The sequence below is a fragment of the Adiantum capillus-veneris genome, chromosome 16 (assembly GCF_014529385.1).
Source record: "Adiantum capillus-veneris isolate H3 chromosome 16, ASM1452938v2, whole genome shotgun sequence".
NCBI lineage: Eukaryota > Viridiplantae > Streptophyta > Polypodiopsida > Polypodiales > Pteridaceae > Adiantum > Adiantum capillus-veneris.
In genome coordinates, this window is record NC_140946.1 from 131,175,820 (window position 1) to 131,247,908 (window position 72,089).

At 40.4% G+C, this 72,089-nt stretch overlaps 2 protein-coding genes and 2 pseudogenes across 2 annotated transcripts; 3 read left to right on the forward strand and 1 right to left on the reverse strand.

The window, feature by feature from the left end:
* Nucleotides 1–16,435: 16,435 nt before the first annotated feature.
* Nucleotides 16,436–27,480, forward strand: LOC147439876 (uncharacterized). Its single transcript, XM_086484076.1, has 2 exons — nucleotides 16,436–17,014; nucleotides 27,307–27,480. Exons 1-2 carry the CDS (start codon nucleotides 16,436–16,438, stop codon nucleotides 27,478–27,480), a joined length of 753 nt encoding a protein of 250 aa, XP_086340202.1.
* Nucleotides 27,481–37,835: 10,355 nt separating this feature from the next.
* Nucleotides 37,836–38,291, forward strand: LOC147439877 (uncharacterized). The gene has a single exon (XM_086484078.1). It carries the CDS (start codon nucleotides 37,836–37,838, stop codon nucleotides 38,289–38,291), a length of 456 nt encoding a protein of 151 aa, XP_086340204.1.
* A 7,740-nt stretch (nucleotides 38,292–46,031) lies between these two features.
* On the forward strand, nucleotides 46,032–52,908 carry LOC147439878 (uncharacterized; annotated as a pseudogene).
* Nucleotides 52,909–54,157: 1,249 nt separating this feature from the next.
* Nucleotides 54,158–54,811, reverse strand: LOC147439879 (uncharacterized; annotated as a pseudogene).
* Nucleotides 54,812–72,089: the final 17,278 nt, after the last annotated feature.

Sequence of the window (72,089 nt, forward strand, 5' to 3'; positions counted from 1 at the left end):
TATTTACAATCTGGAAGTGTCATTTATTTTGGCTTCTGCAACTAGACTAACTACTCATTACAACTGATATTTATAACCATAATCTGTATCATTTCATAACTCTTAGAAAATAAGGCTTTGTTGAGTTATGTCGTACTGTTGATCCATGGGTCAACACTGTCCCCCCTCTGAATTCATGTCATCCGTGACATGACCTGGTTGTCAATGTTGATGTGGTATTTGTTGTCATTCTTGCTTTTGTTTGTGCTCCACTGCTTGTACTTTGTCAAACCACAACAAGAACTATGATCCATGAAAGTCATAATTGATCATGAACTTTATGTCCTTCACATCCAAGCCACGAGATGCAACATCTGTTGCTACCATTATTGGGCTATTGTGAGATCAAAAGTAAAAAAGAACCCAATCTTTTTCAGCTTGACTCTTATCATCATGGATAGATAAATCTCCATCCATCACTCGCTCCAATAAATCTGTCAATTTTGAGTATTTCTCATTCTTGGAAACAGCTTCTACAATCTGTAGAATTGAATGATTGGTTTTCAGATCTTGTGAACCAATGAAAACTTTGTAAGGATTTTGTAAAAATTGTCTGCCTAAACCTTCAACTTCTTCAAGCCAAGTTGCACTCCAATACTAAGTCTATCTGTTAGGCCAAATTTGGGAGATAATTTTTCTGATTTGAGGTTCAAAACCCATGTACAACATTTGATCCACCTCATCGAGGACAAGATATGTAGCCCTGCAAAAGTTGGTTTGTCTACCATTTGTGTCTTCTCTTGTTTGTTGGTGACTCCTTTGTTCCTACATCAAGGTGATCAAAGTTGCATTTGCCACTATTAACATTTGTGTGCTGTGTAAATCATTATACTGCTTCTACTTGATACATGACTTAATTAAAGCCCGACAAATCCCACTTAATTCCCCAAGTTAGTAACTTCCTTCAAAAAGGCCTTATCCGACATCATTCGCGACACATGACCATCCATGAGCTATCATTGTCCATTTGTCCCCCAAAACTCATATACATGATGTATAGGGTATGTAGATAGCTATCATGGATTCAAATTTGAAAAAAATGCATCTTTGGCTAGGGGTTTGACTTTTTTTAAAAACCCTTAGCTTGTATTCTCTATTCATAGCCTCTTGACAAAGTTTGGCTTGATTTGGACTTGTATTTGGCACTTTTCGGATTTCAAGTCTCGAAAATGATTGATGGGCATTGTTGGCACCTTCAAGCTACCAAACACATGTAGAACCAATGATTGATGACCAGAATTTGGCTTGAACCATGGTTGCTCCTACAGACAACTATCACGATAGATGACTAAATTGCCATTTCCGTCCCTTTTTTTTGTCAGTACTGTTAGTCCCTTTTGTTTGTTAGGCTTCATTAAGTCACATACAAGATAGAAGATTTTTAGTTTAGAGATCTACTTCCTGTATACGGCCTTGTAGTCGCATGAAGTGTCTGATAGGAAACTTTACACCTAATGGGTGCTTACGTCTAGTCGCATCACCAACTTCCTTTGTCCTTGAAGCCCCTCCTGGATTTTTATGACCATGATGTTGACGGTGTGAGCGGGATGAAAACACACACAGCGCCTCTATAACGACCCGACACACTCTTGGGAAGATACACACACACACTATGGGGCACCACTCGGCTTACACAACACACCTGGCCGAGACAGGGAACACACCTCTGGAGTGAGAGGAGAGAGACTATCCACTTGCCCACTCCACACACACACACACACACACACACACCCAAAAAACTCAACTCAAAAGAGGAGAATTTCTGATGTTTAGATACAATTGAGCTTGGGCCAACACCAATGGGTAAAATAAGCCAGATACAATCACAAACTAGAGCAGAAACTTCGCTCATAGGAGAAACTTACACAGAAAAACAGCAGGAAAAGAGTGAGAAATTTGGCAAAATGGACAGCGCCATCGCGTCCGGAACGGCCCAAAACCCCAGTCTACAATGTCAAAGTGCTCAAATCCGACCTCGGATGAGCAGTTTACGGCCAAAACAGGCTCCAAAAACCCCAAAAACACACCTGCGGCTGTTCCTCCTCTCTTCTCCACATTTTTTCTGGTCTTCTCTCTGTTTTTTCAGTTCCCACACTTAGCTTTATTACTTGGGCACCCTTGGCCTTTTAGATGACCTCAAACGGACCCCAAACAGTCCAAAAACTGACCTCGCAGTGCATAGTTGTCACCTTTTTTGCATCATCCGCACACCTGGCACTCATTTCTTTTCAATAATGTGTCTCGCAACCACGTGAAGTGGCCCCAAAAAGTGGTCCTAATGATGACCTTTCTGCATAACTCTCACAAGAAAACACCACTTTGTGTCCGTATTCATCCACGTGCAAATATTGACCCCGTTCGGCCTCCTGACGCCACTCGATGCCATCTGACGCACCTGCTTACCTCATGTCGTCGGCCCGCGGATAGCTTCCTCAAGATGTTTTACATGCTACCAACTCCTCCTTATTGTAGAAAAAACATAGTGGTACTGATAATAGTGAAAATCGATGCACTATGTACACCCTGTCCTACCTGTACACATTTGGGCCCTACGTAGCCACCTGGCTCTGAAAAATGGGCAATTCTTTATTTGATGCACCATGCATGTATATGTATATATGTGCAATCCCTTGATCCAAAAAACTCCTGACATAATTTGCCCATCCCCTAACCTGCTAGATCATTCATGATCAGCAGCAGCAAAGAGCGATATGAGACTCGCCGCATCATAGGTCTCCTCATCCTTCACCAACATTGCTTGCTCCACAGACAGTTCATCTTGCTCCACCATCATCAATCTAGCATGATACAATTTAAGACGCAATCCATTTACCCTTGACTTATGTAGAACACCATCCAGGTTAGCCAGCTGATATGTGCCATTTGGAAAACACTCCACTACCTTGAAAGGGCCTTCCCACTTAATTTGAAGCTTCTTTTGGAAGGTGTTGTCCAGCTTACTGTTGTAGCGCAAAACCAAGTCATGCTTCTTGATACCCTTACTTTTGACCTTTTCATTTATCTTTGCTAAAGCCCTATCTTGTATCTGCCCATAATGTTCCAATGCACTCATCCTCTCCAGCTGAACCTCTTGTAGCTGTAAGAGCCTCTCTTCGAATGCATCACTAGGCGGCCCAAGCAACTTCTCTAACATCTTGACCGCAGGCAACTCTACTTCCACAGGCAATAGTGCTTCTTTTCCATACACCAAATGAAATGGAGTAAACCCTGTACCTGTCTTCACCGAAGTACGGTAAGCCCATAATGCACTAGGCAATTCCAAATCCCAATTCTTTCCTTGGTGCTCTGTCACTTTCGAAAGAATCTGTACCAACTCACCATTGAATCTTTCATTTAAGCCATTACACTGTGGGTAATAAGGAGTGGTATGCTCATGCCTAATCTTCATCTTTGCACATAAAAAATCTAGCAGTTTAGCTCTAAAGCAAGGCCCCTTATCTGAAAGTAGCTCCAGTGGCACCCCAAACTTGCAACATATTTCATCATACACAAATTTTCATACATCCTTTGCAGTGATCTGTTTTACTGCTATAGTCTCTGCCCATCTAGAAAGATAGTCCACTGCCGTCAAAATATAGCTTTTGCCCCTGCTTGTGATAGGTAACGGGCCTATTGCATCAATCCCCCACTTTTCAAACACATCAAATGCCATAATGGTTTTTCGTAGCTCTGGCTTCAACACTCTCTTCCCAAATGCTTAACACCTATTGCAAGACCTACACCAATGGTGAACATCCTTGTGCAAACTAGGCCATACATACCCCTCTTGCAAAATCTTATGCAAGGTGATCTTTAGAGAAAAATGGCCACCACATGCGCTTTCATGATTCTCTTCCAACACTCTGTAAAGCTCCTCCCGCCAAGGTACACGTCTCAACACGAGATCAGCCCCTTTCATGTATAAGACATCACCAATCAATTTGTACCTGTATGCTCTACGCACAAAGCCATACTTCTTATACTTCTGAATCTCCTTTGGAATGATTCCTGTTAGCAAAAACTCCTCTTCTTGATCCAAACTTTCCCGGCCATGATAAAGAGGTAAAGTGGTCCTCAACACAAATAGCTCCCCAATCATGCCTTGAGCTGCTTCATGTGCCTCTCCATTTAGAGCACGTTCAATGTGTCTGATGATCCGTGCTTCGAAATTTTTTAACAGGCCTTTAATTCTGAAGCACATTTCCTTCAATGAGGTGTTCTTGCTCTTCCACACACCCAGCACTTGCTTCACCACTAACAAGGCATCACCTTTTATGCTCAACCTTCGAACCCCATGCTTCAAACAAATGTGTAATCCGGCTTCCAGAGTAGCATATTCAGCCTCATTGTTACTATGAGCATCCAATTTGAACCCTCTCTTGCATACTAGCTTCCCCTGTGGATCATAAAGTGCTATACCCCCTGAAGCTGCATCATGGCTCTTTCTATATGAACCATCAAAGAACAACACATGTGCATTGCTAATCTGTGGCACTTCTTCAACTACCTTTCTCACCACCTCTTCCTTAACAATAAGGGGATTCTCCTTGTAGGTCAACAAATCAGCTAGGGTAGCCCTTGTACTATCTTCCACTAGAAAAGAGAACTCAAACTCTTGCAGCTCAATTACCCATTTCTTCACCACATTTGACATGTTAGTACCATTAATTAACTGTGGCAAAAAGGCATAACTTGTCAAGAAAACAAAAGGCCGTGGTAGCAAGTAATGACGAAATCGTCGACAAGCAAATATTACACTGGCCATCACTAGCTCTACTTCCGAGAACTTTCTCTCCGCTACCAACTTCACTCGGCTTGCACAATACACTGGCCTCATATAATGGCTGCCCTTCTCCTTTTGCAATAGTATGGCTCCAATAGCATCATCCCCTACTGAGGTATTTACATAAAAAACTTTCTCCCAATCAGGAGCCTGCATGGCTGACAACCCCCCTAACACCTCTTTCACCTCTTGAAACACTTCTTCACACTTGTCATCCCATTGCAATGGATCATGCTTTGCCACTTGTTGTAATGGATAAAGAATCTGAGAAGACAATGGAATAAACCTTGCCATGTACTTCACTTTGTGTATAAAGGTTGCCAATTGCTTCGTACTCGTAGGTGATGGAAGAAGAATAATAGACTTAACCTTGTCTGGATCAGCCTCAATGCCATTTTCTGACACCATGTGGCCCAATAACTTCACCCTTGGCTGTGCTAGATGACATTTCTTTGGATTTAGTTGTTCTCCACATTCATCATATCGATCCAATACCATCTGCAGCTTCTCATGGTGTTCAGCCCTACTGCTATAAACACAAAAGTCATCCATAAAAGCTTTAACACAACTACCAATGAATGGTTCCAACACCCAATTTGCTCTCTCTTGATAGAAGGAAGGTCCATTTGACAACCCAAATGGCAATACTGTGTAGCAATAGCAGTCCCATGGCGTAATAAAAGTTGTCTTTGTGCGGTCTTTAAGAGCAATCTTCAATTGAAAATAGCCTGAAAAACCATCACACACACTGTACCTCTCATAACCTGCCACTGAATCCAAGATCTAATCAATGAATGGAAGAGGATATGGGTTCTTCTTAGTGGATGTGTTTAAGGGTTTAAAATCTACACAAATTCTCCACTTCCCATCCTTCTTTGGACTGACTACAACTGGACTCACCCATTCTGTGGTCTCCACAGGGACTATGAACCCTGCCTTCAATAACTTGTCCACCTCTTCTCGCAAGGCTTCCATTTGCTCTTGACCCATCCTTCTTAGCCTTTGCCGCACTGGCTTAGCACCTTCTTTCAGCTCTATATGCATCTCTTCGCCCTTGAACCCTCTGATCTCTTCATATGAAGTAATGAACAAATCAGGAAAACTAGCCAGCATGTGCAAATATATATCCTTCTCCATAGTTGAGAGGTCTCCACTGATCATTTGTGTCATCAATTCCTGCTTCTTTGACAACTCAACCTTGGTTTGCATCAGCCCTTCAATCACTTCATAAGGCCCTTCACTTTCATATTCAACCTCATTCGCAAATGCAACTAAACCAAACTCCTGGATTTCTTTGTCCATCAAAATAAATGCAACATCAACATCCTCATCACTGCTGGTAGTGCTATCACTGTCCTCATCTGTCACCGTGGAAGAGTCTTCATCACTAGACTCATCCTCATCTTCATAAAGCTCCTCTAATCGTTTCCTTGTGTCCATATTATAAAGCTTCTTGGTACCTGTCTTTCCATAGAGGCTAATCGTACCATGTCGCCAATCTTGAAAAGCTCTCACTGCACGTAACCATGGTCTGCCCAGTATAATAGGATATGCTCCCAACCCTGCTGGCATCACATGAAAATCAACCACTACCTTTGCATCATATGCCTCCACTTCTAAGCTCTTTACAACACCCAAGAATTTTACTTTTTGATGGTTTGCCAATCTGATCTGAAAAGCTGACACCCCAGCCACTGTGAGACCCATCTTCTCAACGCATGAGTGTGTTATGACGCATATTTGGGCTCCGCCATCCACATAACCTTGTCCCAAATTTTTCCTTTTATGCCACACATCTACTATTGGACAAATGTCTGGTAGCTCATCCATTGCCAACACCTTTACTGAACCTCTCTCTGGCTCTTTCTCCATTGGGTTAACCATCCTCTTCCACTGTCGCTTTAGCTTAGGCACCATCTCTATAAGCTGCCCAAAAGTAACATCTGCCTTCCTGCTCGTCAGATCCTCCTTCAAGTCATAGCTTAATTGCCCATCCCCTAGTGGAAAATCTGAAACATGAAACTTTTGACGAGCTCTCCTTTTCCTCTTGGCCTTGACATCCTCGCCTTCATGGCTCTTTCCTTTCTTCTTACTAGGACCTGGGGCACTTCTTCCTTCCTTATCCTCTGTGGTCCTCTTCCCAATAGGCATCACTAATGTATCCTCTAGCTTTGATGCCTTCTCCAAGGTGACTACACTTAGCACTTTTGTCTTTCCCTTTTCCTCCTGGGTCAGTCCACTGGTTCCTTCGTCTCCCTTAATTTCGATGCCATAATCATTTGACCTAGTTAGCACCTGTCTTGGCAATGGATACATGTCTCCCCCCATCCTTGGTGGCTTATCACATTGCGGGCTGATGTGACCCAACTCTCCACAATTATAACATGTGGGCGTCTGCCTCCAAAACCTACCATTGCTTTGTCCAACACCATTCCTAGGCCTTTCTTCACCTCCTGGCTGATTTGCAAACCTCCCTCGACCTCGATTATTTCCCACTTGACCTAGCATATTTAGGCTGAGATTCTTCATCAAATCTACCATTTGCCTCATGTCTTGCCTTAGCCCATCATCTTGCACTGCTGTAGTGACCACTGCTGGCATAACCTGAGTAGTAATAGGAACCACTGGTTCGTGATGAACCCCTGACATGCGACCTTGTAAAGACTCTATAGGCTGAAATTCAAACCTCATGGGCAGAGACTCCACCCCTAACTGGCTCATTTTCCTCAACTTTCACTCTTTGTTCCTTGCTACCTCTAGTGCATCTTCATATGTCCTAGGCTTCTTTAGCTCCACTCTCCAACGTATATTCTCCCAAAGACCAGCCAAGAACCTGTCCTTCTTCATCATGTCAGGCGGGGGTACCTGTGGTGCTAAGGCCTTGCATATTCACTCCCATGCCAATGAAAACTTACGTATGTACGCATCTACTGGCTCACCTTCCTTTTGCACCAAATCCTGTACTTCTTGCCACACTTTGTCAGGATCTTCTATCTTCACAAACTCCACTTCCAACCCATGTCGTAGATTGTCCCAACTCAACCTTACAGGTGGATCAGCCACACGCAACTCCTCTTCAAATGCTTTAGACCAAACTCGTGCATCACTCTTCAAACAAATTTGGAGAAGGCGTAACATCTACGCAGGGTCATGAATCTGGTTGCTAATGCAGACAACCTCCATCTTTTCCAAAAATTCTTCCACATCTTCATCACTTCTTCCATGAAACTCCGGATAAGAGAAAGCCATGGCTACCCAATTTTCAATGCTTTGAGAACCCCTTTGAACACACGTGCAAGAACCCAAAACTTTTGACTACCCAATCCCCAGAAACTTCAATGGAGCTCAACTTTAGATAAGGACAAACACATGCACATCAAATGAGTTTTCATAGTTGATCATCGGAATTACAACAGGCAAAGGACATTCCAAGATCTCTCGTAATCTTCTTGGCCCGAACATAAAGACTATGCACTGCTGGAAAAAAATCTTCCTGGACACATGAACATTTATCTGGATTCTTTGAGTTAAATGAAATGGAGTGAATTGAGGGCCATTTTGATCATCCATTAAAGCCAACCATGAAGCTCCCAAGAAGGCACACCTGACTTAACCTCTGATTTTGCCAAAATTTCAGCAGCATAACAGCATAAATGGCTCAGAAGACCAAAAAACCAGCCATCATAACTTGGAAAAATTTTGGCAGAGTTTCCCTAGAAATAGAGCAGTAGGAACCCAAAATATAGACTGTATATGTATGCATAAACTGTCAACAATAGAACCCGAGCATCAAGTAGGACTCACTAGTACATAGCCTATGGCGAGGTCACAAAAAGGGTGCTCCAGCAACTTGTATCACCGAAAGGATCTCTACATTTGAGAATCCCCCAGCTCAATAAAAACCTCACGCTATCGACCCTCACACGAAGGCTAATGCAAATCGCATATAGTCAAGTCTCAGAAATGACTATCTTCCAGACCAAGTCTCAGAAATGGCTGGGACTGCCAAATACAACCAAGTATGGCTCCACAAATGCGTACAATGGCAGTTTCCACAAGTAACATACAATCCAGCAGACAATGCGCTCAAACAGGCGCCAAATGATGCATACCCACAACAACTGCAAGTGACACCACTGCTATAGTATATCACTGTACTCCAGCTACCTGGACCTGTGTGAATCACCTGTAACCTGTAACCTGAAATCTGTAATCTGTAACCTGTAGTCTCGAATCTCGAAGCAGAAGGTACTCAAAGAAGATCCTCCGTGGGGGCGCCAAAAGAATGTGAGCGGGATGAAAACACACACAGCGCCTCTATAACGACCCGACACACACTCTTGGGAAGATACACACACACACTATGGGGCACCACTCGGCTTACACAACACACCTGGCCGAGACAGGGAACACACCTCTGGAGCGAGAGGAGAGAGACTATCCCATTGCCCACTCCACACACACACACACACACACACACACACCCAAAAAACTCAGCTCAAAAGAGGAGAATTTCTTATGTTTAGATACAATTGAGCTTGGGCCAACACCAATGGGGAAAATAGCTCACACAATATAGGTAAAATAAGCCAGATACAATCACAAACTAGAGCAGAAACTTCGCTCATAGGAGAAACTTACACAGAAAAACTGTAGGAAAAGAGTGATGAATTTGGCAAAATGGACAGTGCCATCGCGTCCGGAACGGCCCAAAACCCCAGTCTACAATGTCAAAGTGCTCAAATCCGACCTCGGATGAGCAGTTTACGGCCAAAACAGGCTCCAAAAACCCCAAAAACACACCTGCGGCTGTTCCTCCTCTCTTCTCCACGTTTTTTCTGTTCTTCTCTTTGTTTTTTCAGTTCCCACACTTAGATTTATTACTTGGGCACCCTTGGTCTTTTAGATGACCTCAAACGGACCCCGAACAGGCCAAAAACTGACCTCGCAGTGCATAGTTGTCACCTTTTTTGCATCATCCGTACACATGGCACTCATTTCTTTTCAATAATGCGTCTCGCAACCACGTGAAGTGGCCCCAAAAAGTGGTCCTAATGATGACCTTTCTGCATAACTCTCACAAGAAAACACCACTTTGTGTCCGTATTCATCCACGTGCAAATATTGACCCCATTCGACCTCCTGACGCCACTCGATGCCATCTGACGCACCTGCTTACCTCATGTCGTCGGCCCGCGGATAGCTTCCTCAAGAAGTTTTACGCACTACCAACTCCTCCTTATTGTAGAAAAAACACAGTGGTACTGGTAATAGTGAAAATCGATGCACTATGTACACCCTGTCCTACCTGTACACATGTGGACCCCACGTAACCACCTGGCTATGAAAAATGGGCAATTGTTTATTTGATGCACCATGCATGTATATGTACATATGCGCAATCCCTTGCTCCGAAAAACTCCTGACAACGGCTAGGTCAACAACATGACATAACTCAATGTTCGCACCAAAGAGTTATTCTCTGAGAGTTATGGAATGCTGCGGATTATGGTCATAAACATCATTTGTAATAAGTAGGTAGTCTAGTTGCAGAAGCCGGGGTGCAATGGAACTTGCAGATTGTAAATACCAAGCCATTTGACCCCTCAAACTCTATTTTAGGTTAACCTAAGGTGACCTTATTATATAAGATACCTAGGTCATTTTTGTAAGGAGACAACTTTTATCATAATAATAAGTTTGAAGCTGTCGTCGACTGTGTGTGAGAGAGGAAGAGAGAGAGCGTCAGCTTCATCCTGGCGCTGCTCCCCTCTCATTCATCACATTGTAGATCCGACTGTACTATTGCGCTAGCCTCGGCAAGAGCTACGCAACAACGCCAAGCATTCTCGTGGAATGTAGCATACGCGCTCGTGCATCTACGAGCTATTTGTGGCTGTAAGTATATCAAATGATGTCTATTTTCTGCTTGCAAGTGGTCATTAGAATCGTGGCGACATAAGATACGCATAGGTTCTCATAGATTTCAGTTTTGGACACTTTTAGAATTCTGCTATGTCTTCATACACGTTTTCTGCATATGGGTCTAGAGCTAGGATTTTGGGTGTAGAGGCTTAGGGATAGGTGATCCTAGTGAGGGGATGATGTTCCTAAAGTTTTGTACGATTCTGGTATGATTTGGTGAGTTTCCCTCGGTTGTGTGTATGTGGCTAGGTGGTGTAGTTGAGAGTAGTGAGACTCTAGATTGTGGTTTAGTTGGCCTTCTAGAGTGTTGTATGTGTAGGATGGTCTCAGCCTGACAAGCTAACAAGATTTCCTCCGTGTGCCTATCGTGTCATCTATGTCCTCGATTGACATTATGTTGATCTAGGTTGTGTTGCATGCACTTTATGGAGGTGTGATTCGCTCCCGCAACATTGGTGCCATTGCCAGGGATACAAGGACTTAGGTAGGTATTCTTACTAACACTCGTGCGATGGTTGCTTGCTTTAGTTTCGCTAAAGAAGCATTTTTCTTAAGTGGATCCAAAAGAGGTTATTCTGAGATCAAGTGGATAGCCAGGAAGCGTGTGTCTTGTCGAGGGTCAGCGACTAGATAGATTTAGTTAGGATTTGTAGATTAGAGTAGTTGTTGTGGTGGTCGAGTTGTTGTGAGGTGATAAAAGTGTTTGCTAGTCCGTGTGTGGCATGAAGCATTTTTCTACTCATAGCAAAACCCCATATGATTTGTAGGAGTAGCTTTAGGTAAGTGATCTGATTCTGATCTAGAGCTATCCATCATTGATTTATTTGCTAAAGTGCTTGGTTGCATTCAAAATCACTAAAAAGTGTGCTTTTGAGGAAAAAATGCAATAAAAGTTTTCTATTGACATTTTTGCATGGTTGATTGATGCTGAGCGTATAAAAGGGCATGTGCAAGGGTTCTGTGCTGAAAAACTGTAATTCAATAAACTTAGAATTTATACGCATATGAAGTCTCAAGGCCCATCTAGAGACCAAATTTCAAAAATTTGACTGCAGCAGAGTGTTTAAAAGGGGGGTTTTACCCTAAGTATACATTGAAACTTGAGTTTTGACCAACTCTTGATACCCAAAAGACAAAAGACGGAGTGTCTGAAGTGGAAAAAGAGAAACTTGAGATTCTAAGTATATTTTTGCATAAAAATTGGTAGAAGTGCTTGAAAACCAATGCTACAGGCTTGGGGATGCTTGTGAATGAAGACTGTCCAAAAAATCATCAGCAAACATCATACACGTATGATGTCTCAAGGATGATTATGGCAGCCAAAATGAACTTTTGACATTATACCCATCTTCTAAAAGTTGTGTTGAGCACACCCACCAAATTTCATGTCATTTGGACCTATAGAGTGAGAATAAAGGGGATTTTACTCTTTCAAGAGCTTTCCTTGTAAAATTGATGATTTTGTGCAATTTTGACATCCAAAATTTGCTGTGAACACATATTCTTGATCTACACAGTAAGGGGAACCTCTGGTAGAAACAGAACTAAAATCTGAGCAAAAGGACTTTATACGCGTATATAGTCTCAAGGCGAGATCTGAGGTCGAAAGTTACATCTGAGTGCACCCTTGTGATCTATAGCATTTAGGAAGCATATAGGCCAAATTTCATCAAATTTGGATCACTTTTGGGCTTGCAAAGACCATAAGACGCATCTAGGCAAGTGAATGCTTGTATTGGCCATAACTTGTTCAAAAAGTGTCAAAATTCAATTATGAAACTTGCTGTGATTTGCCAGTGTAGTGATGAACCTCTAAAGTAAAACTCTATTCATTCTCACCAGTTAGACTTCATACGCGTATGAAGTCTAAAGGGCACTTTTAGAGACTAAAATTGAAATCTGAGCTTACCAGGGTGTTAAGCACCACAAGACAAGCTCACACACCAAATTTTTTGAAAATTTGAGCACATAGACTTTATACGTGTATGAAGTCTCAAGGCCAAATTTGACAGTCAAATTGCACTTTTGACCATATAAGAGGGTTGGAAATTATGTGTTAATCTTGCTTGCAAAATTTCATCTCATTTGGACACATACTTTTGCATTTAAAGACACTTTGCAGATACAAGACTGAAAAGGTGAAAAAGAGGTGATTTTGAGCAATTTTGACATCCAAATTTTGCTATAATCACATATTATTGTTGTACGCATCAAGGAGTACCTTGGGTAGAAATCTAAGTGAATTCTGAGCCAGTAGACTTTCTACGCGTATAAAGTCTCATAGGCCATATTTGGGACATAACATATATTTGAGTATACCTCAGTGTCCTAGAGCATAAAAGAAGTCCCTAGCCAAAATTTCATAGAATTTGGAGCTCATTTGGGCTTGCAAAGAGCAAAAGACAGTAAACTGCAAATTCAGCCATGTATTGGTCTTAAATTGCTCAAAAATTGTCCAAATTGAATTCTCAGACTTGCTGGGAGTTTCTTGAGTGATAAGGAATCAGTGGAACAAAAGTCACCTCATTCTGCCACAAAAGATTTTATACGTGTATAATGTCTCAAGTGTCAAAATAAAGGTCAAATTCACAAACTGAGCATACCAGTGGACATCAAGGAGAGCTCACATACGAAATTTGGGCTTGCAAAGAGCAAAAGAGCAAACTGAATTTTCCCAGGTTTCCTAAATCCAAACTTTTAGGATACCCAGATCTAGCTTCTAGAGACCAAAAGAGTCACAAATTCTTGACTTTTAGAGACCTGATCAAGGGCCAAAGGTGTTACCATATACATGTGGTAGTGATGTGTGTGAACACACTAGGACCGCCGGGGCATTCTTTTCCCTCTTTATGAGGTTTTTCCCCCCGAGCATTGTATATACGCCAATCACTCTAGTGCTATCCATCTTTCCATTGCATACTAAGTAACACACTCTCTATTGTGTGCCTTGATCTTCCTTCATCTTCTCCAAGCTTTGTGCGTTTCTCTGCAACCCTAAATCCAACAATTGGTATCAGAGCAGGTTGCGTCCTCCCGAGCTTAGTCACCAGCTCCTCCAGCACACGCCTGCTCACTTTCTCTGATTTGAGTGAGCTTTGGCAAGTGTTTGCAAGTTGACAAAATTTTGGTGGAGCTCGTAGAGCATAGTCTGCTCAGATTTTGGATTCGAGCTCATTTCGGCCTCCGTTTCCACTACACGCAGTACTGCACAAGCTATTTCGTCATTTTGTGTAGATTTTTGTCAGTGCCATTTTCTACATAACAGGTGTCTCATAGGATTCTACGGTTTGTGCTATATAGCACGTTTTGCTCCCGCTCTGTTTCTCCTATTTTCGGGCAGTTTTCACATCAGGTGCAGCATTTACCATGGCTGACAACAACAAAGATGTGTTCAAGATGTTTCCTGCTGAGGATAGGTTGGATGGGGAGAACTACCCTATGTGGGCTTATATGATGCAACTTGTTCTTGTCTCAAAGGGCGTCTAGAACATTGTGCAGGGCATTGATGTACGTCCTGGTTCTGAGGATGTAGGCGATGTTGCACGTCTTTCTGCAAGGATTGTTGCTATTAGAGTTGTTTTTCCTACGGCAGAACAAGCTCGTTGGGATGTAAAGGATGTGCAGGCTCATGCATTGATTGCATTGTCTGTGAAGCGCACCATTGTTCCTCACATTCGTTCAGCAAAATCTACAAAACAGGCTTGGGATATTCTAGCAAGTCTTTATGCAAGTTGCAATGAGATTTCTTTGCTGCGTAAAGAGCTGGAGTCAAAGAGTATGCATGAGGAAGATGATATGAACACTTTTCTTGCTAGTGTTAAGGATATCAATGAGCAACTTATTTCTGCAGGTGAAGTCATTTCAGACAGTTCCCTTGTGCAGACTGTTCTTGATGCCTTACTAGATTCTTACCAGACTTTTGCTAGTACTTGGAGACTTATGACCCAAGGAAATCCAGAAGTTGTCAAGTTTAATGCATTAAGCACATTGCTATTGCAAGAGTCACTTTGCAGAAAAAATAGGACTAGGCAACATGCAGTTGAACAGGCTTTTATTGCTGCTCAAAGAAAGGGTGGTAACAGTAATGCAGCCACTTCTTATGGTTCTGCTGCAAGTGGCAAAACTTATGTTCCTAATGCTTCTGCTGGTAGCAATTCGTTTGGAAATTTTGGTGATAAGGGCAAAAAGAAAATACGTTGCCATTATTGTAAAGCTAATGATCACTTGATCAAGTCGTGTCCTAAGTTGAAGGCCAAAGAGGCTAAGAAGAAAGAGGGTGGTTCCACTACAAATGTTGGTTCCAATACAAATGCAACCATTGTTGAGTCTTCTGTGAAAGGAGACTGTGTTGCTGATGTTGATGCTAAGTACAATCCTGTTGTCCATGATGCATGCTTGTCAGTTTCTGCAGATTCACATGTGTGGTATTTTGACAGTGGTGCTACAAAGCACATTACCTCACATCGTGAATTGTTTACCTCTCTCGAGTCTGTCCCTCATGGGAATTCAGTCACTTGTGCCAACAATGCCTCTTATCTGGTTCAGGGAGTTGCAAAGATTGTTCTTACTGTTGCAAATGGCAGCTCCTTCACACTTGTTGATGCACTTTATGTACTTGGAATCAAGAAGAATCTCTTGTCTATATCCGCACTTGCTAGACTTGGACTTGTAGTCAAATTTGTGGATGACAGATGTACATTTCATGATCTCAGTTTTGGTGATGAAATTGTTGCATCTGGCCTTTTGTGCCGTGGGATGTATAAGCTCACTTTGTATGACAAGTGTGGACAAAATTTTGCAAATGCTATTGCAGATTCAAGGGCTATTTCAGATGCAAAACTTTGGCATGCACATTTTGGTCATCTGAATTTTGCCAATTTGTTGAGTTTGCAGAAATTTGATATGGTTGCTTCTTTGCCACCTCTTGAAGCACCTATCAAACATGTTTGTGAAGGCTATATCTTGGGTAAGATGCAGCGTTCTATGTTTCCAAAGGATGGTTCAGTTCAGGCCACATGCAGGTTGCAGCTTGTGCATAGTGATGTTTGTGGGCCCATGCAAACTCCGTCCTTGGGCAATTACCTTTACTACGTGACTTTCATTGATGATTACTCCTGGCATGCATGGGTATTTCTGCTTAAAGCAAAGTCCAAAGTTTTTATGTGCTTCAAACAATTTTTGGCTATGGCTGAAAATGTCTCGAAATGTACTATGGGCACCCTCCGTTCCGATCGAGAGGGGGAGTATATGTCTCATGAATTTAATGCATTTCTCGCTAGTTGTGGGATAAAACACCAATGTACAGTGCCTTATACACCTCAGCAAAGCGGTGTTGTTGAGAGAAAAAACAAGTCACTTACGAAAATGGCACGATGTATGGTCAAAAGTCAAGCTCTGCCGCATTCTTTTTGGCTTGAGGCCATCATGTGATCCACTTATGTACTTAACAGGTGTCCTACGAAAGCTTTGTAGTCTATTACTCTATATGAAGGATGGCATGATAGAAAGCCTACTATTGAGCACATGCGTGTTTTGGGCTGTTTGGCATATGCTTGGATGCCACAAACACAGCGTAGAAAATTGGATGATAAGGCTATCAAATGTATTTTTGTGGGTTATAGTGCTGAAAGCAAAGGTTACAGGTTATATCATCCGCAAAAAAAGCGTATTCTGGTTTCATGGGATATAATGTTTGTGGAAGATTCTATTCAACCCTTACTGTCATGTACTAGAGACAGTAATGTAAGCTCACAGGACATTTATGACACTTTGTTGCCTCTTTTCAGCGGTGGAAATTCGAATGTAAGTTCCAATGAGGCAAATGTACATCCTATGGGGGTTTCTGAAAATTTTACAGATCAGCCTATTACTGATGCAAATGTACATGATGTTCTTGATGAGGAAAGGGCTGAAAATGAGCAGGCTAGAGGTATGCCAAAATGGCTGGTGCACACTTTGCGTGACAGTAAATTGGATGCACCTTTGTCTATTCGTAGTCATGCAGGCTCTCACCATGCATCTTATGCATCAGATTGTTATGCTTTGGCTATGTCTAGCTTACATGATGTTGAGGAGCCTCTGTCTTTTGATGAAGCACAGAATTCAAAAAATTGGATGGTTGTCATGCAATCAGAATATGATTCACTTATAGAAATGGACACATGGACTTTTTGTGATTTGCCGCCTGGCAAAAAGTCCATTGGTACAAAATGGGTTTACAAGTTGAAAAGCAAGCCGGATGGTGAGATCGATAGACATAAGGCTCGAGTTGTTGCAAAGGGTTATGCACAGCAAAAAGGCATAGATTATGAAGAGAATTTTTCTCCCACTTGTTGTATGAATACTGTGCTTTCTTGAATGGTGACATATATGAGGAAGTTTATGTAACACAGCCTCGCGGTTTTGTCATAAAAGGACTAGAGGACAAAGTGTGAAGATGTAAGAAGGCTTTGTATGGGTTGAAGCAATCTCCTTGTGCTTGGTATGAGAAACCTGACATTCATTTGGTTAAACGAGGCTTTTGTAACAGTCCAACAGAAAGCACATTGTATGTAAAGCGTGAGGGTGATGTACTTCTCATTGTGGTTCTTTATGTTGATGATTTGCTGATCACTGGACCAAATGAGAGACATATTGCTGAATTTAAGGCTGATTTGAATGCTACTTTCAAGATGAAAGATTTGGGGCTGTTGCATCATTACTTGGGTATACAATTTAAGCAATGTGATGGTGGTATTGCCTTGTGTCAGAAACGTTACATAGAGACATTGCTATGTAAGTTTGGACTTGAGGATTGCAAACCTATTGCCACTCCCATGGAAACAGGTTTGAAGTTGAGTCTACATGATGTTGGCGATCCTACTGATGTCACTCTTTACCAAACTGCTGTTGGCTGCCTCATTTATGTATGCAACACGAGGCCAAATATTCAGTTTGCAGTCTCACAAGTCAACAGATTTATGCATAGCCCAGGGTCTAAGCATTGGCAGGCTTTCAAGAGCATTTTCCGCTACCTTAGTGGCACTTTACATCTTGGCTTGTTTTATCCCAAGGGGGATCATTGCATGAGCTCTCCATTAAATCTTGGGAAGAGATAGTCTTCTTTGCTTCACACATAGACTGTGTGTGAGTGTGTGTGTGTGATAATGCCTTGCAAAAATCAGACCCCTCTCTCTCTTGGGCAAGCCCTCTTGCTATTTGCTCTTGCTAAGCCCTCATTGGCTCTCCCCAAGTCAAACCAATGACCATTAAGCAGCATAAGTGATAGCCTTTTGACATGTGTCCCCCTTTCCCCTTTTGTGAGAGCTTTAGGTAATTAAATAATTGAACTAAACTCTCATTGGACCCCTTTGCCTCCTGGCCAATAGGAATCAGGCAAGCCATCGGGCTCCTGAATGCTCATTGAACCCCTTGGGAGACTGCCCAATAGTCTTCTAGGAGACTTAATTCTCATTGGTTTCTTTTATTAAATGTTTTTAAATTAATTAAACTAGATTTACTCTAGCTTAATTCTCATTGATCCACTTCAAGGGTCATCCAATAGAAACTGGGCACACCTTGTGGGCATCTGGCTTAGGGAGTTGACATGTGTCCCTCATTCCCTTTGTGTAAAGGGAGTCTGTGTGTGTGTGTGCGTGTGTGTGTGATTTTCTCTCTCATCCCCTACCTTTAGGGCTCGCCCCCTCCCATGTAGGGATATGCAAAGACTTTTTTTACACACACAAAGCATCCGATTTCCCCTAGGTTTGACCTTTGGACACAACCTTTGAATTTTGAAACCTTAGCCTTTTGGAAGTCTTAATGGGCTGAACCTTAGGGTCTTTTTAGCCCATTGTTGCACATGGCTCTTTTGCAAATGGCCCCCCTTTGGATCCCTATTTTCCCTCCTTTGGATCCCTACTGTGGCCGGTCTGCTAGCTTCACCAATATTCTAACCTTTTCTCCCCTGGCAGTTCCCCACATTAAATGATCAGTTTAATATGAGAAAGTCATTTAGGAGAACTAGATATTAATTATTATGACAGTTAGAGCGAGTTATGCCTAACCCAGGCATGCCAGGATCTTCTAGAGATGAGTATGATGCGATGTACTTGCCGATGTTTGACATTGACTTACAGACCATAGAGCCTTTATCATATGACGAGTCCCTAGATACGCATACTCATCCCACATTGGTAGAGTTGTATAGACTTGAGCAGACAAAGACATATGTTGACGACTGTGGACGTAGATACACACGAGAGTCTAGCACATCTAGTGAGTTATGTGAGAGAGTGATTGCCATGCTTTCGTTTGATCAAGATCCTCAAGAGCGTGTATATAGAGGCACTGATCATGCCATCTATGTGCTGACTATTGGAGTGAGATACACACCTAGATCATTGATCGATCAAGCACATTGTAGCACTAGACTACCTACGACAGCTTTAGCCCACCAGTCTGGTCATAGATCACCTCCTACACCCATGAGTGATTGTCATCCTCTACGAGAGATTACTAGGACTATGACACCCCTAGATGGAGCTCTTGAGCTTAGCCTACCATAGAGTGAGCTTCATAGCTTAGATCAGCATGAGACCGATGACATAGAGCTGACATGTGTTGCTCATCATCATGATGTGCAACATAGTGACACATTAGTGACTGATTCACCTACAGAGCACCCACATCACATAGATGTTGCCATAGAGCCATCTATTCTTGCAGAGACACGATCTCATTCCTCGATCAGAGAGCGAGCATATATGATTGCAGAGACATTGACACATGAGGTTCCTCTAGACCACCACACAGATACCACACATATAGAGGTCACACCACATATCATTGAGCCTACACAGGCTAGTATGACCTCTAGACATTTACATCATGAGGATAGATGAGCACCTGCGAGATTCTATTGGAGACCACAAGGATTTTCTGATTCTAAGTGAGCATTAGAGCCTTCTCTAGATAGAGTTCAGAGTAGTGCTACCAAGGAGTTACCCCTTCCACATCATATATATAGATCTACACCCAGAGATTCCTATAAGACTCGATGAGTATATGTTCCACGGGGAGAGATATCGATGAGACCATTGCCTAGTGATGACACTTATGTGTGGATAGAGAGCCGGATTACACATGATGGATTATCACATGGTTGGCTCACATCTAGACGATCACTAGAGGCACAGAGTTATTATGAGGGACATAGACAGATTTGGATTCCCAGGTTGAGAGTTGTAGCACATAGTGAGCATTCACGACCACATTTGATTATGAGAGACTTGAGAGAGATTTCTAGACCTTCTAGAAAATCTCAGAGATCATTTTTAGAGAGACCACGACCACAGAAACTGTGTCAGAGAGAGAGAGATCTTTACATTCACATGTGAAGAAATCTCCCAATGACCTCCTCATGAGATTGAAGGGATTGAAGATTTGGTAACCAAAGAGCCGACCACCTATCACATCATAGGTTGACACTAATCATAGCATGTCTGAGGTTTTCATTGACCATGTTGTTGATTTAGAGCTTGGCAAGAGTCAGCCATTCAGGGATCTTGAGCCACATAGTCCATTGACCACACAGTCACAAATTGATGTTATCCCTAGATCCATTAGTTGTGCTATAGATTCTACCATTGACATGGAGCTAGGTGCTAGCCAGTTGATGACCATTATAGAGAGAGCTAGGAGACTACATGTTTTATTGTTTGGAGAGAGTTCTCTTATCCCTCCTAGTTGCACCAGACCTATGGTGCACTAGATACATGCGCATATGCTAGAGGCACTTTTTTCGCTTTCGGTTTTTTCCCTCTAGACATCCAGGTTTGAGACCTTAGTTTAGGATTTATTTTTATTTGTGTTTAGGTAATAAAACTTCCACTTCTATGCTGACACACCTTTCTAGGTGGTAGTGTTTTGTTTATGATTTTGCAGCATAGATGGACTTTAGCTTTCACACAACATGGACATCTCGAGTTCCAGCTTCACATGTTTTCTTCCTTGGCTATTGAGGATATGTAGCACATATCTTCAGGTGTACTACTTTCCATGATTTATGTTTGTGGAAATTTATGTTTGCTGATTGTTGTATTCCATGGTTTGATCGAGTGCATTTAAATATGTTTTGTTATCTGCCATTAAAGATGTATAAACTTGTCTTTGCTTTAGTTAATTGACCTTAAGTTTAATCTTATTGATGAGCCTTGATGTTAGGAGACTGTGACTTTAGGTTAACCAATTCACTTGACCACTAGTTTTAGTTGGAAATATTATTTGAGTGTTTGAGACCTTAGGAGTGTTTTAAGCATAGATAGGCTTGCTCACTCAAACAACAATGACCACTAGTGAGAATACAAAGGAAATGGAAGAAAAAGTTGGAAGAGAAATCCCAGCTTCATTGTATTGCCTATGGTATTAGAGTCCTAGAGGTTCCCAGTGTGGGCGCTTTTCTTTGAGAAGCAAAAATCCCCAGGCATACAAAATAAACACACATGTTTTAAAAAGAAAAAAAAGAAAAGAAAAATAAAAAGAAAGAAAAAAAGACATGAAAAAGACTTCCATTGAGCTTCAAGTAAAAAATTCAAGCTTTTGTTCGGAGTTGTGAGAGTTAGTAAGCTAATCAAAGCTAAAAAACATAAATAGGGAATCTTACATTTAGATAATCTTTCTAACTTAGCTAGTACTAGAGTAATTGTTTTAACCTTTAGTTGTAGTTAACTAATTGATAGACTCATCCATAAGCCCAAAACTTTTGATTAATTAATTTCAGCAAGTGAAATTTATTTGTCCTTAATGGCAGTGTAGCATTCCATAATTATTTGTATTCATTCATTACCACATACATGATTTGCCTTTCCTTTATGCTTTATTGCCATATGATTCAGCTTGCTACCTCATTGCCTTTTTCTTTTTCAGGTCCATTCTTCACATAGCATCTACCACGACATGGCTTTGTCAGGGACGACAAAGCTTAGGAGGGGGGCAATGTTTGGCAGCGCAAACACAAAGTAGCAGATGACCTTCAGCTATGCTATTTTTAGCATATGCTTATGATGTATTAGCATACGTTGCTTCATTTTTTGACAGACACATCATTTGTATATGTACTTTTGACATATTTACGGGCTCTACATGAGTTCCAACTTGTATATTTGATGTTACCATGATGCCTAGGAGCTATAGAGATGCACACAATTCTAAGCATCTCATGGGCAGCTAGGCATATTTTTTATGCCCTAGGTATAAAAGTGAAAGTTAGGTCATTTTTTAGGGATCCTCAGGTGAGTTAAGCTTTCATGGAAAGCTTGTAGAGAAGATAGAGGTGAAGATGTTTGGAGTTGGAGCTTCCTCTTGTGCTCACCTACTTTCTATGGCATGCAATGGAAAACTAAATGCTCTTGTTCTTCTTTCTCTTTGTCAATTGTGTTTATGGTGTGTAGTTAAGCATTGATTAGTCTCTAATTAGTGTTTCCCTCTATCATTTATCTTCACTTTTACATTATTTGTGAGCTCATTGAGATTTTGATTGATGTTTGTGTGTGATTGATGAGAGTGTGCACACATTGTCCTCTTGATTGTTGAGATTAAAGAAGATTAGAGAGTAGGAATCGAGTGATTAGCCTTCTCCATAGCTTTCTCTTCTTCTTAACTCTCTTGATTAGGATCCTCTTCTTGCATTTCTAGTGATTCCATGCCTTCATGCACTAGCCGGGTTATCAATCCATTGGTTTGACATTATGTCGGCGGATTGAGCTATGCGACAACCCCCCAACAGATATGTACTCTCATCTTACAGTGCACTGTGCATGAGTGTTGGTTTTCATTGACAAGGATATGTGCTCTCATCTTACTGTGCAATGTGCGTGAGTGTTGGACTCTATGATGCTCCACCAATTGTAAGTTAATAGACTTTGACTCTTATGCTCATCTCATCCAGCATGAGCAACATGAATTAGATATGCTCATTGTTCCAGCTTGAGCGTAAGCCTAATAACTATGACTCTTAGCACAAAGTTTAATATGACTTGAAGCTTTGGGATTAATGCTTTGCTCATTTTATGGCTCAACAGCGCCGACTCTGACTATGCCAAAGAGTGTTTTTTGCACCCTGGCAACTTGACTTTTGACATTCTTGAGCTTGCTACAAACATTCTCCAGGTAAAAGTAAGCTTGAATCTTCAAAAAGAGGATTAGTGAAGGACCAAGTTGGCATTGAAGGTTTCTTTTGCCATACCTGTTTTATCACCTTTGAATTTGCATTTGCATTGGTTGGGTTGTCCTTCTTTGACTGTGAAGACTCCATTATTTGTTTGATTCTCCAATTGGGCCTATTGATAGGAGTCTTTGATGTTGTTGTAGGTCTTTGTTGATCGTTGACATTTGACTTTTAACTAGGAGCATTGGAAGAATTAGGAATCAAAATCTCTTCAGGGCCTTTGTAGCTCCTTTTTTGACTTTGCTTTGCTCTAGGGCTTGTTGAGTTCTTGAGATCTTCCTGCAGGTCTAATGTAGTTGTAGTTGGCTTGTGTTTGACTGGTAGCCAAATATTTGTATATCCTATGTAGAATCCTTGTCCAAGAGGAACATTCTTTGAGATTTGATCTGTCTTTGTTTTGTATCCTCTTGTGAGTTGTGGTAGACTTTAGCATCTTTCGATGTTGTTCTGCTATATACCTGCTTCTTAGGTATCCTAGGATATTGCCGAGGTTGATACTTAATGGGCCTTCTTTCTGGGGAGGGACTTGACATTACTTCATATGCTCTAACCTGCACTTTTGGTACCCATGTCTGTTTGTTACCTCCATAGTACTCCTGTTCTTTTAAGCTCCATTGTGACGCTATCCATCCCATGTGTTTGTCTTTTGGTGTTGATTTCCTGTCCTTAATCCAAACCGGATCATTGACTTTGACTAAACTGCTCGGAACAAACACTTGCTTGACTTTCCTTTGCTTTCTTGAGTAGTTTGGCTGATATACCTTTGCTTTTCTGGGTGTCTCCTTAGAGGTTTCAACTGGGTCAAAATTTGACTTGAAGTTTTGAAAGCCCGACTTCCTTGTAGAGGCATATTCTGTCACACCTTCTTTGCTAATCGGTGGAAGTTCCACTTTAGCTTTACCTTTGTCTGCAATATTTGTCTTTGATTATTGTGACTTTGAATCTAGCATTAACGGTACCTGTAAATGTTGCTGGCTACCTCTTGGAGAAGAGAGTATTAGCATTGTATCTTCTTTGTAGGCCTTGTGTTGGTCTAACCATTGATGTCCAAGGATGACATCTGCAAGCATGTCCTTTGAAGGCTTCACCGGAAATTTTACTTGCTCTTCATGATGTTGGATGCTAAGGGTAGCAACCATTTATTTTTGACCTGTATGCAAACTTAGCATTGTTTTGCTATCATGTTTGTATGGAGTAATCTCTAGAATGCTTTGAATGTGGTCTGCAACCATATTGCACTTTGCTTCTTTATCCAATAGAGCATTGCATCTGACACTTGCTCCTTTTGTACTGTTGAGAACTGTTCTGGTCTATTGGCATTCCTATTATGATGTTGTCTGGCATATCTTTTGCTGTGATCACATGGAATTGAGCTTTGACGATCTGTGAAATTACTTCAATGGTGGTGGAGATGATTCCCCATAATTCTGCTCGTTTGTTTCCTAATATGCTCACAAATTCAGGAGCATCTTCCAGTTGTGGTTGGCCACATATTTTCCAAGTGCAAAAAGACATGAGGTTCTTGTCTAACGGAAAATCTAGCTTTACTTCTCTTGACAGCTTTTCTTCGTTTCCACCAACAATGTTGCACTTGATCTTCTTAGGATTTGTGTATGAATTGACTGCTTTTGCTGTGGCAGTGTCCTTTAGTTGAGCTTTATATGCATTTTCTTTGCTATGACCACCTGCTTCAATTGATGTTGACTCCATTGGTTGCAATATTGCACTTTTTTTGCAATTCCTGCATCTGAGTAACCTTTGACCTTAGAAGATCCATTGTACTTTCTGGTAGAATCTATCTCTTTGGAGGAGATTTTTGTGGTGACCTTTGTGTAGCTTTCTGGACTTTAGCTCCCATTGACTTTGACTTTTCTATCACATGTTTTGGAGCTTGAGGCTTTGCATCATCCTCAGATAGTCTTTGACTTCAGTCGTACCATCCATATGAGTTTGTACATGATCTTGATCTTGCTAATATTTGTTACCTTGTGCATCTTGATATGCATATGTGAGCTTGATCACATGTAATTGTTTGAACACTATTGGATTTGTCGGTTTTTGACTCTGACTTGTGGAGATTAGCTGAAAATTTTGTCCTTGATGATCTTCATAGAGGCATTTGTCTACCGATTCTGATGGAATCTGGGTCAATTGGAAACTTCCAACAACCATATGACCTTTCAATGGTTTCTGCTTTGAAGGGGTCTGCTGGCTAGAATCCCTAGGGCTTCAAACTGGTATAACATTTCCTGGTAAAAGAGCTGAGCTTGATGGATTTATAGCTCCCCCCTTCCTAGGGTGATCACTATAGCCTGCTTTATTATAAGAGTTCAAAACTATTTGGCTCTGGTTTAGTCTCACCTTCTGGGACTGTGAAGGTACACTTTGGGTAGCACTGTTGACATTTGGCATCTGTAAACCTTCTACATAGTTTCCTATGTATCTCCTTGAAACATGACAAATTATTCCCCAAGTCAAGCTGTAGGTATCATTATCTTGGCTCTGATATCGTCGATCCCATGGGTCTCCTATGAGATGAGCTTCTGTGGTTTTAGGACCCAAGGTATCATAGATGCTAGACTCTCGTATCTACATCTGTTTTGGTCAAAGTATATGCTCGTTTGGTCACACCATCGAAGTTTAAGATTTCCGATGGAGGAGAGTTTGGCTCTAAACAGATTTCTGGATTCACTCGGGTAATATCCTTCAGCTCTAGAGAGGATGGGCTATAATAGATTCTTTCCTCTGAAATGAACCATCCTTCCTGATCTATCACTGGACGCACTTCTATGAGCTGGTATGTGGGTCGTTCAAACACTGGTTGATCCTTTTTGTACAGTTTTCCTTTTTGGTTTACATAGTGTGCATATGAATTATGTGTGCTCACAACTCTCAACTACACCACCCAAACCACATACACACAAACGGAAGGAAACTCAACAAATCATACCAGAATCGTACAAAACTTATGGAACACCATCCCCTCACTAGGATACACCTGCCCCAAAGCCTGTACACTCAAAACCCTCACTCCAAACCCATCTGCAAAAAACGCGTATGAAGACAGAGAAAAAATTTGAAAGTGTTTAAAACTGAAATCTATGAGTACCTATGTGTAGCTTATGTTGCCACAATTCTAACGACTACTTGCGTGTAGAAAATAGACATTGTTTGATACACTTACAACCACAAATAGCTCGTAGATGTGTTAGCACGCGTGCTTCATTTTGCGTGGAATGCTTGTTGTTGTTGCGTAGTTCTCTCCGAAACTATCACAATGGTGCAACAAGATCTCCAATGTGATGAGCGAGTAGGTAGTAGCGTCAAGATGAAGCTCACGTTCCCTCTCTTTCTCACAATTGATGGCAACAAAAAACCTTTATTAAGATAAAAGTTCTCCTCTACAAAATGACTTAGATACCTTATATACTAAGGCTACCATGGGTTAAACCAAAAATAGAGTTCAATGCGTCAAATGGATTTGTATTTACAATCTGGAAGTGCCATTGCACCCCGGCTTCTGCAACTAGATTAGCTACTCATTATAAATGACGTTTTTGACCATAATCCACATCATTTCATAAATCTCAAAATATACGACTTTGGTACAAAAAATTGAATTATGTCATATTGTTGACCCATGGGTCAACACTCCCCTTCACAATACCGACCAGTTTTGGTTGCACCATCATTACCCAACCCCCTTGTTGAACATTCATGTTCAACCAAAAGTAAGCTTATTGAACGAAGGATTGTAACACCGAACTAACAACCAAGCACATTGGAAAACCACAACCAAGCACACTGGAAAACCACAACCATATTTACAAGGTATTGACAAGCACAAGCCCAAAATGGACCTTGATGGCCTCAACGCCACGATTGTGCACGCCGAACTCGTCACGGGAAGTAAACAGGGGGCACCACCTAGCTTTGAGCGGCTAGGGCATGAACAATAGTGATTTAAAATAACACTAATACTGCACACCATAGAGAGAGAGAGAGAGAGACGTAGACCTAGATGATGAAAACTCCTCGGGATGTTAGGGTAATTTTGATTCAAAGTGGTATTTACAGAAAACTCAGTCTCGACGAGATGGAGACCGTGGTGAGAGAGAGAGGCTTAGCGGGTTTCCAACAAATACTTTTTGTAAATTTTGATGCACTAAAGGTTTCACTTTTGGGACAATTCCAAAGAGAGAATACGCCAAATGAATTGTTGAGGAAGATCAAAACAACAAAGCAAAAGAAGCTCAAAGTGGAGGATTATTCACAAAAATTTAAAACAATCTTGAATAGATTGGAAGTGGATGAATGACCAAGCAATGAGATGGTGGAATAATATTTTATGCAGGGATTAAGAAAGGAGTTAAAGAGTGAAGTGGGAAGCTATGATGTGGCCGGAGGATTTGATGGGTTAGTTGATTTGGCAGTCAGAGTTGAAAAAAGATTGAGTCTTATAGGAATAGTGGAATCAAATACAGGTTTGAATTTGGATTCAAAAGATGAGGAGGATGATTCACAATAAAAAACGGACTCTGAGGAAGACTCTGAGGATGAGGATTCCAGAAAATCAAGAAAGAAAAAGAAGAAGGGGAAGCAATTGAAGAATATGGGGACTCGAGATAGTAAGGATACCAATCCCTTTTGTGAGATTTGCGAGAAGCCCGATCTACAGTGGCATGTTATCCCACCTTGGTGGGTATCCTTGGAAATTTCCCCTACCGGTTGGAGGTCTCCAATTCCTCCTTTGATTGTGTGGATACCAATTTTGGTCCGTCCTCTCTTGTGCTTTTGTGTCCACCCAATTTGCCAAAGGGCCTCTTAGAGTTGTAAGTTCATTGGTATATTTCCTCTGAGATTCAGATTATACCAATTTGCCGAAGGGCCTCTTAGTTGCAAGTTCATTGGCTATTTGGAAGGGAGGCATTCTAAATGTGGACCTAATATTATGAATATTAGAGGGCAATGTTTTGTGAACTGCATTGAGTTTTTGTGTTTAATTGAGATCAAAATTCAGAGTATATGCCCTTATAATAGCATTACAAGAGGAGTACAAGGACAAAATCCATATATGAGCCCCTAGGGACAATGATTTTGCTTTTTGTTGAGTTGATTTTTTGTTTTATTTAATTATTTTTTGAGATTTTCTTGAGAAAAACATGGAAAAATCCATAATCCAGATGAAGAAAAGACTGAAGAGATGCCTGAGCAATACAAAGAGAAGAAGGTACATGAAAATGACAAAACTTCACAAGGTATGTCTCAAAAGCCATATGCACAAGGCTTATAATGTCATAGGTAAGAAAAGAATTTTGATCAGACTTCAAAACAATATGAGGACAAACATGACTGAGAATGGTCATAAAACTCCGGGATGGCCTACAAGACAAAGAAAGTTGGTGATGTGACTAAACAAAAGCACCCATCAGGTATAAAATTGCCGATGAGACACTTCACGCGACTACAAGGCCGTATATAGGAAGTAGACCTTTATACTGTAAATCTTCTATCTTGTATGTGACATAATGAAGCCTAACAAACAAAAGGGACTAACATTACTGACAAAAGAAAGAGGGGCAAAAATGACAATTCAGTCATCTATTGCGATAGATGTCTGCAGAAGCAACCAGGGGTCAAACCAAATTCTGGTCATCAGTATTGGTTCTACATGTTTTGTTGGGTTTAAAGCCCTAGTTTGGTCACCCATGGGAATGCTCTCTTATGAGCATGTAGGCACTATTAGTGAGAGCCATACTTTTAATCAAGTTTGCTGGAAAGCTTTCATATATACATGTAAAGTCTTTGAATAATTATCAATAGCATTGCTTTGTTTTTATTGTGTCGTTCTGCTCTCTCTCTCTCTCTCTCTCTCTCTCTCTCTCTCTCTCTCTCTCTCTCTCTCTCTCTCTCTCTCTCTCTCTCTCTCTCTCTCTCTCTCTCTTGTTGTTCTCCTTTTGCTAGCCCTTTTCTTCTCCATGGATCCTCATAGACTCGACCCACCATGGCCCATGTTCAAAAACTGGTAGCAGAGCTCAGGCGGGTTGAGAAAGGAGGTCGACATATCGAGGTTGTGCAGGTCGGCGTTCTAAAACACTGTCAAGAGCAGAGGCGGTAGCTCTTGTTGGTAAGGCAAACCGATGTGGTGAAGAGGCCAAACCTCTTGAAATGATGTTGTCTGCAGAGCAAGGCAGTGAAAAATCGGCAAGCATCTCAAAACGATATAATCACTAGCAGGCGGCAAACAAAAACATATCAAGATGATGTCTATCCGGATGCAGTAGAGGCAACATCTCTTCAATTAGCATATCAAAACACCATTGTAAAAGAAGATTTCTTTCCAGGTAGCATATCAAAATACTTCTACAAACGGTTGATCTACCCATGGTTCATTTCAAAACGCCCTCTTGGCAGTGTATCAAAGTAAATATCTTCCAAGCATCTCAAAAGGCAAGCAGTAGTAGAGGACCATTTTTGTAAGGGATTCACTAGTTTGTTCTGTATGGTACCATGTGAGTGTACAATGGGGGGGGGGGGGGGGGGGGGGGGGGGGGGGGGGGGGGGGGGGGGGGGGGGGGGGGGGGGGGGGGGGGTTTGGAAAGTTTGCATAAGAGTATACAATAGGGGTAGACCTCCAAACTTTCATACACATAATGTACATTTAAAGGGGGGGGGGGGGGGGGGGGGGAGAAGGGTATATAAGTGCTATCCTTTTTGAGTCTATTAGTGAATATTATTCTCTCTCTCTCAATGGACATAAGCAAAAGAATAAGCCACAAATAAGCAAATGCTTGGACATTGAGACTGGTGAGGGAAGAGGGCTTGGTTTGATGCACATGGTTGGTAGTCATTGATAAAATGCAAGTTAATTTAAGGCCATCTTGAGGGAAAGAGGGAGATTTAGTGGTACAATTGAATGCTTTAATTTTTGGAGCCAACTTAATTGACTTGTTGGATTCAATGTACGATCCAACCCACCACTACCCACTCAGATCTCATAGGCCATGTCTACAAAGGAGATGACTGGAAGTCAAAAGGATACAAAAATGAGAGGCGGGGGGAAACCTCTCTCTCTCTCTCTCTCTCTCTCTCTCTCTCTCTCTCTCTCTCTCTCTCTCTCTCTCTCTCTCTCTCTCTCTCTCTCTCTCTCTCTCTCTCTCTCTCTCTCTCTCTCTCTCTCTCTCTCTTGCGGCTCCATCACTGGCAATTACACGAACGGAGATTAATAAAATCATCCGTCAGGATCTTATAAAGTTGGATACTAAGAGGACATGGGTAGACCCTACACAAGAATTGGGCACGAAGATGGCCGACTACAAAGAAAACTTCCTACAGCTATCTGAAGATGGATTTGTGATTCGCCCGAGCTATATGGATACCCACCTATATCATGGTTTGAGATGTGCTATTGGTCAGATTCGTACATCCTCACAATAGCTGGAAATTGAATTTGGCAGATCTAGGGGAATCCCACCTGAGAGCAGAATTTGCAAGTTATGCAGAATGGAGCCGGAGACAGAATTACACTACATATACCATTGCACCGTATACTATGAGATACGTGGGCGTTTCCATTGCCTATTTAAAGAAGGCTTTGGACCTCTAGATAGAGTCATGCAATACCAAGATCAAAGATGCTTAGGCTTGTACCTACTGGAACTACATCGGCACAGGGATAATCTAATGAGAAGACAAAGAGCACTACAGCCTCAGAGGCAGATCACAGATTTCTTCGGATCGAGAGTAGCAGAAGTGGAAGGAGAAGTAAGAGGCCAACAGCCAGCACAAAGGAGTACCCACATTCATACCAAAGGCACCCTCATTGACAGGGCGATTGAGCTTAGGAAATCGAGACGACCACGACCGAGATGCAGAAGCACACTTCACCGGAGGAGACTACAACAAAGGATTATAAGCATTCTAGCCAGACACCCAAAATGCTCCTAAGAATTTTATTTAATACTTTGTAGTTAGCTTTTCACATTTATTTTCACACTTTTCACACTTAGTACTTTGGTACTAAGGTACCCAGACAATGTAATAGATTCACCACTTTTGTATCAGTTTGGTCTCATAGGTCATTCTGGCCTTTTGAAGACATTAATATAACATTTCATTTCATTTCATTTTCTCTCTCTCTCTCTCTCTCTCTCTCTCTCTCTCTCTCTCTCTCTCTCTCTCTCTCTCTCTCTCTCTCTCTCTCTCTCTCTCTCTCTCTCTCTCTCTTTTCAAAAAAAAAAACGCAATCGTTTTTTGACCTAGTAGACAATAATTCACTCTTTTGATCATAACTTCTTCATCCGAACTCCGATTTGGGTGATCTATAGCCTCAATCAAAAAGCACGATTCCCTCTACGCATTGATGTAAAGACAAAAAAAATTAGAATTATGAAAGGCATTTCTGTAGCAGAATTTTTGAAGTGAACATGTTCAAGAAAGTTGAAGTGAACATTTTTGAAGTGAACATGTTCAAGAAAGTTGACTCTCATCTCTTATTTTACATACAATGTCTTCTGGCACTCGCAAGGGTTCTTCTTCTTCAACAAGGTCCATAACCGTTGTGGAAAATGATCCAACATCTCCTAAATGTGGAGATAGCAACACAACCACCCAACCAACAACATCGAAAACCATGATCATGGCATTCTTGGTATCGTTGCAAGAGACCGTAAACAAACAAGGCGAAGACTTACAAGAGCACTTGCAATGAAGAATGGCACACTAAGGGTACTTCTGGTTGAGAATGAGAATCTCAAGAGGACACTTGAGATGCAAACAATGCGTTTGATGCAACTTGAAGAGGAAGTCAAGGAATTTAAACGCTCTCTTGTGGACTTGAATGCTTTGAAGGAGCGCATGAGCAAAGTACAGCATGACCATGTATTGAAAGAGGAGAAATTTGACACCATGAGTCGGGATGTATGCAACATGAAAAATGTATGCACAAACAAGTCTTGGACTGATGTATGTGGTAAAAATATGGTTTCTAATTCCTCACTCATGCAAGATATGGTTCAAACAAAGAATGTTGAGAATGTGGATGTGGAGGAGTTGAAGGAATGGGAGTGATGTTCCAAGAACATTTTTATTCGTTAAATTCCCAAAGAGAAGTTAGAGACACCTCCTTCTCTTGCCATTGTTATCAAAGATTTCTTCATAACCCACTTTTGGCATGTCTGGAGTTATGGTATATGGAGCACATAGAGTGAGGAAGCAAGGAGCTCCTCGCTCGGGAGAACGGCGGCCTGTGAGGTCTCCACCCCGTTACCGTATCCATTTGACAAAAGGAGGGTATCTGACAGGTCGTTAGGCCCTAATCGATTGAGAAAAGCATAGTCAGATATACAAGATTTCTAATGGACAGACTCTCATCACCAAGTAACTTGAGTCCAAGCCATTGAAAAGGGGCCCTAGCTGTATCTCGCAGGAAAAGCATGAACTAACACAATATACTAATGTTCCTAATTCTCACCTTCCAAAAGAGAGAAACCCCAAATTCTTTTTTTCCCATAATTTTTAGAGGCACATACAATTGGGACTTCTCGACTCTTGGCACAATGAGTCTCTAGTTTTGCTTCTTCTATCAATGAGAAGCGCAGAGTTTTGCAACTAATCCCCCACACTCACACTTTGTTTTTCTTGTTTTCTAATTACTACAATATGATTGTTCATACACAAAGTTCCTTTTTAAGATTCCCATCACAAGTTTGTTAAGACAGCCCTTCAACCATTATCAAATCGACACCAAGAAAATCTTTCCTAGAAGAAAAACAAGATACGATTCTTCTTCATTAAAATATCCAAACCCCAAGAGTTCACTCCTCTTGGTGAGAGTTTATAGCTCCCAGTTTCTTTAGTTGTCCATACAACTAAATTGTCCTGCAACCTGGGTACAAACCCGTAGTGACTAACTTGCAACCTGGGCAATAACCTGCAAGTATTATCTTGCATTCTGGGCACCAACCCGCAAGATGTGTGCAACGATATGCATTGCTTTAGCGTTCACTCCGCTAAGCTCTCCTCCTTGGATATCAAATGGATTTTTGACTATAGGATTTTTGAATGAAGAAGATTCGAGAGTTCTTCTACTAGGCAAACATTGCTTTCCTATGAGCAAATAGACTACTTTCCAAACAATCTTTCCCTATTAATACAACTCAAGGAAATTAACAAATTCAATTGATGCGGTTTCAAATTGGGAATGACCCAATGTTTAGATAGTTTTCTCCTTTCTATTTATTCGTGATGCAAGGAACAAAAAGAACTTTCCTACCTGTTCTTGAGCAATAACGTCACTTCGTGGGATAAGTGGCACATCCTCATTCATCGGGGCCTTTCCTTTTCTTTTACCATCACTGGTTCCAGCTTCGTGATCGTGTGATCCACCAAAGCGAGTTCTCTTTAGGTGCCATCCCCACTACTAGATACTTAGCTTAACTTGAGAAGTTGTAAGCTAAAGTATAAGAATCCAATGGAAGTAGGGTAAATGATTATAAGTGTTTTCATTCCAAAACATATAGGGTTATTCCACACATCAACCCAAAAACATATGCGTAATATTTCCATAATCTTATGATAACATGCGTTATATCCCATACACTAATCACATGATCAATCACTTATATCTACTTGCAAGAACAATCCCTCATTTTAGTCGGATGAAATTCTTGAATATGATTAGCTAATTCATGCAAGCATCTAGGTTACATTGATGAAGAATTATGCACGTAATCATCACAATTGATTATACAAGTATATATGTTACATTGATGAAGAATTGTGCATGCAATCACCACAATTGATTATGCAATCGAGAAGTGAGACCTTCATTACTTTGCAATGTAGAGAAATTACCATAAAGTATGTATAATGATGGTTGGTTGATTTCCAATTGAGGATAGGTAAATAAGTGTATAGCATTTGATAATAGAGTAGCAGTTGGAAAGGATTCCAATTGGATAATAATATGGTAGTATTGAAAAGGGTTCCAATTGTAAGATGGCAACAATTGGAAACGATTCCAATCGAGAGAAGAGATTGATAATAACCTTGATTAATTAAGAGATTTACATTACCCATATGTGATTTGGAGTTATTGATCTCTCAAAGCCTTGTTGAAGCTTCACCAATGAGTAGCCACAGCAGCACAGTCTCCCTATCTCCAATGTATGTTCAAGTGTGTCTAAAATTGAGTGTGAATGTCCTTTATATAGGGTTTGGAGGTTCCTTGTTGCTCAAATCATCCCCATACCTCCCTAGTTGCCCCCTCTTGCTAAAAGAATGAGTAGAGGTGTTACAAGCTCCTACTTAGCCATTGAGGTGTCCCTCTTTACCCTTTTGGGTGATACACCTCATGTAGTGCCCCCATACTCATAGTCAATTATTCTATAAGAGATGGGTCCATGGATACGGATCATTATGGGCATACATACACGTACACATGTATATACATGCCCATGAACATGCATACCTTAGACTTAGGATTTAATCTATTAACACTAGGATTTAATCTATTAACATTAGGATGAGATTTAATTTTCTAGAGTGAGCTTGGATTATCAGAATTTCATTTTGAAACTTGCTATTAAAAGACAATCTTGAGGATGACAATCTAAGGTGTCGGATGCACACATCTACTATATTTAGCGGTTTTTGGACCAGGCAGCTATTTTTATGGAAATTTAGGATGGGATATATTTTGACGAGACGGTCACGTTTAGGTGGGTGTAAGAACCTCAAAAATTTCTATTTTTGAGGTGGGTGTAAGCAACTATGGACAAAGACAACTATCAAAGTCATTTGCATCCATACAAGGCATATATTCAAAAGAAGAGAAGAAGATGGGAAGTAAAGCAACAACTTTTTCAAGTCCAAGAAAAGGCACATGCATGTGGAAGATTTTGGAGAAACTTGGTGCAAGCGGATTGAGAATTTTGGTAACTTGAGTCTTGTGGATATGCACACACATTGTAGGCAATTATATGAGCAAGAAAATGCTGAAAAAATACCATTTTATGGTTCACTCCCATGTAAGCCTTCTTTTTTTACTATTGAGGATGTATGCGGTGGGCTTGAAAAGTTGGCCACTCGCAAAGCGAGAGATCTTCAAGGTATCAAGCCAGAGATTATCAAATGGACGGAAGATTTTACCCATGAGTGGATGTGTGATATGTTCAACTTTGCACTTTAACATGGTATGCCTTATGATTGGAGTACTAATTGGGTTAAGCCTTTGCATAAAGGATGGGATGTAAAGAACTACTTGACTATAATGATTGGGTCTCTTATGGAAAAGTTGTTTGGGTGCATAATGGAGATGAAATTGAGTGATTAGGATAATGAGAATGACGAGCGTGCAAAAGGACAAGCAGGTTTTCATCGATTCCATAGCACCATTGATCATCTTGTCACTCTTTGTGTTCTCATGGAGGAGAGTTGCTTGAAAGGCAAGCGATTGTATTGTTGTTTTGTGGACTTTAAGAAAGCCTTTGATATGATTCCATGTAACAATTTGTGGAGAAGGATGGAAGAACTACAAGTGCCAAGTAAGTTTATGCTTGCGGTTTCTCGAATCTATGAGAAGGTAAGTTTGTCAATTGCGCATGGGAAGATAAATTTCAGAAATTTTTATTAGCATTATTGGGATTAAACAAGGATGTCCGTTGTCACCAACTCCCTTTGGTCTATGCATTGATCAATTGGAACAAATGGTACTTGACTTTATGCAGGAAGAAGGCATTGAAGAGGTCCCTATTTGCAATGCGGTAATCATGCTTTTGTTGTATGCGGATGACGTAATGCTTCTAGAGCACACTTTAGAAGATGCACAAAAGCTTATGGTTGTCCTTGAGAACTTTTGCTTGCATAGTGGGCTGATTGTGAATGAATCCAAAAAAAAGGTTATGCTTGTGAAAACCAACCATAAGGAGAAGCCATGCATTGTGTACAACAATGAGACACTTGAAATTGTTGAGAGCTTTAAGCACCTTGTCCTTGAGGTTCCGTCCAATCACAAGTGGCATGAATGTGCTATGCATCATTTGGAAGCGGGAAAGAGAGCATATTATGCATTTGAGAACATGTGTAATGCAGGAAACATCAAGTGTTGGGCTATCAAGAAGTATCTTTTTGATGCATTGGTGACACCGATTCTTCTTTATGGAGTTGAAGTGTGGGGCGGGAGCATCTCAAAGTCTACTTGGAAAGATTTTGAAAATGTCCAAAATCGTTTTCTTAAAAACTTTCTCCAAGTTAAGACACAGACACCATATATGCTCCTGCTTCTTGAGTCGGGATCTCTTCCAATTGAGGTTATGGTCATGGAAAGGGTTGTGCAGTACATGATAAAGATGCATCAAAACCCCTCACATCGACTTCCTACAATTGCATGGGAAGCAAGCAAAAAAGTTCAAAAGATGCATAAAAGCAAGATCTTGAGCACGGGATGGATGCAAGACATAAAAAAGTGGTTTGGGAGATGGGATGCATTACACTTGCTACATGATGCTTCAATTGGCCCCCAAGTAAATGAAGCTTTTCTACAATGCCAATGTATTACGGCTTGGGAGAAATCCGGTGGGTCAGGCTTCATACATTACACCACCCATATTTCCCCCAAATACAAAACCATGTTCTTTGCTCGCTGAAAGAGGAAACCGTACTCACACTTACATGGTTGAGCCTATCCCCTTGTCGGCGATACGCACTATCACACCCATTCGGTTTAGCTCTCATTACCTTCGATGAGAGACATGGCATTGGGGAAATCAAATTTGTGTGGATTATAATAAGTTGAATGCGGCTATTTTTCTAGACCCTTTTTCGCTTCCATTTTTGGATTCTATTTTGGATGATGTGGCAAGTCATGAAATTTATTCTTTTATGGATGGATTTAGCGGCTATAATCAAATTTGCATGGCTAAAGGGGATCAGGCTAAAACAAATTTCATTACGGCGTGGGGTGTGTTCGCATGCACGATCATGTGGTTCGGATTACGGAATGCGTCCTCAACTTTTCGAAGGGATATGTTTCAAATTTTTGGTCCTTACTTGACAGATTTTATGCAAATATTTCTAGATGACCTCAGTGTCTTTGGAGCGCAATTGGAGCATTTGAAGCAATTAAGGCTATGTTTTATGAAATTTTGTGAGGTGAAATTTAGTTTAAATCCTTTGAAATGTGCATTCGCGGTGCGGAGTGGTAGATTATTCGGCCATGTGATTTTTGAGGACGGAATTTCAATGAATAAAATAGTAGAAATTATGGAGGCACCTCTGTCGGCAAATCCAAAGCAGTGCAATATTTTTGGGTCAAGCTCGGTGGCATGGGAGGCATTTGCGCTTTGTGGCACATTTGGCAATGCCTCTTAACTAGGCAGCGCATGCCAAAGTTTTTGAATGGACCCAGGAATGTGATCTGGCCTATAGGAGATTAAAAATTCAGTTGTCCAAGGCTCCTATCATGATTCCTCCGAATTGGGGTCGGGATTTTCATGCTTTTGTGGATGCTTCTGAGCAGGCTATTGAAAGTGTGCTGATGCAGGAACAAACTCAAGGGTGGTTTCAACCTATCTATTATGCCAGTAGGCGATTATCATCCGCAGAGAAAAATTATTCAGTGATAGAAAGAGAATGCTTAGGGATTATTTATTCGGTGAAGAAATTTCACCATTATCTATTGGGACGGTGGTTTTTCTTTCATGTGGATCATTCGGCTCTCTTATATTTGGTGCGCCAACATAATTTCACAGGGAGATTAGCCAGATGGGTGCTCTTATTACAGGAATTTGATTTTGAGGTCACACATCATCCCAGAGTGCAGCATGCGGTTGCTCATTACCTGTCTAGGCTTGACTTTGGCGAGCCACCGAAAGGGGGTTGCGGATGAATTTTCGGATGCGTCTCTACACAAGAGTAGTTGCGGATGAGGTTCCAATTTCACAATCATCCAAGATGAGTCCTAGCATTCCCTGGACTTGGTATGAGGAGATGTTTCATTTTATAGACATTGGTGAAATGCCTTCATTTTTGTCACGACATCAACGTTGTCGGATGGCTATTCGTAGCCAAAATTTTGAGATAGTGATGGGGAAGTTTTATTATCGCACAGTGGTGGATATTCTGCTAAGATGTGTCCTACCACAAGAGCAAGGATCTATTCTGGAGGAGGTTCATAAAGGCATTGCTGGGGGTCACTTTGTAGCCTTGATCACTGCAGGGAAAGTGCTACAATATGGATTATGGTGGCCGATGTTATTTCAAGATGCGAGGGATTTTGTACAACATTGTGATGTTTTTCAAAGGTTGGGGAAACCTACTAAGATGTCGAGAATGCCTTAACAACCAGTATTACCTTTGGAGAAGTTTCAAAAATGGGGAATGGATTTTATTGGACCTTTTAAACCAACGGCAAATAGCACTGGCAATCGGTATATTTTGACAGCCACAAATTATGCAACTAAGTGGGTGGAAGCATGGCCTTTGAAAGATAATACAACGGTTTCTGTTGCTAGGTGCTTATATAAGGATATCGTTTCTCGATATGGATATCCCATTGAGTTGGTTAGTGATCCAGGTAGCCATTTCTTGAATAAGATGATGGAGAAAATGTTGCAATTCTATTTTGTGTTACAAAGGAAATCTTCTCCATATTATCCTCAAGCAAATGGGTAGAGATGCTATTCTATTTGGGGATAGGAATGCTCACACAAAAACATTGCAACATGAAACTCAACAATTTGATATGCCATACATTTCAAAGGAGTTGGAGGAAGTTCACTTGTATGATCGTACTTCAATGGATGAGAAAGAGCCATATCACTATGGAAAGTTACTTTTACACATGTGTAATAGCACGGGTATGCTCATTGACAATGGTGTATCTTTGTGGAGTGGAACCAATGGATTTACATGTAGAAAACATAATGGATTTCCAAGTTTTCTAAAGCCCTCATGTGGCAGCAAACATTTGTGACTAAACTCCATGAAAATGGTACGTGCTGGCTCCTCTTGATGTGTAGATCTATTTTATGCTATGCACCATCTTTGTAAGTTGGTCTTGGTATCCTTACCTAATTTATTCTTGTTCGGAAAGAAATTTGGCCTTGATATGGTATCCTTGGATTTTTTGAATAACTTAAAGTCCTTCTTGCACATTCCTTAGGTCCTTTTTGAGCTACTCATGGAAAAATTTCTATCCGTGGGCTTAATATTTAGGTGGTTGTGACTCGTTTGGCAAAAACACACAAAAGATGCACATTTTTGTTTATCTTGAATATTGGTAATCTTTTTGCCAAATTTTTGGCTACACTAGTTTCTACTAAGGATGTTGGAGCTTTTGGTGTCAAAACTTCCAACTTTGCACTGTTCTTTGCCAATTTACAACCTACTTCCATCTTTTCAGAATGATCTACCCAAAATCTGTCTTTGTGTGAGAATCTAGTGGTCAAAATTTCTTTGGTTTATGCTAGGGAACTTGTATTCGATAGAGGATCCTGTTGGGAACTTTTTCTGCCAGCTTTGGGTGGGATGGCAACAACCACACACTGACACCTTGACCTGTTTTTGATGAAAATTTCATGGGTGGTATCCTCATGGTTTGGTGGTCATTCTGGCACCATGCACCTCTTATCTGGACTTGTAGTTTGATAGTAGATCTGGTTTTTGCTGGTTTTTACACGTTCACCTATCTAGAATGGATTTGGTGGTCCATTTTGGATGGGGGTGGCATCCCTAGACTCCCCTTGTTGAGATGTACCTGTGGGCTCAATTTGTGCTTGATTTGGGCATAAGTGGCAGGAGGGTGGCAACAACCGCGATAGCTGACACCTAGCAATTGTGCTTGATTGGGTGGTACTTGTGGGTTCCTTGCCTCTTGCTGGTCATTTTGATACTATGCATGCATATTTTTATAGTCCTATGTGGTCATACTAATCTTGTCTCTAATTGTGATGCCTAGACCCCGATCTCTCCATGTGGTGGGTGTGTTAGTGTTTTGCATACATAAACATGCTCTACATAGAGTGAGAGACTTACCGCTAGCTCCACTTTCCATGGTGATCACCGTACTGTGCATACGGAAGCTTAGAAGTAGGCTCACTTGTAGGTCTTTTCTCTCTCCCCTTCAGGACTCTAGTAGGCAAATGAGCTAAAGTTTACCCCCTATGTTAGTATATGTTCCTAGTGCTCTCAAACCTCAACTTTGGCCACCCTTGTTGCATACCTTATACTGGGTTTCATATTGGATTCCTCCCCCTCTCATGTTTGAGTCCTCCTAGAAGAAATGGAAATTATGGTTGGAAGGTGTGTGGAGTAATATGTTGTGGTCCATATAGCTTCAATTGTAGGAGTGCAACACGGTATTTCATAGGCATTTGGAAATATTCTGCTTGGACCTTTGTTTGGCTACTCTACTTTGGCCTCCATTCTTGTTGTATCTACAATGCCCTGGACATCCTATGGTGTTGATGTTTGTTTTGTGGCTTGACCATTGGGACCCATATCCAAGGCTGAGTTCTTTGTGCTTGATATAAATTTTTGGATACCTATATTTTCTTTGTGGGCTCTGTTGGTTGTTGAGTTGTTGAATGTTGCTTTTTCTGTTGATTTGGTGCCTTAGGGAGTTTGGAAGTCATTCGCTTGGGAATCCAAATAAACTCCGGGTTGTTTTAAGCTTGACCTAACTTCTTTGTTATCCATACCTTTGTGATAGAGTCCTGAGGTGCTTAAAACGGTTTTTGAGTTTGTTCCTGATGGTGGGTTTGTAGTGGTTTTCCCACATCTATTATAGATTTCCTGACCCCTACTTACTTTGTGTTTTGCTAGCCCTTGGGTAGCCAACATTGCTTGTTGTTGTGCTTTTGTCTCCTTTGTTCTGGTGTCGTTCTTAATGTGGGTAGAGCTATTGCCACTGATTTTAAAGTGTTGCTTCTTGTGGAAAACTTTTTGAGATCCACCGCATGTTCTCGGTATACAAAGGTTTTTTGCCCTTGTCAGTAGTCTTTTCCATTGCAGGCTTGGTTTCTATTATTGTTGTCAATGGAACCATTTGACTCTTGGTTTTATGCTAAATTTGTACCATATCAAAAATCCAATCTATTTGAACATTGTACTTCTTTTGCCATGGTTGTCCCAACAATAACTGGTGTTGGTTTTGATGATCATCTACCACGTAAAATCTATGTGGGTAGACATATTGGTTAATTTGAACAAATAAAGTTACCAACCCTAGTGCTTTGATCTGATGTGGCCAATATAGCTTTGTACTTCTTGGTGTGTCGATTTAAGCTTCTCTTCTTGGCCAAGCTGCTTATATAATCCAAGGGAAATGACATTTTCTAGGGCACCCGTATCGAGTAGAGTAATAGCTCCCTCATATTCAATTCCACAAGAAGTAACAACTACTTTTCTAGCAGTCCTATGGGCCTTTCCATGTGTTTGTCTGCAAGTTGCAATTTCATCCTTGTAGCTCTCACTGCTAGTTTTTTCCATTTTTTTCAGACCTCTTTTGTTGTGATGGAAACGCCGGCTCCATTGTCAAGGATTGCCATGGTTTTTACACCTTGGAATTCCATTGGAAGAGTGGTGTTTCCATTTTCTCCCTCATAATACTTGCCTACCTTGTTTAAAGGCACTCACCTAGTGTTTAGCTGAGGCATTTCAAGCTCTTTGATCCCTTCCTCAATTGAGTCATTGGTTTTTTAACACCAAATTTCTCTAGGCATTTTCCATAGTAGCCCACATGTTTAGTCGTATTTTGAGCAACTCCGCTAACATTATCTTACAGGTGATTGGTGTCGACAGAATGTCTATCAGCCCTTTTGAATCAATGATCTTGTTAGGAGACAGTCTCTATGATGGGGCTGCAATAACATCTGACTTGGCCTCATGCTCTCCCATATAGGATGGTAGTGTTCTTAACGAATGGGTTTGACTGTCCATAGACTGTACAGATCCTTTGTCTCCCCAATACGATTCCACTTCTAGGTTCATTTGAGATCCAATCTCAAATTCCTCCATTGGTGGAAGAGACACTCCTCTTCCGTCAATTGTTTGGTTTACTCGTCTACTTAGATCACTCGCCTCATTGGCCTCTCTGACTTGTTTCCACAATTCGTTGAGACCATCTATGTCTTTACAACTCTCAAGTATGTCTATGTGAAATCCCTTGAAAGAGTTATCCATGGTATTCAACACTATTCTTGGCTCTAATGTGGACTCCTTGAACTTTGGTGCGTGCTCATGATTGGAATCTAGCTCTTTTTGTTCCTGACTTGGTGGGATTACTAGTGTAGGTGGGACTGAGATCACAACCTCAGTTTTTTCAACTTGTGGTTCTAGTAAAGCTTGGGCTTTTTGAATCATTTTCTTGCACATTTCAAGCCTGTCCTTTTCTAGTTCCGCATATGGATATGTCATCCATCTTTGTTCTTGGGTTTGGTTTTTTTTTAGCCGTGTTTCATAGTCTTTTAGGAGGTCTTCTAAATGCTCATTAACCTTCTCGACCAACATTGGTCCTCCTGAGCTAGCACTTCTTGGCTCACTTTCCATTGATGGTTCTGTTGGAGGTTGAGATGCCTTTGCAAGAGAAGATGCAACCCTTTCGTCATGTTGTCTTATCTTGTCTTCAGCTTGGGTAAGCTTCTCAGCTAGGGATTTCTGATCTTGTTCCCTATGTGCTTTCATCCTAGCCTTTCTAGCTTTCTAGCTGTTCCATTTTCTCTTGGTTTGTTGACTAGGTGCGTTTGTCTTTGGTTTACCCGTCTCTAGACTCGCGTTAGTTTTTTTTTCTCTGTCTTTAGCTTCTTATCATCTTCCTTTAGAGCTTGCGCTCTCGTAACTACCTGAATTGGTATGAAGTTTTCATTTTCTGCGCTACTACGTAGCTAAACAATTCCTAAGACATTCGTTGTGATCTTTCTGACTCAGTTAGGGTTTTTTGGACAGCTCAAGATCAAGTGAATGACACCAGAGTCAAGAAAATAGGCATTCAATTGAGTGATCACCGTCTGAAGACATTGTTTGACCAAGTGGTTGTCACAGCTTTTGTGACAATCTATCTCCGATTGAGGAGCTTCTTCTTCCAATTCCTCTTGGCTGTAAATAGGCTCTGACCTAGCTAATCCTCTATTAGCAATGAACCGCAATGTCCTTTTGTCCATCTCGTATCTTCTTTCTTCAGGTCAAAACGCAAGAGGTGGAGGTTGTACATGCCTCACCACTCTGTGTGTTTCTTGCATCTTCTGTCGCTTCGAAGGGCAGTACCCGCTTTGATTGTTATAACACATTGTAGCTGTTACTATCACATGTTTGTTCAATACTTCCATCATCGGTATGCATTCATGTCTATAGGCATTCTAGCACCCGCACGTAATAGTGGAGGTTGTTGTCCAAAGACAAGTTGTGGTATTGCAACTCCTACTGGTCCTGGTGAATTCCCATAGCATATCTAGGTGGAGTAGGTGCTACTGTAATAGGTTGTACATACCTCTCCTTAGCATTTTCCATGCCATAGTAACAGTCTTCTCTTGTATGGCTTGTCCATTTTCTCTCAATCTCGCACCATAGAGGTTCTTGGAGAGTAGATTTAACTAGAGGAGTAAGTCTCTGAGCTAATCCTTCTATAAGCTTCATTTGCTCACTAGATATCTTTGGCTTTATTATGGGTTGGATTCTTGGTGAATCACTCCTCTCAGAAGATGTCTCACTCTGACTCTTAGTATCATATCTTCTCAAGGTTCTGCTCTGATTTGGATAGGAGTAGTTTATAGGGGGTGATGATGGTACATATGGTCCTGTTGTGACCGGAATTCCACCTCTATAAAATTCATACGCTATGGCTGCATCTGGGTATATCCATGGTCCATTAGGCAGATTCACTTGAGGAGGTATGTCTGCAATCTCTGTGATTACTTCATCTCTTGTTATCGCTCTAGAAGGGAATCCAGGTGGCTCACTTTTTGGAATTCTTGTAGGATTTCTCATGTTTTGTGGAGATATCTGTGGTCCTTCATTGACCAAATATCCATGTCTTTCTAGTGCATTGTGTGGGTTTGTGTCAAAATGAGGATAGATTGGCATTTTAGTACTTCTAGCATAGCTTGCCATACCTCTGGTCATATCTACAAAAGGATTGTTAGATTGGCTTTCCATCCTGTTGATCTTAGCTTTCTTAATGTTAGGCCCACTCAATACTCTCAAGATAGTCCTTAATAAGTACCTTTTGTTGGATTTAGGGTTGCAGAGAAACGCACACAGCTTGGAGAAGATGAAGGAAGCTCAAGGCACACAATAGAGAGTGTGTTACTTAGTATGCAATGGAAAGATGGATAGCCCTAGAGTGATAGGCATATATACAATGCTCGGGGGAAAAAACCTCCTAAAGAGGGAAAAAAATGCCCCGACGGTCCTAGTGTATTCACACACATCACTACCACATGTATACGGTAACAAATCCCTCTTGAGTGATGCGGTGAATGAGAGCTGGCACATGAGTAAAGGGAAGTGCCATGCCCTGAGGACATGATCGGTCCACAAACGGGAGTAAGCCCAAAGCTTTGCGGAAAGCTTCAATCTTCTCAGGAGACAATGCCTTTGTGAAAAGATCTGCAAGGTTGTTCTGTGTTGTCACATAAGCCAAGCAGATCTCTCCTACTGAGAGCCTCTCCCTGACATAGTGGTAATGCACCTCAATGTGCTTTGTGCGAGCATGAAAAATTGGGTTCCTCGCAACTGCCAATGCGCTCTGACTGTCAGTGTAGATAGTGTTGGCAGTGTCCTATCCAACACCCAAATCAGCCATAAGGCGTCTGAGCCATACACACTCAATCATAGCTGTGAAGATTGCCATGTACTTAGCCTCACAACTCGAAGTGGCCACAGTAGGTTGCTTCTTGCTCAACCATGATATACATGAACTACCAAGCATGAAACAAAAACCACTTGTGGACACTTGTGTGTCAAAACAACCAACCCAATCTGAGTCTGAAAAAGCATGTAAGTCTGGCGACCTACTCCAAGCTTGTGAGATAGAAGCCTACATCAACACTCTCTTGGCATGTGGATGCAAATCCAACCAAGAGCCAAGCTTCAATGCATGCTCATCTCCTCTACCAAGCTAATTACTAAGCTAAGCTATGCTAATATGAGTAATTATGTGAGGAGATGTACATCTTTCTCGTAAGATACTCCTTCTTCCTCTCAATCTACTCTCATACCCTGCTAGCTCTCACCATCTTCGAAGGTGTGTGAGGTCTTGGGTCTGAGAACGGGGATAATTCAAGTTGTGTTTGCTAAGTGTTTTGCTTAGTGCATGAAGCTTTCATCTTCATTGCACTAGCTAGTCTTGAAGGAACACAAAGAATTGTATTGTACAATGTCTCTCTTGATGGGAGAAACCATAATACAAAGCCTTTTGGAGGGGGGACCGGCTCCATGCAAATCCGGTCCTCAACTGTTGTCATTAGCTTAATTTCTCTCTCTTTTGAAAGTATTGTCCATGCTATCTAACTAGGTTTTATGCTTTTTGTTACTCTCTCCACCCAAGCACTCTTGTAATTCTCATTAGGAATATATTCTAATGAAATTCCCACTATGTTCATGCTAATTTCCGCTACACATAAGTTATTAGGCCATTAAATGTTACATTGGTATTAGAGCTCAAGGTTTCTCTTTTCTTGCTCAAGAAGGGAGGTCCTCAAGCTAGCTACAAATGGTTGGTATTATTAATTGCCTGTGAGTAAGTAGAATAGGGATTTTTCAGCCTTGCAGTGCGCCTGCCTTTGTGCAGTTAACGGGGCGTCACCGTCGAGAGCTATGGTATTAATAGTGGAGTCCTACGGGGATTGCCTACGGCTTAACCACTATTGAGCTATTAGAATCTTGACAGGAACCAGTGCTGTTTTGGTGTCGAAAGACCCTCTCTTCTATTCCTTGCAATTAATGGTATTCGAGCCACCGGTACAGTAGCTTGAGTGCTTTTTCTAAAGGGGTAAAGAGGAGTAGCAACTAGGGCTTGAAGTGCCAAAGTACACCTAAAAAGTTTACACCTAAAAAGTTTACACCTAAAGGTTGTTACAAGCCATGGGCAATCCGTCTCTCCAAAGTGAAGTGCAACGGCAGCTCCATGCTCACGGGATTTTCCAGCCTCATCACCATGACGAGAGAACACCTAGGAAGCCGCCTTGTGAGACTACCAGAAGAGGTCTCTCTCCGATTCAGGAAGAAGAAGAGAATCCATACGAAGGGCTCAAGAATTTACTTCTTGATGATGCATCTCCTTCCCAAAGGAGAACTCAAGAGCCTCCACCGAAGGAACGATAAAGAAGCGAGTCTCCCTCCACCTCGACGGATATGACTCCACGAAGACGGAGGGCTAAATGCTCTACATCACCACCAAAGCGGAGAAGACCATCACACTCTTCTCCACGCCATAATTCAAAGAGGGATGATAAAAAGCAAAAGAAGAAAAAGGCGAGAAAGAGGACACCCTCTTCTCCATCTTCTTCATCCTCTTCCTCTTATGAAAACTATGGTGAAGACGACAAAGATCAAGACAAGAAAAAGGCGAGAAAGAGGTCACCCTCTTCTCCACCTTCTTCAAATTCTTCACCTTCTGAAGAAAGTGATGGTGCAACCTTTGAACCATCAAAAAGAAGAGGCCATAGGAAATCCTATGGCGCATGGAAGAGGTCATCCAAGCTGAAGAAATTCAAAGAGGGAGGGAAGAGCATCTCTTTCCTTACCTATGATGGTACCTTTGGTGCTACGGACAATGTCTTGGCCTTTGTCCAACAATTCGATGCGGCGTTTGGAGATGAGGGCTTCACGGAGTCCTCTAAGCTACGCCATGTAGCTATGCACTTTCAAAAGTCTGCTAGACAATGGTGGTCTAGCCTACAAGCCAACAGTGAAGCTCCACGAACATGGAAAACTTTAAGAGCTTCCATTATGAAGCAGTTTTTGGCCACCGATGCCAAAGACAAAGTACTCACCAAATGGCGAAGCTTAAACCTCTCTCCCAATGAATCCATCCACAAATATGTAGACAAGTTTTGGGACCTACAACTCAAAGCCACTGTCTTCAAAAAGTTGGATTTTGGAGAGCAAAAGCAACAATTTTGTGCGGGCTTAACCAAAGAAATGGCGGATTATGTCAACTCCCAAAGGCCACGTACCATATCGGCGGTAATACACCACACTATGGTGGCCTCTCGAATCAATTTCCAAGCGGGGGCTAAAAGAAATAATAAGCCCCCGGAAAACAAGGGTTCCAATGAGCCTAAGGGGAAGGACAATGTCCAAAAGTCTCCTAAGGGCAACTCCAACAAAGCTAAAGAGAAGGGAGTTTACAAAGGTAAGAATAAACTCTCTCCTGAAGAGCTTGAGCGTTATCGTAAAGATAACCGTTGTTTCAAGTGCGGCGAACAAGGGCATGCGTACCGCGCTTGTCCCCAAAAGAACAACCGCCAAGATCCTCCTAGAGCTTCCTTGGTTGAAATCCAAGAGGAGGAGACTCACCAAACTCACCACAAAGGATCTCCTCTATGCCATGCTTGGGGAAAGGTAAGAGAACATGATGCTTTTATTCTCTTTGATTCTGGTTCTACTCACAATTTTATATCTATAGAGTTGGCCACCAAGCTAGGCATACAGTACGGTATGGGAGATGTCTTACCCGCAGACAGTGCCTTCAAGGGGCAAGAAGCTTCAGTCACTCCCTTAATCGGGAAATTGAGGCTTCATGTCCAAGGCTATGTGGACAAAGAGGACTTCTTTATCTCTCCTCTCAAGCATGAGGATGTAATCCTAGGGGCACCATGGTTTGACCGCCTGGCTGCTGATGTTAAATTTCCTGAAAGGAGAATCTCCTTTAAGTTCAGGGAAAAAGACATGTATATAGATGCTAAGGAAATGGGTAACACTATCCCCATTGTACATACACCAGCTTTCAACAAGTCAATAAAGAGCTCTATTTCTGTGTACATGATTTTTGTTAAAGATTCTCAAAATGAACCTAATGCTTTAGCAAAAGAAAATAAAAGCAACCAAAAGGAATTAGAGTTATCCAAGTTTCTCAAGGGGTTTCAAGATGTTTTTATTGACGACATCCCTTGTGAGCTACCTCCTAAACGAGGTAATGATGACCATTGAACTTCTTCCAGGAAGTTCACCGCCAAACAAACCTCCTTATAGAGTTTCTCAAGCTCAACAAGAGGAGATTATGCGGCAAGTGCATGAGTTAGTTGAGAAGGGTATGGCTAGGCCAAGCTCATCTCCATTTTGCTCACCTGTGCTATTAGTGCAGAAGAAAGACGGCACATATCGTATGTGTGTCGACTATAGAGCACTAAATAGGATCACTATCAAAAATAGGTTTCCTGTTCCACGGGTAGAAGACCTATTTGATAAGCTACAAGGATCAACCTACTTCAGTAGGATTGACCTAAAAAGTGGCTATCATCAAATAAGGATAGTTGATCAAGACATTGTAAAGACCGCATTTCGCACCACATTTGGTCTTTACGAATACATTGTCATGCCTTTTTGGCTTGACCAATGCACCAGCCACATTCAACCGCTTGATGGAGAAGCTGTTTAGGCCCCATCGAACCTTCACTGGAGTGTTCTTTGATGATAAAATCATCTACTCTAATTCATTGGAGGAACACAAGCAACACCTCCAGGTAATATTTCAAGTTTTGAGAGAGAATAAACTTTATGTTAATTGAAAGAAAAGTGAATTTTTCTTGCAAGAGATTTAGTATTTAGGTCATATTATCTCTCAAGATGGCATCCAAATGGATCCATCAAAGTTAGAGGTAATAAAAGGATGGCCTAAACCAAGGAATCTTCATGAACTAAGAAGCTTTATAGGTATGTGTGCATACTATAGACGCTTCATAGAAAAGTTCTCACAAATTGCGGGACCATTACATGACCTAACAAAGAAAATCATTAGGTATACATGGTCTGCTAAGGAGAATAATGCTTTCGAAAAGCTTAAAGAAAATCTTATCCCTCAACCTGTGCTTACACTACCGGATCTCTCAAAACCATTTGAGGTCCAATGTGATGCTTGTGGTGATTTCCTTGGAGCTGTTTTTCTCCAAGAAGGGCACACCATAGGCTATGAGAGTTGAATGCTCGACCCTGTTGAGCAAGCTCTAGGCATATACGAAAAGGAACTCCTTGCATTTCTACATGCCTTAGACTCATGGAAGCACTATTTATTGGGGACTCCTTTCATTCTGCGAACGGATCACCAAAGTCTTAAGTACTTCATGACGCAGAACAAGCTCTCCGACAAACAAATGAGGTGGGCAAATTTCCTTTCACAATTTCATTTTCATATTGTTCACATTGATAGCAAGCATAATCAAGTAGCTGATGCACTCTCAAGACGGGTGAGAGTGAATGCGGTTTCCATAGCAACTCACAATGATCTATCTTCAATGATAGATGAGTACGCTATTGATCCCGATTTTAGAGATGTGATTACAGCCCTTGCATTAGGGAAGAAAGAAGAACCATTTACCTTACAAGGTGGTTATCTTCTCTATGGCAATAGACTATGCGTTACTAACTCACTACGTGAGAAAGTAATGTATGAATCTCATGCTCCACCTTATGCGGGGCATAGAGGGATTCAGTCTACCTTAAAGGGAATTGAAACATATTTCTATTGGCCTACCATGAAAGTGAACATACAAGAGTATGTTTCTAAATGTGTGGTATGCCAAAAGATAAAATTTGATAGAGGGAAGCAACTTGGATTGCTTCAACCCTTGCCAATCCCTAATTCACCATGGGAGAGCATATCCATGGACTTTATCTTTGGATTGCCTAAGTCTATCCATGGGAATACGGGAATATGGACGATAGTAGACAGCTTCAGTAAACAAGCTCATTTTATACCTGTCAAAAATACTATCAAAGCCCATCAAATGGCAACCCTCTTCATTTCACAAATCTTCAAGTACCATGGCTTGCCAATGTCCATAGTGTCGGATAGAGATCCTAGAATGACCAGTAATTTCTAGAAGGGTCTCTTTGAGAATTTAGGAACAAGGCTAAACTTCTCTTCGGCCTATCATCCACAAACGGATGGCCAAAGTGAAATAGCTAACCTAACCATTCTCGATCTACTAAAAGCCTATGTAACGGAAGTAGATCAAAGATCCCAATAGGAGAAGTACTTACCCTTAGTGGAGTATGCTTACAATAACACTGTACATACTTCCACGGGAAAAGCACCTTTCGAGGTAATTGAGGGAAGATCAAAAAGTCCTTTGCTACTTAAAGTACATGGGAAGATCTCCGCTACAGATGAGTATAGCCGAGACCTACAAGAATATTTTCAAAAGATTAAGGATGCTATCTCTATCTCACAGCAAAGGCAAAAGTCTTCTTCTGACAAGCACAGAAGAGCCCAAGCCTTTAAAGAAAACGATTGGGTCTTGTTAAAGTTTCCCAAGGCTCGATTAAGGCACACGACGGGCAAGAATCCTACGGGCCACCGAAAGTACTATGCTAAACTAGCAAAAAGGTACTATGGTCCCTTCCAGATTCTTAGGCCAATCAACGAGATGGCCTATCAACTCAAGTTGCCCAATCATTGGCTCATACACAATGCTTTCCATGTGAGCCTATTAAATCCTTACAAAGGAGAGACACCTCAAGAACCAACTATTGAAGACCCACCGGAGATCGAGGACCAAGAGGAGGTGCTGCAGCCCGAGTCCATTCTCCGACATGAAGACAAGGTATTAAGAGGCGGTAAGACTATCCGACGATATCTTATTAAGTTTAAGAATTATCCTTTTGAAGATGCTAGATGGATGCAAGGCATACAATTAAAGGATAACCTAAACCTTGTCAATTCTTACAATGCTTCCCAAAAGTAAGCAAATGTACAAAATGTTAAAAATGAACAAAGTTTTTGTCTTATAAGACTCTCTTTTTCTTTATTTGTGCACAAAAATGAAGTATTATGCATGCTTAGATCAAGTTTGCGGAGACGACGTCTCCCAAACACCAAGTAGAGCTTGTCACTCTACTATGGAAGACTGATAGGACTAATGTGCAGACATGCTTGCGGCAGCCTCAGGCTCTCAAGCGCCAAATGGACTAGTCATCCATTGTGGAATGATGTCGTAGGGTAACATAGGGATCCTCTACCCGCTAAAAAAAGGACTCATGAACATGCTTTATCTTCTCTACACCATACTCCAGGACGACTATTATTTCAAGAGAGAGGTAATGTCATAATAATCAATATCTAATTCTCTTAAATGACTTTCTCATATTAAACTGATCATTTAATGTGGGGAATTTCCAGGGGAGAAAAGGTTAGAATATTGGTGAAGCTAGCAGATTGGCCACAGTAGGGATCCAAAGGAGGGAAAATAGGGATCCAAAGGGGGGGCCATCTGCAAAAGAGCCATGTGCAACAATGGGCTAAAAAGACCCTAAGGTTCAGCCCATTAAGACTTCCAAAAGGCTAAGGTTTCAAAATTCAAAGGTTGTGTCCAAAGGTCAAACCTAGGGGAAATTGGATGCTTTGTGTGTGTAAAAAAACTCTTTGCATATCCCTACATGGGAGGGGGCGAGCCCTAAAGGTAGGGGATGAGAGAGAAAATCACACACACACACACACACACACACACACACACACACACAGGCTCCCTTTACACAAAGGGAATGAGGGACATATGTCAGCTCCCTAAGCCAGATGCCCACAAGGTGTGCCCAGTTTCTATTGGATGACCCTTGAAGTGGACCAATGAGAATTAAGCTAGAGTAAATCTAGTTTAATTAATTTAAAAACATTTAATAAAAGAAACCAATGAGAATTAAGTCTCGTAGAAGACTATTGGGCAGTCTCCCAAGGGGTTCAATGAGCATTCAGGAGCCCAATGGCTTGCCTGATTCCTATTGTCCAGGAGGCAAAGGGGTCCAATGAGAGTTTAGTTCAATTATTTAATTACCTAAAGCTCTCACAAAAGGTGAAAGGGGGACACATGTCAAAAGGCTATCACTTATGCTGCTTAATGGTCATTGTCTTGACTTGGGGAGGGCCAATGAGGGCTCAGCAAGAGCAAATAGCAAGAGGGCTCGCCCAAGAGAGAGAGGGGGCTGATTTTTGCAAGGCATTATCATACACACACACTCACACACAGTCTACGTGTGAAGCAAAGAAGACTATTTCTTCCCAAGCTTTAATGGAGAGCTCATCACCTACTCCAAGCTTGTGAGATAGAAGCCTACATCAACACTCTCTTGGCATGTGGATGCAAATCCAACCAAGAGCCAAGCTTCAATGCATGCTCATCTCCTCTACCAAGCTAATTACTAAGCTAAGCTATGCTAATATGAGTGATTATGTGAGGAGATGTACATCTTTCTCATAAGATACTCCTTCTTCCTCTCAATCTACTCTCATACCCTGCTAGCTCTCACCATCTTCGAAGGTGTGTGAGGTCTTGGGTCTGAGAACGGGGATAATTCAAGTTGTGTTTGCTAAGTGTTTTGCTTAGTGCATGAAGCTTTCATCTTCATTGCACTAGCTAGCCTTGAAGGAACACAAAGAATTGTATTGTACAATGTCTCTCTTGATGGGAGAAACCATAATACAAAGCCTTTTGGAGGGGGGACCGGCTCCATGCAAATCCGGTCCTCAACTATTGTCATTAGCTTAATTTCTCTCTCTTTTGAAAGTATTGTCCATGCTATCGAACTAGGTGTTATGATTTTTGTTACTCTCTCCACCCAAGCACTCTTGTAATTCTCATTAGGAATCTATTCTAATGAAATGCCCACTATGTTCATGCTAATTTCCGCTACACATAAGTTATTAGGCCATTAAATGTTACACTAACTGATGTGTAGGAGGATCCTGAACAAAGCGCTTGAGTTTCCGAAAGAAACTCGATCGGCTCAGATCATGAAATATGCATAATCCCATCCTCTCACCACACAAGACTAGCATAGGTCTATCCATCCACAGAGTAGTGTCTAACTCGTGTAGCTCATCTCTCATCGTAGGACTCGTGTCACTCGTCGAAACTATATGTTAAGTATGGAGCCTGATTTACCCTTGTAATTTTCTGTGGTAAAAGCGCATATTTGTAAGGCCCCCATTATGAGGAGAAGCCATCGTGCGTGAAGGAAAATCACTCATCGGAAACCAAAATTTTCACAGACAAGAATCAGGGGCAACTTTAAAGGCCTCGGGGGCGGAGGCCCCTGAGACTTTTTTTTCGCCGGGATATTCTTTTTCACCGGAATATTATGGCCGGACGGCGGCCGGAAAGTGGTCGGAAAACAACCGATCGGTTGGCCGGTGGCCGGTAGTCAATGGCCGATGGCCGGTGGTCGGAAGTCAATGGCCGATGGCCAGTGGCCGAATTCAAAAGCGGACTTGTCTTCTCAAGGGCGGACACACATGGGCGGATTGGAGGGTCCGATTTGGACTTATTAGCACAAGGGCGGCTACACATGGCTGTCTCTCATAAGAGAGGGCAGCCCTTTTGGCCTATAAAAGGAGGCCATTTCTACACACATTTCATAGTGTGAAGTTGATGCAACAAAGTGAGTGTGAGGTGGTGAGAGTGAAGCAAGGCGGGAGCTCCATTAAGGGTATAATCCCTTTGTAAACTACTTCTTGTTTTGAAGTACTAAAGCCATTGAGTGGATGCTTTCCTGTGGACGTAGCCCACATTGGGTGAACCAAGTATATCGTGTGTACTCTCTCTCTCTCTCTCTCTACTCTACTCTATAATCTCGTGTATATAAATCTCTCTCTCTCCATTAAGTAATCTACTCAATTATCTATTTAGCTACGTCTTATTTCCTAACACTATAGCCCCATCTGACATAACTCTCTCATGGTCATGTGATCCTGAAACATCAATATGGCTCAATGTTGTGGTCGTAACAGCCTCTCTAGGTAAATGCATGGTATGCTCCGTCACCAAAGGCTGTGGATGCTCTCTCATGGGTCCGCAATGTAATCATCTCATAGTCAATGGCTCTATGTGTGGTGCACTCACGGCGGGTGCTCTCATCTCGATGACTCGTGGTGGCTCTGATCTCATTGTAAACATAGACTGTGAAGTGCTCATCATGCCAAATCTAGCTCTGTGTGGTGTCTGTGAGGACTCTGATGTCAATCTCGTTTCGGTCTCTATGCGTGGCTCTCTCAATAACTACTCTCGAGACTCGTCAATCTCCAGTGTCAACCTAGATCTATGGTCATCGATAGAGTCCTGTGGAGCAATAGGTCTAGGTAGAAAGCCTGGAGGTATTCTAATGGGTGATCTCGCTGTGTATGTGGACTCAAGCTCAATGCCGACACTAGATGTAGGTGATCAGGGCTAGGGATAGGTCGATAAGGTAGGCCAAAAATCATCGTGTAGGTACTATAATCATCAAGGCCATAATAGGTCCTACTACCCATGGATCTACCAAAATCTACCTGAGGCTCTGGTACAGGCATCTGTGACTCTCTCAAATACATGCGTGCATCATCATCAACAAACAAAAAACTATCATGCATACGCCGTAACTGGATTTTCTCACTGGATGATATCGTGTGTCTGCAACATCCTCTAGGGATGGTACTGGGATCTCATATCTAGAATGGATATTTTGTACTCGATAGAGTACACCTAAGAAATCTATGGATGATCAGACCTCGTGGGGTGGGCTCTGGCTCTAACTGACTAAAAAGCATAAGTAGAGTGATCATGAGGTTGAAGCCTTACAAAATAGCAATCGGTATAACGATCTCGATAACATAAATGTCTCTCGTACTCTCCTACTAACCATAGCAACACCAAATCGGAACCTCTTAGGGCCATGGTCGTCACCAATCTAGAGAGTGCAAATACTCAATGATCATGTGGAAGCTCACTATGACTGATCTAGATCTCTCAAGGAATAGCAAGCAATATAATAAGTGTATGGCAATATCGTGATGTGAATGGTGTGATCAAATGAAACTGTCACACGGGTGAACTATAGTCAATGATGCATGATAATAGTGGCCCATAAATCACATCACAATGATGTCAATGTGTCGAGAGTCCACTAAATCCTACAGTGTGCTATGTCAAACAAGTAAGCGAATCAAGCAAACAACTCTCCGGACATATGTACTCTTAGTGTCTAGTCGTGCATAAATGCGCGCATGAACGAGGTATATAAGAGAAAGTATAAGAGAGAGATCCTCGTAATACAGGGTCCGAAAGAAGCCGACTAGATGTGCACATGCATGGGACGCCTACAAAAAAAAGAGAACAAAAAATAGTTTTTTTTTTAAAATAGTTTTTTTAAACAAAATTATTTAAAAAAATAAAAAATTGGATTTTTTTTTAAATTGAGACGCCCATGCACACTCTCTTTTTATTATTTTTGTTGACTTTGTTTCTCTTTTTCTCACCTAGATTCTTTTCTCACATGCCTTGTCTTTTGTTGACTTTACTCCCTTTCCACACACCTAAAAACAAGCATGCACATGTGCTTGACCCCCCACTCCCTTTGTTTGCTTGTGCACTACACTTTACACACACCCAAATTGAGGATGGTACACACCCCTCTTAAATGATGCACACACCTAAATCAAGTAAGTGCTCACACACACCTAAATCAAATAAATGCACACACCTAAATCAAGTAAGTGCACACACACACCTAAATCAAGTAAATACACACACACACACCTAAATCGAGTAAATGTATGCACACACACATCCAATTTAAGTAAGTGCACACACACACCTAAATCAAGTAAATGCACACACTGTTACGAGAAGTGAGACGTATGCGCGTGCAAAACTAAAAATAGGTCGTGAAGTACGTACACGCTCAATTTTGTAAAGAATTTTTTGCAACTAACACTTCAAAGTTACACCTAAAATCAAATTTCTATGCATTTTGCATCCAAATTAGGTCGATTTTTGCTTCTTCTTTTTTTGCTTAATTTTGACTAAAAATTAGCATAATTAGCAATAGAATTAAGCAAAATTAAGCATATACAATTAATCAGCACACTTTGAACTTTGCAATTCAACTAAATTCACATCAATTTGCAATCAATCACAAGCCCAATTAAGTGTACACACACAAGCATAATCAAGCACTAATCTCTAATCAATGCACACACAATCTAGCAAAAATTGGGCATCAATTTTGACGCAATTTTAGCAATGAAAAAATTGATCCATAATCATCATAACAACATCAAGTAAACTAATGCTTTTTATGAACCCAATTGGCACCAATTAAACCATAATTTGCACTAAAAAATGTGCACTTTGCCTACACATAGGCACACTAATTGCACTTAGAGTTGCACTATTTCTTTTTGAAATTTATCTTTAATCAAACTTGCAAATCAAATCAGCAAGTGAATGGGTTAATGCACTCACAATAACATAAGCATCGCCTCGATTTTCCACTCCAATTGACGCCTACACACATGTGTGTACTAGCAACCGCTTAATCGCAATTCACCTACAATCAATCAAGCACAAAATCTCATGTGTAGCATCATTTTCAATCAAATTAAACACATGATAATCACACTTCAAATCAATGATTTAGCTATGTGTAACACAAAAATCACGTGTGATAGAGAGTAATTAGAGAGCCTAATTAGAAAAAAATCCCCAATTACACACTCAAAAATCACTCGATTTCACTCAATTTTTTTGCAATTTCTTATCAAAAGAGTGATGATTAAGCCTCTAATTAGGCATACACACATATAAAGCACTCCAATTGTTAGCGGATTAGTAGAAAATTAGTGAATAATTAGTGAAAAAAGAGAGAAAAACATACAAACTAATCACAATTTCTTAACCAAATCTCACCATAAATCCACAATTCACCATCACCAACACCTAAAGCATAATCTAAACTACTCTAAAACATGATTAATGAATCTTCAACACACTAATGACTCCTCTAGCTTAGGTAATCGATCCCCGGCAACGGCGCCAATGTTGGGGGTTGTCGCATAGCTCAATCCATCGACATAATGTCAAACCAATGGATCGATAACCCGGCTAGTGCATGAAGGCATGGAATCACTAGAAATGCAAGAAGAGGATCCTAATCAAGAGAGTTAATAAGAAGAGAAAGTTATGGAGAAGGCTAATCACTCAATGCCTACTCTCTAATCTTCTTTAATCTCAACAATCAAGAGGACAATGGGTGCACACTCTCATCAATCACACACACACATCAATCAAAAGCTCAATGAGCTCACAAATAATGTAAAAGTGAAGATAAATGAGAGAGGGAAACACTAATTAGAGACTAATCAATGCTTAACTACACACCATAAACACAATTGACAAAGAGAAAGAAGAACAAGAGCACTTAGCTTTCCATTGCATGCCATAGAAAGTAGGTGAGCACAAGAGGAAGCTCCAACTCCAAACATCTTCACCTCTATCTTCTCTACAAGATTTCCATGAAAGCTTAACTCACCTGAGGATCCCTAAAAAATGACCTAACTTTCACTTTTATACCTAGGGCATAAAAAATATGTCCGGCCGCCCATGAGATGCATAGAATTGTGTGCATCTCTATAGCTCCTAGGCATCATGGTAACATCAAATATACAAGTTGGAACTCATGTAGAGCCCGTAAATATGTCAAAAGTACATATACAAAATGATGTGTCTGTCAAACAATGAAGCAATGTATGCTAATACATCATAAGCATATGCTAAAAATAGCATAGCTGAAGGTCATCTGCTACTTTGTGTTTGTGCTGCCAAACAATATCCTCGTCTCAACGAAAACCATTCTTAAAGGGGTGCCAGCTTGCAAAGCCATGTCATATGCTATAGCTACAGTATCTTTCTGAATAACCCCTCAAAATCTTTCTTGCACAGCATATTTTTTTCCATGCATTTTTGTGTATGCATAAATAGGATGTCCCATCATCAGAGATATGCATTAGACACCCTTTTTTTCCTCCACCCATGCACCTTGAGTTGACTACAATAGGCAAACCAATGTTCCATCATGCTACCCTCTCACATTTGCAGCCTTTTTATTTCCATATCTATCAGCAAATAATCCCTTCAGTACTTTATTAATATTTCCCATGCTAATAAGTACTCCAATAATGCGCATATCCCAAAGGCATTTTTTTCCGCTGGGTTTTTTCCCTTTGGTCATCCAGGTATTAGACCCTAATTTAGAACCTCATCATTCCACTTCCCTTGTACATATTTTTCATAAATAAACAGTAGCCTCTTCATTATGCTATTACAACGAAAAAATGCAACATCATCTCTCACATGAAACAACTTTGGACCAACAAAGATGCTCCAACAAATTGAACTTCGTCAACAAATTCAACGACCAATGAAGATAATCAACCCATCAAAAACCAATCAAAAACCTTCCATAGCCTCCGTAGACACTTTTCAACAGTGCTCGAGGATGGGCACTAAAATCGGAAGGGGGGAATGTTAATTGAGTCAACGTCAGTTAACAAAATGTTAAGTGAGCCAACATCAGTTAACAGAAGCTACTAAAGACCGAAGACGTACGAATACACATTGAAGATCAAAGTGAAGAAGCAGTAAAGATTGGAGTTACACATTTTTCACGTTTTCCCAAAATAGTCACATAGTGCAAATTCTCGAACTATTTCAAGCCATTGTAATATTTTAATGTGTTACAACTCAATGGGAGTTCCAAGCTATAAAGAATACGTCACTCAGTGTGCCTAGGTAGCAGATTCAGTAAGTGGTGGAGCCCTAAAGGCCTTGGGCACCCAGACATTGCATATTTTTACCCTAGGTACATAAGGCAGTGTGTAAATGAAATTAGGTTTCTCAAGTCATTTGATGAGAGCACTCTTTGGTGAGAGCTCTTGAGGTGTGTGGCTATGGAGTCTTTGATCTTCTACTTGCTCATGAGACTTGATTAACACTAATCAATGATTCATTCTCTTTCACTATGCCTCTCTCATACTTCTTAGGATTGCCTATGATACTTAGATTAACTAGATCATAACTAATTAGTGGTTAATCCCTCTCTAATCTTGTGTGATTGCCCTCTTTTGCTTGTGTGTGCATGTAGGTTTGATTTGATTTTGGTGCTCGATAGATCTGTGTGTGTGCTCTTGTGATTAGTGTGTTGCATGATAGGATTAGTGCTGTGTGCGTCTTGCAATCATAGTGTGTGTGATTGGGTTAATTAGAGGTGAAGAGAAGTGGATATGGAGATTGCCCTTCATTGCGGCTTAGCTCCTCCATAGGCCGAGAATCTCACCTCGTAGAGTTAACCATTTGTGTTGCCACGATTAGCTCACTAACTGCGTGAGTGTTTCCATGCCCTAGCCGGATAGCTCATCCCTCCGGATTGATAATTTTGTTGGTCATTGGAGCTATTGCAATGATGGGACCCCCAACAATGCCCTTATTCAACTTGCCATTGTTTGATGGAGCTTTTTTTTTTTCCTTGAAGGTAAGAGTTACTCTTGACAAGCATTGTTGAAACCTACAGTTGTTTTTCCACGATTGATATGGGTAGAAATTTTTTTATTGCTAGTTCTTGATGTAGAAGGAATATATACAAGAGGATAGTGATGAGTGTTTCTAAATTAGAGTCTAAAAAGTGGATGACCAAAGGGAAAAAACATGGTGGAAAAAAAGTACCTTTAGTATACATTCTTATTGGAGTTAAACAGTTGGAACTGAAGTACCTATTCATGCAAGGTGAGTGCTTGGGAGGCACAAAGGAAGAGTGTCTAATGCAAGTGTCAATTATGGGACACTCTATATGTATATGAGAAATTTGTCAAGCAAAAGCATGTAGTGGGAAAGATGGAGTTGATGGGTGCTTTAAGGAACAAATGTAGCACATGTAACATCAAAGGATGTCACAATAGCTTCCACATTTCTAAGAAGGGTTTTCATTGTAGAAGCTTCTCCACTCATACCTTATTGTGCTCAATGTGTGAGTGTCGTTTAGACTTCCTCCTTCACTTCACCAGGTTTAAAATACATTTAGACTTTGACTCTTGTGCTCACCTATACCAGCATGAGCGACACAAACTAAAAATTCTCAACTCTTCCAGCTTGATCATTATCTAGAATAGCTAAGACTCTTAGACCACAAAGAATATTATTTAAAGCTTTGGGACTAACACATCGTTCATTTAGTGGCTTAGCTACTCGAGTCTGACTCTTATTCCATATATTCTTTATGGAAACTGCCAAAAACTCAATTCCATAGGTTCTTGAGGTTTAGGCCTCTTTCATTGTTTTGATCTTTGGATGCCACCATTTTGTCCAGTAGGTTGGCATACTTATGCTCCTCTTGATTTTGTTTTTCATATGCTGATATTTCTTTGTAAAATGGGCTCTACAATTGTATTAGGGACTGATAAAGACTTTGCTTTATCTCCCATGAGAAGCAATTATAGATATTTGTGGGTTCTCTATGATTGAGTTTCCAATAGAAATTCTGGAACCCATCTTGTTTATTGTCTCTGTGTGACCATATTTTGCATTTTCCCCTTTTGCTCTATGACGCACCCTCGGTTGTGATTGGCTTATGTTGGCTCTTGCTTGTGATTGATTGCCTTTGATTGGAGCCTTGTGCTACATGAGTGATCTTAGTTGTTCAAGGTTGAGCTACTACTTTTGATAACCATATTTGAGAGTTACCTTCATAAAATCCTTGTCCTTTGACTAGCTTGATTGGAATCATATGCTGCTTCACATGTCTTTGTTGGGTAGCTTGGTAGAAGTCTGACTTTGGTAGCCATACTTGTCACATTGCTTGTTTCCTTGAAGGGCTTTTCTTTTTCCATTTGTGGTTGTTCTTTCTCCTGATTGAGGTGTTTGTCTTCATTCGGTAGCTTGGCTTTCTCTTTGTAGAAATATTTGACTCATTTGATGCTACCCACCCCATTACCTTTGATTGGTGAGGTTGAACTTGTGAATGGTGTATCCAAACTAGATCTTTGACTTTGATATGCTCTTTGGATACTAAAACTTGGTTCATTCTTTTTTACTTTCTTTAGAGGCGTTGTTGTGATAGAAACTTCGGTTGATAAACATTTTTCTTAGGTTTATGTTGCATTTTTCATGGACTTGAGATGCTTATGGGACTATCACTGTTGTTATTGTTCAAGCTTTTTGTTGTTGTCAAAAGAAGATGTTCATCCAGATTTTTGTCAAGACCAGACTCTCCTTGATTTGATGGGAGTCAATTATGTAGAAAGTGTCTTTGAACTCTCCAATACTCAACTTGAGTATGGCTTTTGTTGTGCCAAAGCTAGGAATCGGCATTTTAGAACTTGTGTACACTATTTCTTCTAGATCTTTGATTGATGGATCTCTCATAATTATCCAAGTGCCATAATACATTAGATTCTTTGTAGCATAACGATCTATCACAATTGAGCATGTAATTTTGAGTCATGTTTGTCCACATAAGCTAAATTTGACTGTAAGAGACAATCAATCTTTCACTTCAAGGATTGGAATCATCACTTGTGACTTTATGTCTTATTGGTATTAGCCACTACCTTACTGTCCAATGGTGTTTCAGCCTCCGGCTTCATTTGATCAACAATCTTGTCACTTTTGTGCTCAATTTTTCCATCCTTTTCATGGATTGATACTTCCTATTTAGGGATGTTTAGTTTCTCTGGATCCATTAGAGCTTGAACTATCTTTATGAGCCGTTTGCACATCTCGACTCTTTGCTTTTTGACTTCTAGATGCTTATATGTCATCCATCTCTATTCTAGTGTCTAGTTGGTTTTTAATATAGCCTCGAATGCTTACCACATAGCATCTAATGGCTCTAGGACTTTGTCTACCAACATTGATCCTCCTGAAAACATCTTAGATTATTTTTCTTTCTCCATTTGTTCTCTATTTTCTTTTATTGTTTCACCTACTCTTTGGTTTTTGCAGCTCAATTTTTGAGGCAATCTTCTCTTTTAACCTCTTTTCTTTCATTTTGTCTAGTTTAGCTTTCCAAGATTTTCTTTGCGACCTCACTGATAAGCTCTCAGATTCTATTTGAACTGGTAGTTTATGTTCCTCCTTGACAGGTTTGTCTTTGGAAACTTCTTGAGCTTGAGCTCAAGTCACCACATTCATAGGAACCATGGGTTCTACCTCACATCCACTTGAAGAAGGTAACACTCCTAAAATGTTCATTGTTGCTTTTCCCTTATTATCAAGATTTTTGGGATAGTTTGGAAGGACATGAGTGATTGCATATTCATCACAAAATCCAAAAATATCCTTACATTCACCCTTGTGTGGAAAACTCCTTGCACAATGATCACCTCCACACTTGTAGCATGGTCCTACTTGTTGCGTAGCTGGTAGTGTAGCCGATGGTTGTCCTTGCCTGGTAGGAATGGTCTTTGATCCATACTCTTGATTGGCTATGAAGATTAAGTTGTTCTCATTCATGACGTACTAAGATTGATAGGTATCCCTAACATACGCTACTCTCTGGAATCTTTAGGCTTTTCATAATACAAAGAAGTCATCACTAATGCTTAGCTCTCATGTGATTCAGCTAGTTGAGTATAATTGACTTCTCCTAGTTTTGATTGTGTATAACATAAGTGAGTAGGATGGTCCCTCCCACACATGTCACACTTTTTCAACTATTATTGTCTCATGTTTATGTTTTGTCCAAAGTCTAGGCTCCATCGTCGTGCTACTTCTTTTGCTAGCTCATCTAGATTGGGCATTGGTTGAGGTTGTGCAACTTGTATCATGTTGGTTTCACTAGAGGATGGGAAGACATTCCTTGTCATATTTTTTGCATTCTTTATAATCTCACCATAAGCTTTGTAGTGTTCCACAAGGTACAAATCTTCTTTTGTGACTTGCTCAAAGGTGGTACATCCTTTTAAGTGTAGAAATTTTTTGAGAGTTTCATTTTTTAAGCCCGCTATAAAAAGAATTGACAATCTTCCATCTTGCGGTTACTCTTGTGTGGGACATCTCTCAAGGTATTATTTGAATTGATGCAATGCTTTCTTTACCTTTCCATTGTCTTTTTTTTTGAAAGCATAGATCTATGACACTATGTTGTGCTTGATCCCCCTTCTAGAGAATTCTTCTCAAAATTCTTGCAAGATTTGTTCAACATTTTAAAAAGCCTCTATGTTCAATGGCTATAGCCAAGACAACACTGTCCCTTCCAAAATTAAGCCGAATCCCTTGTATTGTGTGTGGAAATTGTATATTTGTTCAACCCTTTATATTTAAATAGTGACATGTACGTACAAATCCCTTGACCCATTGTACTTTGTCTTGACATATTTGGCCACTTAAGATGGTCTCATTTGTCATGGCTTAGTCACCAATCTGACCAATTCGGGGTCTCTTGCAAAGACGTCTCTCACTCTCTTCTCTCGTCTTAAGAAAATCCCAATGGAATCCTCTCTGATATATGCTCTGGCATCATTCTTGGAATTCTATGTCCAAATCATGGTCCTATTGACCCCATATCTTTAGTCTCTGAAACATGAGTATATTCAAGAGACTCGTTGAAACCCCTTCTTCCGATATATTGATTCTCAACTCTTGGTGATTTGATCTCAAAGATCCCTGGTGCACTCACATTCAATTGAAAGTACATAGAGATTGGAGTACCCTCATATATATATATATATATATATATTTTTAGGTTAATTGGATCGACAAGTTTGTACTCTTGTCCATACTTATTTACCATCAAAATTTGCACTCCTTACGCATGTTTATATGTGAATGCATAGAGGTTCTTATGGTCTATCAGCTATCTAAGCATTGGGCTCTACACACTTGTAGAAGTCTTGTTGATCCTCATTTGTGAACCAATACAAGCCCTCATAAGTGTAATTTGTTAGAACTCTCATGGCTTTGTTGGTTTTGATGAATCTCACATTGGGCTTGTTGATCAACAGATGTGTCTCCTCTAGGTCTTCATCAATTTCCACTCTCGTATTTCTAGGCACATGCATTTGAGTTGAGGTGTATAATGGTTGGTGTGATTCCCATTGATGTGTATAATCACTTGGCAAGGATCCATGAGCCATTCCTTGAGGTGATATGTCTCCACATTTCCTCTCAATCTCACTATCAAAGGTGTTGCAACATTTTTTGCAATTTTCCTATCTCTGAGTTGAGTAGAAAACCCTGTTGGTGGATGATTTGTCATGGTTAAGGCTCACTCAGTACTCTAAAGATAGTCTTTGACAATCCCACCTTGGTTTAGTGTAACTTATCCCTTTTCATCCCTGATCAGGTCTCTCAAAAGTTTGGTCTTTTTTACTTGATTTGGAGTTGTGTATCAAAAGTTATAGCAATTTTGGTGAACTGCAGTTGAAATAGCACTCAAAACAGTTTCAAGACCTAGACACAGGAGCTTTTCCTTGTATCTTTGTCTTCAAAGAGTATTTTTGGCTCAAACTTAAGATATGAGATGTACTCAAGTATATATGCAGGCTCATCAAGTCACATACCCCCACTATGAAGAGGTACATGGATCTGTGATCCATGACCCCCTATCAAATTTTGACTTTCATATTTGATAGCAGCTAGACACTGTCATCTATAGGCTCTTTACCAAATTTTGGGGTTGGGGGACATGGATCGCAATCCATGTTCCACCACATCTGGACTTGACCTCTGGAGAGCTTGTTACACTCTATGTCTATAGGCTATATCTCAAATCTTTTTGAATATGGAACTATTTTGATAAATCCAATGCCAAATCCTAGGTATGATCTGTGGTTTTGAGTATGTTGTTTATTTTGTTGTCTTTTGACCCAAATTTGCTCAATTTTTCCAAATTGGACTTGGGGATATGTTTCCTTATATATGCACTTTAGTCTAGGAAAATTTCATATCAAGTTGTCACCATGGGGACATGGATCGTGATCCATGTTTGAAGACCAAATGAAGACTTCTTGATACCATTAGAATTTAGGATCAACATGATTACTAGATGCTATGGTATCAAAATTTTTGGGTTTGGACCTTTGGATTGGAAATTAGATCAACTTTTACACTTTCTTAGAGTATGTGGAGAATTTTGGGATTTTGACTTGGGTTTTGATGTCCAAATGAAATGAAACTATGGGATTATGCCAAAAATAGCATGTAGATCAAAGTGGCTAGGTTCTGCTGGCTCAAAATTTTAAAAAAGGTACATGGATCGTGATCCATGTTTAGAAAGCTTTTAACCTCAAATTTTAACCACTTATAGATTAAGGTATTTCTAGGCTATCCCCATAATCTTTTTGGATTTGGACAAGAAAAAGTCAGCCAAAAGTGAAATCCTAGGTCTATTTTAGCGGTTTTTGGTGGGTATCTTTTATTTTAGGCCCTTTTGGTCTTCATTTTGGATTCTTTTTGCAATCTTTCTTTGGGAAGTATTGTTCCTGATGGTCTCTACAATAGACTAGAGAAGTCTCTGTCAAAAATTTCAGATGGGGAACATGGATCGCTATCCATGTTCCATCGCTTCTAGACCTAAGATTTGGTGAGCTGATGGGATAGGATGTTTGTAGCCTATCTCCATTATCTTTTTGAATTTGGGTCAATTTTGGTCAGCCAAAAGTGAAATCTTGAGTCTTCTTTGGCAATATTTGACTATCCTCTAATTTTGGCTCTTTTGACCACTTTTTTCAACTTTTTTGCATATGTCTCTTTTGGAAAAAGTGTTTGTCTCAGCTACCCACTACTCAATTTTCAATCGAAATATATGATGAAATACATGGATCGTGATCCATATTTGACCTCATTTTGACATGAAACTTGGTTATCTGGTAGTCTACGCTATTTTGAAGGTATTCCCCAAAACTTCTTGGATTTGGATCACAAAACGTTAAATTTTACCAAATTCAGACAATTAGACAAGCTTTAGGTGATTTTTCATAGTTTCCTCGATGTCTTTTATTTCTATTTCACCTCAAACTTTGGTTTCATTTGTTTGAAGGCAATATCTGTCAATTGGTCTCAAATTTTGCCCAATTTTTTCTCAAGGGTACATGGATCACGATCCATGTTCCACCGTTGATGAAGTTGCAATTTTTACAATTGCTAAACATTGATTTTCTCTATCTGATCCACTTGATCATTTGTGATTTAGATCTCAGAATCTCAAGCCAATGTCCAATTTTGTGTCTGAAACCTCTGTTTTTGTAATTTTTTTCCCTACCAACCAATTTTGATATGATTTTTGAAGTTTTCTTGCAACCATGCTTTCTAAGAGCAATGTTCCACTAATACCAAGTGTCACTAACAACTTTCTCCAAAAATGACCTCTGGGGTATATGATTCGCGATCCATGTTTGACCACAAAATCTGTTGAAACATTCCAGATTTCTTTTGTTAATTTAATTGAGACCCTTGAGCACCAACCTTTTGGTCTTAGATTAGCTTTTAGGTCTCTACTATCGAATTTTCAATGGTCATTTTTGCCCAAAATACGTGCTAGAAAGAAACTTGAAACAAAAACAAAACAAAAATGCAAATAAAAGCCGCAAAGTCCATGACTTCTAGACTGTATCAAGTATTAAACCCCCATTTAGCTACTTTGCTGCTAGTGTAAATGGAATGGAAAGACTAATCTTTTCAAAAAAAAACTAAAAATGTACACTAGGTCACTCACCATCTAAGGATCATTCCTCGACAACGGTGTTAATGTTAGCAGGTCACCGCGACGTCAGACATCTTTAGCATAGCTATTTATCACTAGCATAATAATGTCAATACTCATTGAAGTAACTTGGATGGGACATGAAGACTCTTTGAGGGTGTCAGTCTTCAAGAAGTGAACCTAACAAGCAAATGCATCAACTCAACAACCAAACCACTAACTCACTGATCGAAAAACTTGCATATGTCCCTTCTCACTTGTAACATTTAATGGTCTAATAACTTGTGTGTAGCGAAAAATAACATAGACATAGTGAGCATTTCATTAAGACTAGATTCCTAATGAGCATAGCAAGAGTGCTTGGATGGAGAGAGCAACAAAAGCATAACACCTAGTTAGATAGGCATGAACAATACTTTAAAAAGAGAGAGAAATTAAGCTATTGGCAACAATTGAGGACCGGATTTACATGGAGCCGGTCCCCCCTCCAAAAGGCTTTGTATTATAGGTTTCCCCCATCAAGGGAGACATTTTACAATACAATACTTTGTGTTCCTTCAATAACTTGCTGGTGCAATGAAGATGGAAGCTTCAAGCACCAAGCTTACACTTGAAAACACAACATCAATTCCCTCATGGTCTCATACCCAAGACCTCACACACCTTCGAAGATGGTGAGAGCTAGCGGGGTATGAGAGTAGATCGAGAGGAAGGAGTATTCTTACGAGAAAGAAGTATGTCTCCTCACATAATCACTCTTAATAGCTTAGCATAGCTTAGTAATTAGCATGGTAGAGGAGATGAGCATGCATTGGAGCTTGGCTCTTGGTTGGATTTGCATCACAAAGCCAAGAGTTGTTGGTGTAGGCCTCCCTTCTCACAAGGTTGGAGTAGATGATGAGCTTTCCATTAAAGCTTGAAAAGGAGATAGTCTTCTTTACTTCACACATGAGATTGTGTGAGTGTGTGTGTGTGTGTGTGTGTGTGTGTGTGTGTGTGTGTGTGTGTGTGTGTGTGTGTGTGATAATGCGTTGCAAAAATCAGTCCCCTCTCTCTCTTGGTCGACCCCTCTTGCTAATTACTCGTGTTGGAATCCTATTGGGCCCTGCAAAGCTTAGCCAATGATAATTATGAAGCATAAGTGATAGCCTTGTGACATGTGTCCCCCATTCCCCTTTTGTGAGAGCTTTAGGTATTTAAATAATGCAATTACTCTAATTGGACCTCTTAGTCTTCTGGCCAATAGGAATCAGGCAAGCCATTGGGTTGTTGAATGCTCATTGGAACCTTTGGGAGACTGTCCAATAGTCTTCTAAAGAGCTTAATTTCTATGGGTTCTTTTATCAAGTGTTTTTAAATGAAGTAAACTAAGTTTACTCTAGCCTAATTCTCATTGGTCCACCTCTATGGCCATCCAATAGGATTTGAATGCACCTTGGGGGCAACTGGGCTAGGGAGCTGACATGTGTCCACTATGCCCTTTGTGTAAAGGGAGCTTGCAAGAGAGAGAGAGAGAGAGAGAGAGAGAGAGAGAGAGAGAGAGAGAGTGTGTGTGTGTGTGTGTGTGTGTGTGTTTCTCTCTCATCCCCTACATAAAAGGCTTGCCCCCTCCTAGATAGGGATGTGGGAAGACTTTTGAGTCTTCCCACAAGCATCCAATTTACCCTAAGGCTTGACCATTGGACATTGCCTTTGAATTTTGGCACCTTAGCATTTTGGAAGTCATAATGGGCTGAACTTAGGGTCTTTGAAGCCCATTGATGCACATTGCTCTTTTACAAATGGGTCCCCCCTTTGGATCCCTACTATGACCAGTCTACCAGCCTAATAAATTTTTTAGCTTTTTCTCCCCTGGTACTTCCCCATATTAAATGATTAGTTTAACATGAGAAAATCATTTAGGAGAATTAGATATTAATTATTATGGCATCACCGCTCTAGGTCATCACACCATTTCGATGACTAAAGAGACTTGGATTGCCACAAAATTTTAACACTAGTTTGATACTTGGATGCTGAAATGTCATGTGGACATTATAATGTCCTAAAACTCGAAAAACATCATAGGTCATTTATATGCTCCAAACAATGTTAAATGGATTTTTTTGGGAAAGCTTCCAATGGAGAAAACTTAAATATGCAAGGAAAAACCATTTTTAATGCATAATTGTTTTTTACAATTTAAATGGACACATCAATCTCCCCTGTTTTTTGCATGTTCTTGTCCGACCTACTCATATTGAATGATTTTTTCCTAGGTCAAATGAATTTTGTTTGTCACAATACTTTATGTGTTACTCTATATACTTACAAACACCACATATTAATGTAATTCAGAGCCAACGGATTCCTTTTAATATGATTTATGAATCACGTACTAGAATCTACACACACTTTTGTAGACATGGTATTAAAGAACCGTTTTTTTATTTAAAAAGTGATTCTCAAAACAGCTGTAGTATGCCCATGGGACTAGTCACACACTATGTAAGTTGTAAAAAATTCATTATGATTTTGCCTTGGTATTTTTTACAAAATGATCCAAAAAAGACACTATAATGTCCAGTTTTGGTACCAAACTAGTGTTAAGGGAAGCTATGTTAGGTCTAAGGAGACATGTCTACAAAGTCTCGTGGCGATGTGACGAGGTATCAAAATTGCGATTCATCATGAACCTAGTCACACAAACTGTAACAGAACATTCAAACATGTCACCCTAACACTCTCCTATGGTCAAAATGTCAAAAAACAATGATTTAAGCACTCAAAACTGAAGATTAGGCTCATAGACATGAATTCACAAACCTCGACAGAACTTGAAAAGCTTACACTTGGTTGAATGAGTAAGAGAAGAGGAACACAATACAAGTTTTGGAATCAAAATCGGGTTATCCAATCATGAGATGAGTTGATTAAAAGTTAGAGCTTCTTGGCTACTTGGATATACGTTAATAGCCATTTTTTGGCTATCAACATAATTCCCATACTGAGCTACCTCACCTTACCAAAATTACCCAAACACTGTGGCTACCCTCACTCTCTCACTGTACATAGGCGTGTGTGAGTTAGGGGACTTTTCCCATATCTCCTTAAAAATTCTCAATTAGCTAGTCACTGGGCTAGTTGAGCCAAAAAAATAAATAAAGTAAAAAAGAAAAGTATACTATAGCCTTTTTGTTTGTAAATATTTCATTGTATATAGGGGCAAAATATAGGGATTTTTAATAATTATTTTGGTATTTTATTTAAATATTTATACCTAAGTGTTTGTTTTATTAAACCTATGTATGCCTTCTTTCAACCTCTTGCACCATAAGTATATTTTTTGCCAATGTGTACCTACTCTAACCTCATTTTTTTCTTTTATACAAATCACCCCCACATTTTCACCCTCACCCTTGTGAAAACAAAAAATCGGTTTCTACTCCCTTAGTCACATTTATTATATAATTTTCATTTACTTGTATATTTTTTCCTCTTTCACCCAAAATAATACAAAAGAGAGACCATATTCCAATATCTTTTTCAATATCCATAATTCTTCCATATTTTTTCATTATATACTCAGTATTCTAACACCATGTGTTCATTCAGCTAAAATCCATGAATAGTCCATACACTAGTCCCACCATGTATATATTTCTTTATTCATCAATAATCCTCCTCCATGCATGTGTAAAAATAACTTGGATGCTTTGTATCATGATATGACAAAGGAGGGGCTCACTCTTGGATGCATTGTGCAAATTCAACAAAGGAGGGGGCCAGTAAAAGACTTTTGTAGACATAAAAAACAAGCTTTTTGGTGCGATTTTTGGCACCTATTTTCGCTTAAAAATTTGAAGGAGTGGCCAACAGACACAACGTAGCCCACAAGGTGTATAATTACCTCAATTTTTTGCATAATTTTTTGAGCTTCCTTCAATAAGATATGAATTTTATGGTGGACCCCAGTCTGTCCACTTTTTCTCACAAGTCACCCCTAGTCTTCTCTCATTCTTTTCACACTTCTACACACACACACACACACACACACTCATTCCTCTTAGTCCCTCAGTCAAACCTGCAACTTCCATGGTTTCTCCCATCCTCCTCACCATTACCCTCTCTCACATCCATAGCTCTCTTTTGAAGCTCTACCTATATCCACCATCTCCATATCTCTCTTTATTACTCCCATATTACGATTTTATTCTACCCTTTCAAGAATGCATAAAAAATCAGTAATCTAACCATACTTAATCTTTGAAAAATGGGGATTTTTTATCAACAAAACCCTGATTCTCTTTGTGCTGATTTAAACTATGATGGCAGCATGAAAAGAAGAAGAAGAAGAGGAACGGCAGGGTCACTTTCGACTATTTACGTATAGGTCAGTCCAAGATTCATCAAGGATTCACTATCTCAACGGTTCATCCATCTCATTCACCCTCTTTTCTCAACCCTTCAATTGATCCACCCATTGTAATTCTTTTACTAACTTTTTTTTTTATAAGTGACATTAATTGCTAACCCTTTCTTGTAAATTGCACCCACTCTACTCTACCTCGGAGTAGGCAACCTCACACAAAAAATCACTCACCTCTCCAGAATCTTCTCTATTTCACCTCAATAATTCTCTCCTCTTAAGCCCACATCCATGTGACTCAAGAGACAAGAGAGCCCCATTCTCATAAGAATAAATAAAAATTTTCATAAACATGGTTTTCTATGTAAATGTTGCTTAGGAGATAATCCTAATAAGGGCTCTCCTCACCTATAAATAGAGCCCTTTTCCATTTGTAAAGAGCATGGTCAATACACTATTGATCACTACTTTGAGCATATCATTCTCCATCTAGTTGTAGGGAGAGAGAGTGAGCTCTCTATACACCATTACTTGTGGTGTACAGGAAAGATTCCTTGAACTAGTTGTAGCATTGCAAGGGAGTGAGTGATTCATAACTTCCAATCAAAGTTGTACCTACTCTTGCACATCAATTGAATCAATAAGTTGGGTGCAACCACGGTTCAAAACTCTCTTGTGTCTCTCCAGTTCATGCTTGGCAACTTCATCTCATTTGGTTTAAGGTGACGCATTTTTATTTTGAGATTCTTTTGTAGTATTTTCTTGTATGTGACTCAAGAGCTTTTGTGTTTGTTTTTGTTGCTTGGTAAAACATTATAGGAGGTTTGTTTTGTGAGAGGATTCCCATAACCCTAAGATAATATGTAAATTGCAACATCATCAAACTTAATTGTGTCTCTTGACTCTCCTCCAAGCTGTCTATACACCTGCGTCAATCATTTAAATTGAAGCTTAATTCTTGCCCAAAACTAACTCTCTCTCTCTCTCTCTCTCTCTCTCTCTCTCTCTCTCTCTCTCTCTCTCTCTCTCTCTCACTCTCACTCTCACTCTCGCTCGATGTTTGGTGTGTCTATTTGTAGCATTGATATTAGTGATAGTGTACTCTTCCTTCTCGCTTGTATTTCTAAGGTATT

Coding starts and splice junctions, on each gene's coding strand:
- LOC147439876 (XM_086484076.1), top strand. CDS start 16,436: ATGTTTGTGGAAGATTCTATTCAACCCTTACTGTCATGTACTAGAGAC. Junction 17,015..27,306: donor TCGATAGACATAAGGCTCGA/GTTGTTGCAAAG, acceptor TATTTTATGCAG/GGATTAAGAAAGGAGTTAAA.
- LOC147439877 (XM_086484078.1), top strand. CDS start 37,836: ATGAATTTTCGGATGCGTCTCTACACAAGAGTAGTTGCGGATGAGGTT.